Source organism: Bos mutus, chromosome 18, assembly GCF_027580195.1.
Source record: "Bos mutus isolate GX-2022 chromosome 18, NWIPB_WYAK_1.1, whole genome shotgun sequence".
NCBI lineage: Eukaryota > Metazoa > Chordata > Mammalia > Artiodactyla > Bovidae > Bos > Bos mutus.
Window position 1 is genome coordinate 36937093 of NC_091634.1, and position 55282 is coordinate 36992374.

Sequence of the window (55282 nt, forward strand, 5' to 3'; positions counted from 1 at the left end):
GGAGTAAGCGTCTTTTAATTTCATGGCTGCAGTCACCATCTGCAGTGATTTTGGATCACAATAAACTGTGGAAAATTCTGAAAGAGAGGGGAATACCAGACCACCTGTCCTGTCTCTTGAGAAACCTATATGCAGGTGAGGAAGCAACAGTTAGAACTGGACATGGAACAACAGCCTGGTTCCAAATAGGAAAAGGAGTACGTCAAGGCTGTATATTGTCACCATGCTTATTTAACTTCTGTGCAGAGTACATCATGAGAAACGCTGGACTGGAAGAATCAGATTGCCAGGAGAAATATCAATAACCTCAGATATGCAGATGACACCACCCTTATGGCAGAAAGTGAAGAGGAACCAAAAAGCCTCTTGATGACCGTGAAAGAGGACAGTGACAAAGTTGGCTTAAAGCTCAACATTCAGAAAACGAAGATCATGGCATCTGGTCCCATCACATCATGGGAAATAGATGGGGAAACAGTGGAAACAGTGTCAGACTTTATTTTTTGGGGCTCCAAAATCACTGCAGATGGTGATTGCAGCCATGAAATTAAAAGATGCTTACTCCTTGGAAGGAAAGTTATGACCAACCTAGATAGCATATTCAAAAGCAGAGACATTACTTTGCCAACAAAGGTCCATCTAGTCAAGGCTATGGTTTTTCCAATAGTCATGTATGGATGTGAGAGTTGGACTGTGAAGAAAGCTGGGCACCAAGAATTGATGCTTTTGAACTGTGGTGTTGGAGAAGACTCTTGAGAGTCCCTTGGACTGCAAGGAGATCCAACCAGTCCATTCTAAAGGAGATCAGTCCTGGGTGTTCTTTGGAAGGACTGATGCTAAAGCTGAAACTCCAGTACTTTGGCTACCTCATGTGAAGAGTTGACTCATTGGAAAAGACTCTGATGCTGGGAGGGATTGGGGGCAGGAGGAGAAGGGGACGACAGAGGATGAGATAGATGGCTGGATGGCATCACTGACTGGATGGACGTGAGTTTGAGTGAATTCCAGGAGTTGGTGATGGACAAGGAGGCCTGGCGTGCTGCAATTCATGGGATCGCAAAGAGTTGTACACAACTGAGCGACTGAACTGAACTGAGGCATCGGTCAGCACTTTACCAAAACTGCTGTTTTTTTCTTTTTCCTCGGGTTCGGTGCTGGCGTGCTCTGAGAACTTTGTCCCTCTTCTCTGGCTTGGACCCCAGCTTGAATCCCACACAGGAGGCTTAGAGGGAAACGGAGTCTGATTCCGGGTCCAAGTCAGTCTTGGAGTCCGGGAGTGCTACCCCCACGGCCTCGATTAATGGATGAGTGCACTGCAGCTTGAGGGGGACCACCAATATGGATTTGGAACCCGATAAAGGCCGACTTCATTTGGGACTCGGGTGGGGTGGGCTTTGGGAAGGGCCACTACCCACAGAAGTTGGAGGAGCAGAGGCAGGGGTCACACACATGTCTTGAGAGAAAGCCACTGGGATATTGTTTAAAGGGATATAATGCTTATGAAGTCAGAGCCGGGGTTAAGGCTGAGACAGCCATGAAACTCTGGATACGGTACATTTCAGAGCTTCCAGTTTCTCGTCTGAAAAATGAGGGTCTTGCACCCCCACCATGGCCGGGGTGGCCCAGCTCACAAAGTGGGAATGGCAAGCCTAAGGTGTGTGCGCCAGAACTTGGGTTCTCAACGCTAGACTGCAAGTGACTGAATTCCACCGACTCTTCTTATCAGCCACTAATTAGCCATGTGTGGAATGGGGATGCAGTTGCTGTATTAAATAAGATAAGGCTGTAAAGGTGGTCCCAGGCCACAGATAAAGAAGGGAAGGAGAAAAAGGCTGCTGCTGGAGTCTGTGAAACATGAGGTACACGTGGCAAATGGCAAGTGTTTATTTACAGGTAAATTAGGCAAAGCAGGAAGGTAGTGTGCCTGAGTGGATGGTCATTAGCTGAGCATAGGGAACACAAGGGCCAGGCTTTGGGGGAGGTTTCTTTCTCTGGCAGCTTTGCTGAGGCCTCAGGAGGGACTCAGAGGACCACAGGTGTAGGGGGTGAAGAGCATCAAACAAAGACTTTAAGTAACTCCACCAGGCGTGGGTCCTTGTAGAGCTTTTCCTCCAGAGCCAAGTACTTCAGTGGGGCCAGCTCCTTGTGTCTGAAATCACAAGTAGGGGTTACAAAGCTGGTACTCTGAGACTTCCCTGGTGGCCCAGTGATTAAGAATCCTTCTTCCATTGCAGGGGACATGGGTTCAATCTCTGGTCAGGGAACTCAGACCCCACGTGCTGCAGGGCAGTTAAGCCTGCGTGCCACAACTGGAGAAGCCTATGCACCGCAATGAGGACTCAGCACAACCAAAAAAACAAAAGCTGGTGCTCCAACATCCTTGTGGGTCCTCTCGGCTCCCCCTACCCCTGCCTCCTCACCGACTGAGCCGCTGCTCCAGGATACGGATGCGGAACATGGCCTGAGAGCAGTAACTCAGGTATAAGTCTTCATCCTCAGGCGTCAGGGTCACCTGATTCTCCTGATACCACTGCTGCTTCTTCTGCAGCTCTTGAGTCTCCTGTGGGCACGGGGAAGGAGAGCAGGAGGGCTGACCCAGACAGCCCCACAAGGTCAGCCCCGTCACCCCTTCTCCTAGAAGCCAGAGAAGCAGAGGCAGAAAACCTGGGGCCTTGTTTAGAGGGATATATGGCTACAAGGACTTCCCAGGTGGCTCAGTGGTAAAGAATCAGCCTGCCAGTAGAGGAGACGAGGGTTAGACCCCTGACTGGCGAAGATCCCTTGGAGAAGGAAATGGCAACCCACTCTAGTATTCTTGCCTGGGAAATCCCATGGACAGAGGACCCTGGTGGGCTACACAGTCCATGGGGTCAGAAAGAATTGGACACAACTTAGCGACTAAACAACAACATGTCCACAAGGTTAGAGCAGGAGTCAGGACTGAGAGCCACGTGACTCTGGTCAAAGTACATTTTCAGAGCTTCCAATCTGTCGTCTGCAAAATGAGGGTCATTGCACCCACCCCACCCCCACCACCATAGAGCTGTTTGGGAAGATTAAATAAGATAATGCAGGGGAACTACATGGGTGTACCTGACCAACAGACATGAGTCAAAAACTATAGGAGTTGTTATAATGCTCCAGCCAGCCAGCCAGCCACACCTCCATCCCTCTGTTCACTCATCCACCCCTCCATCCACCCTTCCACCCAATAAACAAGGATGAGGAAGGACAGCTTGGTCCTTTGGACACACCAGGCACTGGCCTCCTCCCTCTCTGCCCGATAGTCCCTCACAATCTAAGAGATGGTGAGCCAACAGCCCTGGGCTGGTTTTCCGGTGGAGGATGCCGAGGTCCCCACCCCTGCCAGGGCCCTGGCTGCACCTTTTCAAAGCGGGCCTGGATGAGGTTGGCTTTGTCAATGAGCCGCTGCTTGAAGTCATTGAGGCACTCATCCTTGAGGCGCACGGCCTGCCAGCGTGTGAGCTTCTCCCCAGGTGGGAGCTGGGCCAGGAACGGGGCCAGGTAGTCCAGCTGGGCCTCCACCTGTCGCAGGTGCTCCTCGTGTAGCACGCGCTCCTGTAAGAGGGGGCCGGGGGTTGGCTGGACCAGTAGGGGCCGCAGACATCCCCCAACCAGCTCTATCAAGATGTGATCACACAGAACTGGACCTCAAACCCTCTGTGCTTGAGGCCTCAGAGGGCTCTGCGCTGTCTCCTGAGATCATGGTTATTGGTGACGGCCAACTCTGGTGTCTGTGAGTTCACACGTCTCCACTCGAGCCTCAGTACATACATATCACTCAGCAGATGCTCGCTCGATAAATGGTAATAAAGCATGGTTGTTAATGACGTTAAAAACTGCTGGTGAGTCCCTTTTTTCCCTTCCACCCTGGGGCCTTCTTTATGTGCTGTGTTGGCCGCCAGAGCCCAGTGAAGCTAGAGATGTGGGGGCAGACATCCCCACCTCTGGGGGTCTGAGAACCAGACCTCAGGTGCCCAGTCCTGTCTTGCCAACCTCATCTATTTTTTTTTTTTTTTAGAAATCTCCACTTGGTTGGTAAAGGGGATTTAGAAGCTGGCCTCAAAAAAACCAAGCTGGGTCTTGCAACCAGAGTGGGTAATGTGAAGGTATGTGCAGGGGCCAGAGAACTCAGGCCCGTGGTCAGAGTCCGCTCACTGGTGCTACCAGCCCAGGTCACAACCTCCAGGGAAGCCCCCAAGTGGAGGTCTTGGCTTGGCCATAGCTCCTGGAGGTGGTGTGGGGGGACCTGGCCTGTATCCTAAGCATGTGTTGGGGCATGATCCAGGGAAATGGTCAGCTCACAGCAAAGATGACCACCACGGTGTCAATAACTTCATCACCTCTAAAGGGCTTCTCCCCAGAGTCCCTATCAACCTCAGCACCCTGGAGGTGGGGGGGGGGGGGCCGGGGGGGTGGGTGGGGGAGGGGTCGGGGGGAAGCCAAGGAGCAGGGCTCACCATGGCCTCCCGGTACTCCTTGCTCTTCTCATTGCGCTTGGTGTCATAGATGGAGATGGTCAGCGTGTGTGCCTCCTCCTCCTCCTCCCGAAGCTTCAGGATCTCCAGCACCTGAGTTGGGAAGTGGGGGCAGACATGGTTAAACACCCCCCACCCCTGCTACCTGCCATCTGCTTACTCTCCCGCAGAACACCCGACCTCCAGCTCCGACTCCCAGGCCTGATGTCTGGACAACTTCTCCTCATTCTTTAGCTTCATCATGGCCTCGTACTGGTAGAGAAGCTTCTTAGTGTGCTCCATCGGCTCCACCTGGAACAACCGCCACATTTACTTGGAGAAGCAGCAGCAACGGCTGGGGTTGTGGGCAGATTCTGGAGCCAGATCTCCTGGGTTCAAATCTTTCCCTGCCATTTTCTAGCTGTGTGACCTCCAGCCAGTTGCTTCACCTCTCTCAAACTGTTGCATCTCTAAAAGCACAACTAGCAACAGAAGAGAAACTGGAGACTCAGAGGGGCCAAGGAATGTGCCAGCAAAGTCAGGACTGGAACTAGGAAAGCCAGCCCTGTGGAGGTGCTGAGATCTGTCACAGCCTTGGTCGCAGGATGGAAAAAGAGACGATTTTCAGAGGAGCTCAAAGAGTATTATTCCCAGATGGGAGGTCTTGATTTTCCCAGGGGCGAAGATGAATTTCCAGGCGGGGTACCAGGGCCTTCCACCCCAGGGCTCTCTCTTCACTCCACCCCATCCTGCCCCTGCCCACCAGACTCCTAAGCCCACCTCGAAGCTGATACACATGTCGGGGGTCATGATGATCTTGTTGCCCTTGCTGTCCACCTCCGTGCGCCGCAGGAACTCGCGCTTGTTGGCCGTGATGTGGTCGGAGCGGCAGTGGTAGCGCAGCTGAATGCGCTCCTCAGCGATCAGAAACACTCGCTCGGCCACGTCCTCGTCCGCAGGCTTTGCAGGGTTGCGGAAGAATCTCTCTGTGATTTTCTGGGACACCAAAACATGCGGAGGAGGCAGGGTGGAAAAGGGGGACTTCTGTGCTTGCCCTGAGGACAGGCGCAAAGGACCCTCAGGGACGCTGGGGTCTGGGGTTATTTGGGGGGTGGGGGTTTATGTAGAACAGCCCCTCCCAGCTAGACAGTGGCTCTCAAGGCCCCAGGGGTTCTCAGTGCCCGGCGCTCCAGCCCTGTGTGGTGCGCCATTTCTTCTCTAGCTCCTTCTGCCAGACTCTGCTTGCCCACCTCCAGAGATGGGGAGCTCACCACCTCTCCAGGCAGCCTGCTCTATCACTTGACAATGCTTACTGCTAAAAAGAGCTTCTTTGGTGTGCAGAAGTTAAATATAGGTGCAAAATAACTTGTGATGATATGGAGGAAAAAGCTACACAATTTAAGGGAAGAGAGTGATACAGGAATTCTACATGCATGCACACACCCACATCTTTGAAAAGACTCTCAAAATCTAATCTATTAATGTGTGATAATAGCTGAGAGATGGCATTCTGAGATTTTTTTACTTTTTATAATTTTACATATTTTCCAAGTGTTTAGTCAAGAGCGCGTATACCCACACAGGGACATAATACCTTGGTGGCCCAGTGGCTGACGTCTGGCATCAGACAGACCCGAGATGGTAAAAAAGGAAAGGTCACTCAGTAAAGAAGGCTCCCCGGAGTCGGGGCTCCTCCCCTTCAGGGTAACCTTGGCCCACCAGAGTAGGCAGGCACCCCATCCCCAAGTCCAGCAAGTACTTACCACCATGGGCCGGGGGTTTGACTCTGCGCTGTTCAAAGCCAGCTTCTTCATCCGGGGCCCGAAATTGACATGGCGGTAGGAGAGGAAGTCCGGCCGACCTTGGTAGTGCTCTGTCATCGTCTTGGGCGTCTCCTCCCGCTTGATCAGGCCGTCCACACGGGCCGTTTCATAAAACTCCATGACACGGTCCATCTCAGGTTGCATGGACTTGTACGAGTGCACTGCGGGGTAGGTGGGGGCCGGGTGACGCCTAGGTGAGCACCCGGAGCCCCTGGCTTCATAACCCGACCCCAGGCCTTGGGTAGAAGCCTCATGTGTGATGTCACCAATGCCCTAGAGCTAGGTGTTTAGGCTGCTTCCAGCTTTTGTTATTATAATCAACACCGTGATGAACATCTGTTTGATGTATGTTTTCTTCTTGCCTGCTATTTGTGCAACAGAACTGTTGGTCAAAAAACGTACATAATTGAAAGCTATCATTGATTATTTTGCCCAACCGCTCCCCAGAAAAGTTGTGCCAATTTGCTGTTCTACCAGGAATGAAGGGGAGTCTCTTGCTTACACGTGGTAGGGCCATTTTTTCATTTTTGCCAACTGAAGGGTTGTAGGTTGGTCCCTTATTGATTTTCTTTCTTTCTTTCCCCTTCCCTTCCCTCCCCTCCCCTCCCCTTCCTGTCTCAACCAAGTGAGATTGGTCCTGTTTTTAGATGTATATTGCGCCTATGTTTTTCTTTTGTGAATTCTTGGATTGGGTTGTTAATTCTCTCCCAGGATATGTCCTTCCCTGCTTCCCAGTCTCCTGGGCTTGCCGCCACATGCTCACTGCCACACTTCTGCCCCCTGCATTGCCCTTGTGGGGGTGCTTGTTGGTTTTCTTGTAGGCATCCTAACCCCTGTAAACGTGGCCCGAATGGGTACCTGATCCCAACCACAGCATGGGCTGCAGCCCTGCGTTACCTTTCCTGGAGGAACACTTGTCACATTTCCTTAGATTTTCTGTGCTTCCTCTGACCTCCCACACATCTGCTTTGCTTGGGGAGGCAGGGGCTATTTCGGTAGCTTGCCACCCAAGAACCCTGGCAATAAGGATGCTGGTTCCTCCCACCACGCATCAGCTGCCGTGGAGGCTGCTCTAAGGAGCACATGAGGCCCCCACCCTGGGCTCCCACCCTGGCCTAGTCACGGGGTCCACGCACCGCGCAGCGCCTGGGGGTGGCCCGGCTTGAAGTAGTCGACATTCAAGCCCGTGATCTTGTTTATGTGCTTTAGCTCCAACATGTCCTCCCTATTCTGGTACCACTCCTTCATCTCCAAAGTCTTGGTACCTGTGGGGCCCGATCGGTGTCTGAAGCAGCCAGGCCAGATCCCCCAGCTGCTGTCCCACCACTCCCAGCACACAGAGCACACCAGCAGGGCCCACACTCACACGGATAGGGGTGGTGACATGACCAAGGTCACATAACATGTCGGGGATCCAGCTCTTCTGCCCCCTCCCCCCCAGCCCCGCAGCTAGAGCTGCCCCCTTACACTCCAGGTCCTCGTAGGTGGTGAGGCGGCACACGAGACCGTTGTTGTTGAGGTACGGGGCCCACTTCTCCAGCTTCGCCCTCTTGTACTGTATCACCTTCTTCCCGTTTGGGCAGCGGGTCTCGAACGCTGAGGACACAGAGTGGGCTGGGGTCCTTCCTCCCCAGACTGGGGGAAGGGAAGGCCAGCCTCACCAGTCACTCTTCAGCCTCTGTTCACTGTGCTGTTTGCTCAGCTCCTCCAGCCCCCAAGCCCACTCCAGGGAGGCAGAGGGGACAAGTCACCAGGGCAGCTCCTGCCCTGGAGGACATCTCAGCTTGAGCCTGACCACACCGCACTCTTCCAGACCTCAGCTGGAAACACCATCCCCTCCTGCCCTTACTGTGCTGACTTCTTCCGACCCCTTAAAACTTAGCTTAGATGAGCCTTCCTCCCAGAAGCCCTTTCTGCCCACCCACTCCCCAGTCTCCAACCCCCGGGTTCCCATGACACCCTCTCCAGCCCTTCCCGCCCTGATGGGACAGCCTAGGTCCTCCCCATGGGTCCAGCCACTCCCAGATGGAAATCTCAGCAATCAGCAGAGGTTGGCATGGGGCACAAGCATGCCCTGCCCCCCTGCTTTCCCTGCCCGCCCTGGGTACTGTGTGTAGTCTCCTCCTGGCAGAGTGGGCTGAGGGAGGGGAACAGCTGTGTCCCGGTCCCCAGTCCTCCAGCACCTGCCACACTCCATCACTCTGGGTCTGGTAACTGAGCCCTGTCCTGTGTGCCAGACTAGGGTCAGGCCCCCGGCCGCAGAGCTGAGCGTGTATGGTGGGAAGGAAGAGATGAAGAGGGTGCAGCAGGAAACATGGGGCCGGGGTTTGGAAATGAGGGGTCGAGGCAGCCTCTGCAGGCATCCCGCTGCCACAGATGCCCCCAAAGGTCCAGAGATGCTGTACCTTCGGGGGAGATCTCAATCTGCTCCACCCACGAGGGCGGCATGTCGAAGCTCTTATCCTCATCCTCCTTGCCCTGTTGGGAGAGGTGGGGGTGGGGTGGGTAGTTCTGATCAGGACTGGGCCTTCTGATCAGGGCTGACTTACAGGCAGGTCGGAGCTACTCTCTCACCCCCCAGGGCCAAGCCCCCCAAGGTGGCTTGTCAGCTTCCCCAGCGGTGCTGGAGATCTGACCTGGTGTGACCTGAGACAGAGGGGAGGAGGAGGAGCAGCTCTACCCCTCTACCCACCTGGTACCTGGCGAGGACAGCCACGCCCTGTCCCATATGAACCCCCCCTCCCCACTTCCCGCAGATGCAGGAGACAAAACCACCGGCCTTTGGTTAAAAGAGGGGCTTCTGGAGTCTCCATCCAATACCAGCTCAGGTAAAGTCCCTTAACGGCTCTGAGTCTCAGTTTTCTAACTGCTTGGGAGGATTGACTGATAAATGCACATAAGGGTTTGGGACACTGCCTGGTTGCCCTTATTGTTTTTCTTTCTCTCTGAGCCTAGTTTCCCCATCTGGCAAATAAGGCCTAGTCTAGACAAATGAACTCTCTGATGATACCGAAGGCCACAGCTAGCAGGAGAAGATTTCCCACGTTCACTGCACTCGTGAGGCCTTTCTCCGCTGTGACCTCTCTGATGACAAAGAAGGCTCAAACTGCTAATAAAACATTTTCTACAGTCACTGCACTTATAAGGCCTTTCTTCAGTGTGAACTCTCTGATGATTGAGAAGGCTCATCCTAGCAATAAAAGATTTCCCACGTTCACTGCACTCATAAAGCCTTTCTCCACTGTGAATTCTCTGATGATTCCAAAGGCCAGAGTTAGCAGTAAAAGATTTCCCACATTCACTGCACTTATAAGACTTTTCTCCACTGTGGATTTTCCTACCAGAACTGAGGAGGTGCATTTGATTAAAGGAGGTCCCATAGTCACTGCCCTTATATGGCACTTCCCTGCTGTGAACTTTCTGATGATAACAAATGTCAGCCAGAGTTATAAAAGATTTTCCACATACATTACAGGCATAAGGGCTTTCTCCTGTGTGAATTCTCTGATGTCTATGGAAATTGGAGTTGTTGATAAAAGATTTCCCACATTCACTGCACGTAGAAGGCCTTTCTCCAGTGTGAATTCTTTGATAGAAAGAGGATTTATGGGTAAAACATTTTTCACATTGAATGCATTCACTTATAAGGCCTTTCTCCAGTATGACTTCTCTGCTGTTCAATTTAAAAACAATACAAATGAATACACATGCAAAACAGAAACAAACTCAGGTTTAAGGGCTTCACTGGTGGCTCACTGATAAAGAACCTGCCTGCCAATGCAGGAGATGTGGGTTCGATCCTGGGTCAGGATGATCCCCTGGAGGAGGACATGGCAACCCACTCCAGTATTCTTGCCTGGAGAATCGCATGGACAGAGGACCCTAGCAGGCTACAGTCCATGGGGTTGCAAAGAGTCGGACATGACTTAGCAACTACATTGGACAAATGATCTTCAGGTTAGGTAACCACAGAAACTTGCATAAGATTTTCTCGGTTTGAAACTTCTCCATGAATAGATACATGCAAATGCATGGCTGAGTCCCTTTGCTGTCCACCTGAAACTATCACAATGTTGTTAATCGTCTATACTTCAATATAAAATAAAAAATTCAAAAAAGAAAACTCTTCTTGCCAAATTGCTCAGATGTCTGACATCCGCTTGGCTTGTCTGTTCTCATTTTGAGGCCAGCAGGAGGCGCCAGTGGTCCAGGATTTACTGCACAGTAGAGGAGGCTCTCTGGTCTCCAGGGAGAAGAGGCTGAGAATACTCAACACCATTTCCAGGTGGGTCTACACGTCTTTCCAAACACATCACACTGGTGGTCTCACTTGTCCTCATGCAGCCCCAGGAGGCCGAACAGAACTGCCTTTGAGAACCCAGACTTGGGAGCTGGACAGTCAAATCCCAGCTGTCACTTATTGGCTGTGTAACTTTGGGTCATTTATTTCACCCCTCTGTGTGTAAGCCTTCCTGTCAGTAAAATGGGGCAATAATAATCATGGATGACAATACTAGTACCCATCACACCGGGTAGCTGTGAAGATATTGGCAAGTTAAATACCTTCTGGCACTTAGAAGGGCTTCCCTGGTGGCTTAGATGATAAAGAATCTGCCTGCAATGCAGGAGACCCAGGTTCGATCTCTGGGTCGGGAAGATCCCAATACTCCAGTATTCTTGCCTGGAAAATCCTGTGGACAGAGAAGTCTGGAGGGCTACAGCCCATGGGGTGGCAGAATCAAGCATGACTGAGCCGCTTCACAGCACTTAGAAAGGGCCATGTGAGTGTTACCTGGGGGCTGAATTGTATCCCCCCAAAACTCATATGTCCTAGAACCCAGAACCCCAGAATGTGACTATATTTGGAGACAGGATCTTTAAAGAGGTATCGAAGTTAAACTGAGGTCATTCAGTTGAGCCCTAATCCAATACTACTGGTGTCCTTATAGGGAGAAATTAGGACACAGACGCACACAGAGGAAAGAGTGTGAGGACCCGGGGGTGGGCACCCCTAAGGAGAATCCAACCCTGCTGACAGCTCGACTTCCAGTCTTCAGGGCTGTGAGAAAAGAAATTTCTACTGTTTAAGCCACCCAGTCTGAGTTACGGCAACTTTAGCAAACGAATACCCCAGTTATTGCTACCGTGATGTAACTGACCCCATTCCCCCATTTTACATGCAGATGATGAAACTGAAGTTTCCAACAGTTAGGAAGTTTGCTCAAGGTGTCGGAACCAGTGGCGAAGGCATCTGGGCCTCTGACTTCCACTCACAGGGCCTCATGCAGACCTGCCTGGATTGCCCCCGAGTAGGAGATCAGAGATGACCAGGCCAATGACCTTCAGAAGGGCTGATAGGAGGGACAAGCAAGGTCTGGAAGCGTGTGTGGAGAATCATGGCGATCATGCAGGAGAGGCCTGGATGTGAGGGATGGTTCTGGGGCTTGAAAGGGATGGGCTGTGGAGAGGGTCTTATTGCCCTACTCCGAAGGGCAGGGCAACCCCTGAACAGGAAGTGGGCTGTGTGTGTGTGTATAGAGGGGGCCGAGTGGGGGATGGGCAGGAGGCCTGAATGCACATCCCAGACCTTCCCTGCACCATTTGGGGGTCCCGGGCAGGTTGCTGGACCTGTCTGGGCCACAGTCTGCCCATCTGTAAAACAAGGGCATGGTCCAGGCCCTTCTGCTTCAAGGAATCTATAAGTGGTCTATCTGAACTGCCCCGCCCTAGACACATATCTGTGGGGGAAGTGTGTCAGGCTGGCCTGAAGCAAGACAGGGTGTCAAGTCCCCCCACTCCATGGAGGCTCACCAGGTTTTCCACGTCGTCATCATCATTCATCCCCTCATCCTCCTCCTCAGTCAGGGACAGGAAAGGCTTGTCGGTGCCCAAGAGCAGATACTCCCACCTCACGGGGTCTCCCAGGTCGAAGACCAAATCCTGATGGAGAACGGGGTCGCTGAGCACACCCCACAGCCAGTGTACCCCCCTCCTACTCTAAAGGGGCAGGGAGGGGGGCGGGGAACAGCCAAGCCCAGGGTGAGAAGAAACCCAGCTGGGTCTCAAAGGGGCCAGAACGTGGCTCCAGGCTGCCTCTGAGAGTCCTCGCCCGCCCTCCTCATCCCCACAGGGGGACGGAGGCCCTGAGGGGGCTGGGACTCCCTTCCCGTGTTGGTCTCTGGGTGAGAGACTCGGAGACTCTCTGGCCTGGGATAGGCCTGAATGTGGAGCTCATTTGGCATTGTCCTTACAGGAAGAGATGAGGTGTCACTATATGGCAAAGACCGGTTCAAGAACAGAACATTATCCACACTCCCAGAAAGTCCCCTGGTATCCAGTTACCACCTCCCTCCAAACATGTGCACATATTTTTTAACTTCTATAAATGGCACTGAGGTTTTGGGTTTTGTTTTGGCTGCACTGGGTCTTCATTGCCCCAGGGCATATGGGATTTTAGTTTCCCCATCAGAGATCGACCCTGCATCCCTTGCATTTGAAAGGGATTCTCAACCATGGGACCACCAGGGAAGTCCTGGCACTGAGTTTTTATACATAAATATGTATGGAAGTTCATTGAGCTGGACGTGTAGGATAAGTGCATTTTTCTGCATGTGTATTGCACTTCAAAATCAATTGAACTAACAATCCACATTTTATAAGGATACAGAAACTAACAGAGTGACAATAATCATACTGGAATGATTATGTATGGGTAAAGCAGTAGGCCCTGGGTACTCCAGGAAAAGCTCAAAGCCCTCTTGGCTGGTGGCCAGCTCTCCCCACTGGTCACACCCACCCTCCCCCACTGTGCCTGCCACACCCGCCCAGGCCCGCCCAGCACCTTGCAGCAGTTCCAGCAATCCTGCATGTTGACCCAGTAGTTCTTGTGGTTCCAAAGGCTCTCAATTCCCAGGAAGTGATCGTCCTGGGTGCTGTAGCTGCGTGCAGTGAATGGGTCAATGAAAAAACTCTCAGGCACCTCACGTTTCCCCGACAACACCAGGACCCAGGAATGCACACGAAGTCCGTGCAGGGGGTCGGTCTTTGCATTCTCCTGCTCCTGCATGGGAAAGGTGGGTGACCTCGAGGCAAATGGATGGGAAGGGGATCATCAGGGGTACAAACATCTCCCTGGGGCTGAGGAACTGGCAAAATAATCGAATTTTGATCCACACTGCATCTCTGGTTGACTTCGTGACCTTGAGGACATCACCCCACTTCTGAACCTGTTTGCTTATACATAAAATGGGAGGATCTAGCTCGATCTGTGGTTTATAAACTTGACCTTTTGGAGCTCTAGGGTATCTGGGATTTATTGGCTTTCTGTGTTGTGATTCTGGGTGAGATTTCATCCAAAGAAAGATAGGGGGACACCATATGGCTTCCCTATCTGCACCCCTCTGGAAAAAGGGTCACTGTGCCATGTTCATTATTGCATCACCAGGGTCTACTGCATCCCACAGTAGACCCTCAATAAATACTATATGGAAGGAAAGACAAGAAGGGAGGGAAGCAAAGTAGATGAAAGGGGTGATGAGAGTGTGGGTGGATAGGAGGAGAGATGGGAGGATGGTGGGAGGGTGATGGGCGGGTGGTGGGAGGGTGGTGGGAGGGTGATGGGAGGGTTTTGGAAGGATGGTGGGAGGGTGGTGGGAGGGTGGTGGGAGGATGGTGGGAGGGTAGTGGGAGGGTTTTGCAAGGGTGGTGGGAGGGTTTTGAGAAGGTGGCGGGTGGGTGTGGGAGGGTGATGGGCGGGTGGTGGGCAGGTTTTGGAAGGGTGGTGGGTGGGTGGTGGGCGGGTGGTGGGAGGGTTTTGGAAGGGTGGTGAGAGGGTGGTGGGAGGGTGATGGGAGGGTGGTGGGAGGGTTTTGAGAAGGTGGCGGGCGGGTGTGGGAGGGTGATGGGAGGGTGGTGGGAGGGTTTTGGGAGGGTGGTGGACGGGAGGTGGGAGGATGGTGGGAGAGTTTTGGGAGGGTGGTGGGAGGGTTTTTCGAGGATGGTGGGAGGGTGGTTGAGGGTGGTGGGAAGGTGGATGTAGGATGGATGTAGAGTGTATGCAGGTATATCTTCAGTGAGCTCCTGGTCTGGATCAAGGAGGACACCAGAACTGCACAGCACACAATGAATTGGCCCAGGCAGCACAGCTCTGTAGTATTAGCATCTGGCTGACCACCACTGGGATGGAGGTGGGGTTTTTGGAAGAGGGAGGAGGGGATTTGAACCTGGAGGCCATAAACACATGGCCTGTGGCCTGCGTCTTTTTCCCCATTCCAAGCAGCCCCTTCTCTGGAGCTGAGTTCATGGCTTGAGGGCTGAGGATGGTGGACCCACCAAGAGGCGTGCCTCCTCCTGCTTCCGCCGATTCTCCTCCTCAGCCTTGATCGCCTCCTGCCTCTTCATCTCCTGTTCCTGCTCAAACCTACTGGTCAGGTCCCTGGGAGGTTTGATGGCGTACTTCTTAGGGGGTGCCTTTTCCTCCTCCTTGACACTCTGTCACGAGACGAGAGGAAAAGGATTGGCAGCCACCCACACTCTTGCTCCTGGAGTCTGCAGGTTCTCTGACCCCAAACACAGAAAGAGCCTCAGCTCCAGACCTGTGACTGTGGGTATGTCCTCCCATTTCCCTAACTGTAGCATCTTCTGCAAAATTCAGTGAGAACCTTTTCCCCAGGCTTGATCTGTCAAATGCAGACAGGACAATGTCTGTATGAGTTGCCCATCCAGGCCAGAGCTCAGGAGGTGTGACTTCTGTTCTTCATCCCCCATGGCCTAGACTAGCTATGATCTGGATCTGATTTAGAAAGTGGGGCAAATTGTCGAGAATCAGATTTTCAGGTTTTACCACTGCAGGGCTTCACATGTTGACTTGAAGTGAGAGTTTCCTGGGCTCGGAAAAAGAACAAAGCCTCTGTATGTGTGTGTGTGTGTGTGCGCGCGCACGTGCACATGAGCGTGTGTACACAAATGTGTGCTAGGTGGCCAGAAAATGTCCAGGAAAAGACACCACAGAAGCTGCAGAATGGGGACCTGGTATGAGGGAGAAATAGCGAATCTCCACCATTCATAGTCAGACAGACTGGGCCTCAGCCCCCAGGGACCCATTTACCAGCTGTGTGACTTTGGTCACAAAAGCCATTTCATCTCAACACACTCACATGTAAAACACAAGAGCAATCATTCCTACCACGCAGTGCTCTTGAGAGGAGCAACCAAGTCAAGAAACATGTAAGTGGTTTATAGACTGGAATGTTCTCAGCACCCATTAGCTATTGATATCAATTTCATAATTAAAATTTTGGCTGAGCTAAGAGGCCTGTATATGAGTTCATAGGCCTTTGGAGCCAAAAGCAGTGATGGAGCTTTTTTTGTTCCATCTTTCCTGGGGAGCTGGGCCTGAGAGAGCAGGCTGGGCTCTCACCAGGTGCCTCCCTCTCCTTCTCCACCAGAGAACAGCCCCAGGGGCCCCAGTTGCTCACGCAGGTAACACAGGTGCATGATGCTGGTTGCCTCAGGCCCCTGGATCCCCTGCCCCAAGCTGCAGATACTCATGGGGCCTTGACCCCGGATCACAAAATCCTGGAATCAATCTAGTTCATGAAAAGCATTATCTGCCTGTGCATGCATGCTAAGTCGCTTCAATCATGTCTGACTCTTTGCAACTCTACGGACTGTAGCCTGCCAGGCTCCTCTGTCCATGGGATTCTCCAGGCAAAAATACTGGAGTGGGTTGCCATGCCCTCCTCCAGGGGATCTTTCCAACCCAGGGATTGAACCCACATCTCTTACGTCTCCTGCATTGGCAGGTGGGTTCTTACTAGAGCCATCTGGGAAGTCCTTTTTGCCTGTAGCATGGCTATTTTCCAAATGCACAGAGATGCTTTAATGATTCCTACAATTAAATTCACTAAGAAGTGTTTTGAGTGTTCACAGCTGCCTTGGGTCATTATGGTGTACTCAGTCAGCATATATACAAGCACAACCACTGCCTGCTGTGGTTTGGTGGAGGTTTGGTGAAATTTTGTGCTGTTAAAAAAGGGATCTTTTTACATGAGAAGGGGGAAAAAAAAGACAGAACTACATATCTGTTCATTTGTCTGCTTTTTCCGTATATGAAAATGACTGGATGGCTTTTTATCGCATGCACAGGATAAATTTGGAAGAATTTGGCTGAAGATAGTTGCCATGTGGCATTCACTAATGTGGGGAACACAGTAGCTGCAACTGAGCGACAAGTGGAGAGGAGCAGCCAGTTTGGAGGAATGGGCTGTGTGCATGAAGATGCCAAGGGGAGAGAAATCATCAGTGGTTTGATTTCACTGGGCGCGGGTGTCCCAGTTGTAGAGCTCAGCAGCAGGGACAGGCTGCCGTAAGGATGGCGTGTCTCATGTGATGCTGAGGGCAGCAGGGGCCCGGCCGTACCTCCTTGGGCTTCATGGTGAGTGGGCACACCTCCCGAGTTAGGTCCATGTGGCACAGGTCCTGGGAGCCGTAGCCGTTGACACAGTAGGCATCGTAGCCGGCGCCGATGAGCATGGAGCAGAGCAGTGTGCTGAAGTCGAAGCAGTTCCCCTTCTGGTACTTGAGCACAGTGGTCGAGGAGTACAGGTACAAGGGCTGGGCACAGCAGGCTGGTCAGTACAGCTGCCCCCTGCCCCTCGCCAGTATCCCCAGGGCTGGGCGCCAGGGCCAGTGTGCAGGCTCAACCCCAATGGGGCTCCTCCCCTTTGCTGGTTTAGGGAGTCTGCTAAGAATGGGGTGAAAACCACAGCCCCCGTGTCCAGAAAGTGCAATCCACATTTGCCTGTAATTCCAAAGGGCCATGGACTTCTTCCTGGTGGGAAAGACCATCTGGATGTTGAGGCTTCTGGCCTGAGGATCTTTGATTGGATGTTTTATGGTTTTATTCCAAATTACCCTTACCTTCTACCTCTGTTTCTCTCCTCTCTTTCTCCACTGTGTACATATTCCCTTTTCTCTCCCTCCTTTCACCCTCCATTCTTAAAGAGATTAAGCTGGTCAGAACCCCAAAAATGTGGCCTTGAAACGTGGGTAGCAGGTCCCCCTCTTTCCTTTTCCACCTCCTAAAGTCCTGAAAAGAAGACTCTGAAAGCCGAAGGAGGCAAAGGAGTCAAAGAGGTGGGAGTCCAGAGATCAGGCATGCTGTGTGACCTCAGGCAAGTGGCTGTCTCTTTCTGGGCCTATTCCCATCCTCCCTCCCAGCCAGGGGGTCGGTGAGGGGTTCGGCCCCGACAGACTCATAGACTGTGGCCCGAGGCTGGCCAAGCCTCCTTCTCCCGACCTGCCTGGTTTCCCATCTCTGGCTTCGTGGCCTAAGGACGCAGCCCCAGGTGGTACTTACAGGTTTGAGGGGGTCAGGCAAGGGCACCATGGACAGGAAGTCGGAGATGAACTGGGCACAGGTGTCCCAGTTGTAGAGCTCAGGGTAGGGCATCAGTGTGGGCCGGATGGTTGTGCTCACGAACTTCTGCAAAGGGAGAGACCACAGGCCCTGGGGCGATGTGCCACTTGGGAGGAAACCACGGTGCTCCAAGGAAGCTGGAGACCTCAGGATGGGGTTGGGGGCCGCTCTCTAGGCTTCTCTGGGCCGCAGGTTCCTACTCAGGGCCTTGGGAGTTGGAGGAAGGGATTCCCTCAAGGCCCTTCTTGCCCAGATCTAGCATAATCCAGTGCTAGTGATGTGATCACTACCGCATCATCACCACTACCCCACTTAGCGCCCCTCACTCCCGCATCACCTCCCTGACCCCCAGCAACTCTGTGAGGCAGGTCCCACTGACAGGTGAGGAAGCCGAGGCTCTGAGAGGTGAGCTGACTTGTTCAGGTTCACAGTCAGTAGAAGAGTCGGGTCTGTGGCTCTAGACCGCTGCCCAGCGTGGGGGACCTAGTGCTTCTGTGGCCTTTGAGGGGTTGCTCTGCTGCCCTGGGGCCAGGAGCCAGGCCTCTGGAGTCTCCCTCCCTGTGAATTCGAGGAAGGTTTCACCAGCACCAGATCACACATGGCCCCACCTAAGGGGCAGCCCCCACTGATGGCTGTAGCAGAAATGCAGGTCCGGGGTTACCAGATCCAGGAAAGAGGGGACTAGGGATCTGGTTGGGAACAGCTGAGTTCCAAGTGCTGGCAGCTAACACAAGGGTTACATCACCAGGTGGGCCAGATCAAACGGTCTGCAAGCCCTTGTCAACCTATGTATGGGCTGCGGCATTGTAACTTCGCATTCATCTCCTGCCATAGGGCCTACAGGTGGGGAAACTGAGGCCCAGTGAGAATCAGGGACGTGCCCTGGGTCCCAGGGTGGGAAGGAAGGGGGCCAGCATTCGGGTTCTGCCTTTGTCTGCACAGGGCTGGCCTTGGGGGCTGGAGATCGCACTGGCTGTCCAACTGCCCCTTAGGTGGGGCATGGGGGCTCCAAGCCACCACAGACCCCAGGGATGATGCACACCAGGTCTGCTGGGGCCTGTGGGCATTTGAGTTTATATGCTGCCCCCACCACCCTCCAGGAGAGGTCTGTGCTTGGCCCGCCTCCCTCCACCCTCTGTGCTCCAGCCCCGGCCTTGCCCTCTACCACCCGGTCTTACAGGCACTTCGCACTCGTTTAGTGGGTGCAGGAAGAGGGGCACGCGGTCCGGGCACAGGTGGCTGTACTGGCGGGAGAAGTTGTCCGCCACCTGCAGCAGGTGCTCCTCCTTGAGCGTGTTGCTTTGGTAGGAAAGGGGCAGCTTGGAGGTGTCGATAGTGTCCTTGGTGAAGGCCCTGTGCCCACAAGAGGGTGGTATTAGCCTGTGTGGGGTTGGGCCTGGCACACAGGGAACCCTCCATCTACCTTAGCTGCCACCGGCTCTACTCCGTCCTCATTTAATCCTCATAACTTCTTAGGAGGGAAGTGTCATTCTTATCAGCTGCTCTTTTATTTTTTTAATCTATTCTTAATTGGAGGATAATCGCTTTACTATGTTGTGTTGATTTCTGCTGTACAACAACCATAAGGATACATATGTCCCCTCCCTCTTGAACCTCCCTCCCCTCTCCATCATCCAACCCCTCTAGGTTGTCACCGAGCACTGGGTTGATCAGATGCCCCTTTAAACAGATGAGGGAAATGATGCACAGAGAGGCTGAGTGGCTTGCCCAAGGTTACAGTTAGGGAGGGTTAACTCCCTAGGAGTTAGAGACTTGGACCAGACAGCCTGAAAGCATGGTCCTCACTCTTAACCATCTCCTTCTAGGTCCCCGTGCTGCCTCCCAGCCCAGGCATCACCATTCTGACCTGCTCTCTCTCTGCCCAGCCCTGGTCTGACCCCCGCCAGGGTGGCTGGGCCAAAGTCCCCTCCCTCCCTATCCCTGACACTCACAAGAGCTTCTCTGGGACAGAGACCTCAATCTCTGACAGCTTCCTCTCCAGGTCTCTGAGCATCTCCTGCGTCATGGTGGTCTCCTCCCTCCGCACCTCCATCGGCCTCTTTGTTTTCTCTCCCCTCTCGGCCCGCTCAGCTGCTTCTTCTCGCTCCGCCGCCTCTTCCTCCTCCACTTTCTCCTTTAGGACCTCCATTCTGGCGTGTCTATGACTGTCTAGAGAGGAGGTCGCTGCAGGAGGATTAAATGCACTCAGAATGGCCAATTTCAGGCCAGAATGGAGTCAATGACACCAGCTGTGTCCCTGGATGGTGCTTTGATGTGCTTTAGAATTCAGGGGTCCCCCAGCCTCCGGGATCTAAGGTCTGATGGTCTGAGGTGGAGCTGATGTCATAATAATAGAGATAAATTGCACAATAAATGTATGTGCTTGAATCATCCTGAAACCACTTCCCTCCACCCCTGGTCCATGAAAAAATTATCTTCCATGAAACTGGTCCCTGGTGCCAGAAAGGTTGGGGACCGCTGGTTTAGATCACAAAGGGAGGAGGCAAGACCCTCTTAAACGTTCTTTCCATCAGAGAGAAAGTCTCCACGTGGTGTGAGCACACCTGTAACACCTTTCTGACATTTGCAAATTTCCCCTTAAAGCAGAGACGACGCAGGTCACATGTTGAGACTGTTGTCAGGTCAGGAGCAGGTAGCTGAGACTTATTAACCTTGCTTTGCTTTTTGTATATTTATTCCGCCAGTTACTTTCTCCTTCTGGCAGGTGATGTTAGTGCTGTATGGATAGTACTATGAAGTTTCCTATTAAATATATTTATGAAGTCCAGGAAGTCTAAATTCAAAGAAACTTATTCATAATTATCTTTTAGGCCTCTTAGATATGACACCTATATGCTCAGTCACTGAGTTGCTAACAGGGCTGGTTCCCAGTGCCTCACGAGACTGGGTGGCACCATGGTTGGCAACACTGGAGACAAGCAGTTGTTGTTTCCCAACCCAGGTATGGAACCTGTGTCTCCTATGTCTCCTGAATTAGCAGGCAGATTCTTTACCTCTGGCGCCACCTAGGAAGCCCATTCATAATAGCAAGGAAGGAAAAAAAGAAGAGGTAACATCACCAAACTTGGAACACAGAGAGGGCAAGAATGGGGCTGCCTCTAAGGCACCTGAATAAGGGGCAGGTGGCAGTGACACAGCCTACACTCTTCTGGCCAAGCCCTTGTGTCATCTCTCAGGATGGAGGACCTTTGGGTGGGGGTGGAGGGTGGATGGACATTGAAATGCCATATATGCTCATGTGCCCTAGAGAAGGACTTGTCTGCAGCCAGAGAGCCCAGCCTCACTAAAGTGGACGAAAGATCCAGTCCCCTTATAACTTCCAAAGTGATAAGAACACCAGGCACATCTTTTTTTCTTTTTCTGTTTTAGCAAGGCTGGGTGACCCCCTGGATGACTCCCTGATGGGGACCAGTCACCAGAAAGACCAAGCCATGGCTGGAAGCTTGGAATTTCCAGCCCCTCCTCCATTCTCCGGAGAAGAGAGAAGAGTAGAAATGGGCTCAATAGTTGATCAAGCCTATGTGAGGACGCCTCCATAAGACTCTCAATAGTAGGATGTTCAGAGAGCCTCCAGGCTGGAAAGGCAACGTCCTCTTGGGGGACAGAAACTCCTGCACTCAGGACCTTCCCAGACCTCGCACTATGTATCTCTTCACCTGCCTGGCTGTCTGTGTCCTCTACTGTGTCCTTTAATAAACTGGTAAACGTAATGAGGTGTTTCCCTGTGCCTCTCTAGCAAATAAATAGAACCCGAGGAGGGGGTCATGGGAACCCCCAGTTGGTAGCCACATTGGACATAAATTGTGGGTAACCCAGGGACCGACTGCTTGCTTGCTATCGGCATCTGAAGTGAGTGGGAAGAGTCTTGTATGACTGAGCCCTTAACCTGTGGGATCTGATGCCATCTCCAAGTAGGTAGTGTCAGAATTGAGTTGAATTATAGGACACCCAAATGGTGTCATGGAGAATTTCTTGGGACTTCCCTGGTGGTCGAGTGGTTAAGAATCCTCCTTGCAATGCGGGGGACGTCGGTTTGATCCCTGGTCAGGGAACTAAGATCCCACATGCAGTGGAGCAACTAAGCCCATTCCTCAAAACTACTGAGCCCACGCGTCACGACTAGGGAGCCCTTGAGCTGCAAAGAAAGATCCCACATGACACAATGTAGATCTGTGTGCAGTGCAACTAAGAACTGATGCAGCCAAATAAATAAATGAATATTTTAAAAAGGAATTACTCAGTGAGGGGGAAACTGCGCATTTGGAAACCAGAAGTGTCAGAAGCAAAGGGTTTTGTCTGAGAAGTAAAGGAGACACACAGAAGATGGAAGACTGAGTTTTCCCATTACGGACCCTATGAGGCAGATACTATTATGATACCCACTTTTCAGAGGAGAACACTGAGGCCTAGAGAGGTTAAGTGCTTGGCCTAACGTCACAGAGCTAGTAAGGAGCAGAAATATACATGAACCTGTATATTTCTGGCTCTGAAATCCATGCATTTAAGGGCCTAATGAAATGTAAAAATCCTAGAAGGAATGGATGGTTTAGTGGAGGGGGAGTGAGTAAGGAAAGACATAGGAGGGGAGGAGGCCAAGGTGTCAGTGGGCAGCCACTAAAATGGGCTCTGGGCCAAGGTCACAGAACACGTCATCAGAGGTGGAGCTGAGCCAGAACTTGCAATGCTTATTCCCAGCATCAGCCTGCCCCTTCAGCTAAAGCACAATTTGGGGAAGGCAGTCCCACCTTAAAGTTCCCCCAATTCTGTGCCCAGCATTCTCCCCACCCCACAAGCCCTTCCCTGCGTCTTTCTCCCCAGCAGCAACCTCCTCTTCACCATCACACACACACACACACACACACACACACACACACACACTGAAAACTTCCCCAGAAAGTTTGGGGTTGAAAGGCCCCAGGCAGAAGAATCCCCCTTACCACCAGCACCCTTGCCCTCCCCCCTGCCAGGTGGGGTTCAGCCACTGCACACCCCAGCTCCCATCTCACCCTTGAGGACAGCCTGTACCATCTGTTAGCCTGTCTCCATAGTAACAGCTTTCAAGGCCGAGGGCAGGTCATGGGAGAGGAGGCTTCTGGGAAATGTAGTCTTTTGTCACTAACCAGGTCTGGGTCCAGGAGACACACTGCAGTGTGTCCCTCAGCCCGTGATGGGCTGGAACCAGCTTGTGTGCCAGTTTGCAAGAGCTGATGGTTAAAGCTTTAGGAATGTTTGTGAACCCATTGATGAACACAGTCATTAGTAAAATTTAAACTACAAAAACATATAAGTAAATAGACTATATTAAAAGCAGAGGTAAGAAATACTCAAAACTCATCACTTCCTAATTATTTTACTGCATTTTATTGTTATCTAAGCTCCAGAGTTTATTTATTCCTATTGTTATCTATACAACGAAAATATTATGTTAGGGTAAGCTACGCCCCATCTTTTCCCAACTCTGTTCAGTGATATCACATAGGTAGCTTAAAATTGTCCATGAGATTATTTATACCACAGAAATTGGCAAATGCTGCAGACAAGGACTTTTTCTCTCATCACGCGTGCTAAGTCTCTTCAGTCATGTCTGACTCTTTGCGATCCTGTGGACTGTAGCTTGCCCATGGGATTCTCCAGGCAAGAATCCTAGAGATTTCTCTCATCAAGTGTTGTTAAACATTTACCAGGACAGCACTGCTTCTGCTTGCATGGTCACTATGGCCTTCATCAAAACAGATAAAAACCAGTGTGGGTCCTGGCATGGCCGCCTGTCATGGTGGACAGTCAGGCTGCCCGAGTCCTGGTTCTAGTCAAGGCTGGACCACTGATTTAGTATAAATCTCATGGCACAGAGAAAACTTACTTGTTAGGTTAGTGGCCCATGAAAATGCTTACTTTAATTTCTTTTAAATTCCAAAGAAAAAATGAATAGACCGATAATGCACATTATGAGTCCGCCTGGGATTATATTTGTCTTTGTACCAATGCAGTCACAAAAGATAACTTCTTCTGTTTTGTTTTTGAAGGAAAGGGCCCACAGAACTTGTGATGCCGTCTTGTGGGGGGGGAGTGGGGTCCAGAGAAATCGTGCGGATGTCTGGACGAGATTGTATAGTTGCTGCTATTGGTGAAAATGTAGAAATCATCTCAATTCTTGATAATAAAGAATGATTTTTTTTCTTCTGGCTGGAACATTATGCAGTCATATAAAATAAAGTGAGAAGGATAAATTAGATGGAGGGAAAGTTCCTAAGATGGCGTGTGGACTTCAGTCCTGGAGTTCAGCCTGGAATTACCTCTCTGGGGAATTCACCTGGGCGGCGGCCAGGAAGGGAAGAGGAAAAGGAAAATGTGATATGCGCCTCCGGTGGAATGGAACATAGGTCTCCTTTTTCCTTTTGTCTCGTGCAACACCTAATTTCCTCCGCATAGTTGTTTATTCCTCTTTACCCATTCCCAGCCCACATAGGCATCATTCTGACACTCCCCAACTCCCCACCAAATGAGCATTCTTTCTCATGCTGTCAGCATTTTTAATTGGCATTAATGATATTGTATTAATACTTTTCTGTTTCTTAGATATTTGCTAAGAACTGTGTATTTAAGATCCACCCACTGGACTTCCTTGGTGGTCCAGTGGCTAAGAGTCTGGGCTCCCAAAACAGGGGGCCTGGGTTTGATCCCTGGTCAGGGAACTAGATCCTGCATGCTGCAACTAAGACCTGGCATAGACAAATGAATAAAGAAAATAAATAAATATTAAACAAACAAACAAACAAAAAGCTGTACCAGACTTTACTAAAAAAAAAAAAAGATCCACCCGCATTAATTTCCTCTTTACTCTCCTAGCCATGGACACCCCACTTTGCCATCAACTCCCATTATTCACAGATAATGCCACACATGTCATTGGTGGAGTCCCTTCTAGACCTGCAAGTGTATCTTTGGGCTAAAGAACCAGGAGCAGGACAGGTGGCTCAGCAGCAGCACTGCACTTTTTTTCAGGTGGTGAAACCTACACTCTCTCCACCTCCCACAATGCCTGAGGGAGCCTGGCACCGTTGCCCCCGCCAGCAGTTGATATTCACTCCCTTCCTGATGTTTGCCAGTTTCGTAGGGGTACAACAAGGTCTTACTGTCATTTGAGTATGTGCCTCTCTGATTACTAAAGATTTTAAATCTGTCTTCATGTGCTAATGTGTTAGCTTCAAGGGTTTCTTCTTCTGAAACTGTCTTTTAAAAACTCAACCCATTTTGCTTTATTGCAGAATTATCTTGTTTGGATTTGCAGGACTTCCAGGTGTTAATCCCTGGTTCCAGATGCTGCAAATACCTCCCTCCTTTCTGTCACAGGTCCACTAACCTTGCCTGTAGTGACCTTCATTGAACAGAAAACTTTAATTTTGATGTATTTGAGTCTATCAGGTTTTGGTCTGACGTTTTACACTTACAAATTTTTGTCTAAGAAATCCTTTCTTGCACTTAAAGTCACAAAAATATGTTCCCCTCTGCGATGACCTAGTCAGGTGGGATGGGGAATGGGAGGGAGGCTCAAGAGAGAGGGGATATATGTATACAGCTAATTCACATTGTTGTACAGCAGAAACCAACACAACATTGTAGAGCAATTATACTCCAATAAAACATATTTTCCTATGTTAATTTTGTAATTTTGCCATGCCATTTAGACCTTTATTCTGCTGGAAGTCCATCTCTGTATGAGGAGTTAAGTAGGGATTTTGTTTTATTTTTCCCCTTACAAAGAGTTAATTTTCCAACACCATCATCAGATCATTTGTCCCTTTCTCGTGATGTCACTCTCGTCATACAGTAAGTCCCCAGGTGTACATGTGTCTGCCACAGAGGCCTCTGTTCTATTCCACTGGTCTTCATGTCTATCCCTGCACAGACTCCAAGTTGAATTTACCACTATGGCCTTGTACACTCTTTATATCTGCAGGTCAGTTCTTCCTTCTGTGCCCTCTTTCATTAAGGATGACTTAGCTATTTGAGGCCTATATGCCTTAATATAAATTTTATTTTATTTAGTTTAAAATTTTTTATTTATTTACTTACTTTTGGTTGTGCTGGGTCTTCACTGCTGTGCATGGACTTTTTCTAGTTGCAGTCTGTGGGCTTCTCATTGCGGTGGCTTCTCTTGTTTCAGAGCACGTGTTCTAGGGTGCACAGGCTCAGGAGTTGTGGCCCACAGGCTTGTTGCCCCGCGGCATGTAGACCAGGGGGCAAATGATCTTCCTGGACAAGGAATCGAACCCACACCCCCTGCATTGCCAGGCAGATTCTTAACCACTGGGCCACCAAGGAGACCCTTTCATATAAATTTTATAATAAGTTTCAGAAAGCTTAAAAATGACTTAGAACCTTTATTGGAATTACACTGTATTTGTAGATCAATTTGCAAACAATTTTTATCTTTTGATATTAAATTACTTCTCTGAAAGCATGAAGCAAGTAGGTCTTCTTACTTCCTACCTATTTATTACATTGTAATGAAAAAGTATTAGGAAAGAAGAATCCGGGACAGAACAGAGAGAACCTGGCAGGGAACCACGATGAGGGGACACCCTTCCTGCAGCACACAGATGACCACTGCCGCCTACGGCCTGATAAGGTGTCAGCCAAAGCCGAGTTCCGGCTTAGTCACAGTCACACTGTGTTAGGTGGGCAGCCCTCTTAGCCGGTATCTCATGTAATCATCAGCTTTGTCAGGCAGCTGCCGTTATCCCTGCATTGCAGATTCAGTAGGTGAGGAATTGGTCCAAGGCAAAGAACCTGGACCAAGCAGGCTGACCTCTGAGTTCGTGCTTTTGACCATCAGGCTGTCCACCTCCTAGGTTGTCCTTTGGATGTATCAGTGACAGGAGAACTTCGTCTGTCTAGGTGGACCTTGGGGTGTTTTTTCGCCATAGCCCTCCCTGGCCTTAGCATGTGCTCAACTTGGTGCTTGGAGCCACTTTTGCAGTGACTTCAAGCAGTGAGGGACCCCAGCCCCTCTGCCACTGCCTGGCCCTGGGGTGGAGAGCCAATCAGCAAACAGGACATCTCTGCTGTTAGCTAGGCACCCCTTCAGCTTTCCCCAACTGCACCTGGAAACCCCGCCCATCCAGGGTTTGTGGTTCTATCCGTCCCGCATCCCACTGAGCATGTCTTAAGTGAGAAAGCAAGGAAAAGGCAAGAAAAAACCACTGTCCAGGATTTCCCTTGAGACTCGGAGGTCAGGGACAAGGTAATAACTCTAAACCCCCGGAGCCCCCAGCTCTAGTGTCGGGCCAGCTTTCAGGGTGGTCTTGGGCGGGATTGCTGGGCCTCTCTGGGCTCAATTTCCTCCTCCCCACCCAGGGCTGGTTCACTTGGCAGAGCTGTGCAAGGAATCTGGAAGAGAGCCTTTTTTTAAAAAAATGTATTTATTTTCAATTGAAGGATAATTGCTTTACAATATTGGATTGGTTTCTGACAAACATCAACATGAATCAGCCATAGGTATACATATGTCCCCTCCCTCTTGATAAAAGGGAGCTTTGAACTTCATATCCTCCTAGTTAACAAACAGGTTGCAGAAGCTCACAATTTGCTTTCAGTTCAGCTCATTTCAGTTGCTCAGTCATGTCCGACTCTTTGTGACCCCATGAATTGCAGCACGCCAGGCCTCCCTGTCCATCACCAACTCCTGGAGTTCACTCAAACTCACATCCATCGAGTCAGTGATGCCATCCAGCCATCTCATCCTCTGTCGTCCCCTTCTCCTCCTGCCCCAATCCCTCCCAGCATCAGAGTCTTTTCCAATGAGTCTTCTCTTTAGGCCAAGGGGTTTCTCATGGAGCAAACTAACTCCTGCTGACTTAATGTCGGGCACTTCACTTTGACCACCTCACTTAAGACTCAATGGGCTTCCCAAGTGGCTCAGTGGTAAAAAATTCACCTGCCAAAGTAGGAGACCCAGGTTCGATCCCTGGGTTGGGAAGATCCCCTGGAGTAGGAAATGGCAACCCACTTCAGTATTCTTGCCTGGAAAATCCCATGGACCAAGAAGCCTGGCAGGCTGTAGTCCATGGGGTCGCAAAAAGGTGGACATGACTGAGCAACCGAGCGTGCACACATAAGACTCAACAAGCCCCATCTTACGTAGGGTGAATCTGAGGTTCAGAGAGGTGTGGTGACAGGCTCAGGGTCACCCAGCCTCTAAATAGCAGAGCTAGGATTTGAAGCCAGGCCTGTCAGACACTGAAGCAGCCATTCTTCCTGAGGACAGGCTACTAGCTCTGAGACTTTGGGGTAAGGTTGCTGAGAACTTCGGTGTGAGAAACAGACGTCTATGAAGATAAGCCCTGAAACCCACCAAGTTTGTCCCCAAAAACTGATAACGTGGCTCAACTGTTGCAGTGTCCACACTCTTAAGATTTCCCTTCTAGGAACACAGTGATTTGCATAAAGCCAGGGTCCTGGGCTTCCTTTCTTTCATCTGTTTGCTGAGTGGGAGGAGGGAGAAGGGAAATCCAAGTCCAGGGCATTTGTGGGGAGCAAATTGACTGGCAGCCAGGGGTTGTAGTGAGGCTCTAATAATAATAACTTCTCACCTGTGGAAGGTGCTAGACTTTCTGCAAAGCACACTGGGGAGGGTGGGGGTTGAAGAGTGAGGCTGAACAGTAAGTTGGGTGAGGTGCAGTGTAGGGCAGAAGAGAGGGGTGGACGCCAGCGCCCCGCCCTCCTGGTCGGACCGGCCCAGGAGGCCAGCGTGTCCCTGCATTTGTCTATCTCTCCTTTTGTTTTCTTTCTTTGGGTCAGTTTATCTGTTCATCTTTCTTTCGGTTTATCTTTCTGTCTCTCTCTATCTCTCCATCTCTCTATATCCGTGTCTATCTCTACTGTCTCTGCCTCTTTTTTGTTTCCTACTGAGGAAACCAGTGGTTTCAAAACCAAGCCCAGCCACTGGAAGTGACAAACCCAGCTGGGTCTGGCCTGAGGCACTCCCCTGGCACTATGGGAGCTTGGATGCCAGAAGAAATGTCCATCCTCTCTCTGTTCACAACCCCCCTCCCCCCGCACTGGCTCCTCGGCCCTCAGGTGTGCTGAGCCCTGAACCTTATGCCCTCCACCCCCACCAAGACAGCAGGTCAGAGGTCAGTCCACCTGAGACCAGCTGGGACCTGGGACCCTTTGCTGCAATGTTTGCAACCTGGGCAGACCTCTTCTCCAGCAACAAAATGCAGAGAAGCTATATGGGACTAGAAATAACTGCGTGCATGTGCAGTTGGGCCAATTCTGGACAAAAGAAACAAAACAAAACAAAAAACTAAAAAAGTCCCTAATGCCACTTCTGAAGAGCCAGGAATAAAAACAGGGTGTTGGGGAAAAAAAGCTGGGTACTGTGCATGCCCCCTGTACTCAGCACCACCAGAAGGATGGGCAAACCACCTAAGCTAGGCTTCCAGCCAAACCCCTGGACATATCCCTACCCTCACCCCATGAAAGGAATCGGCTTCACCACCCCTGCCCTCAGGGAGTGAGCAAGCAAGGCAACCTGTTGTTAATTCTCACTTTCCCCTTCTGCAGCAGCGGCCCCAGTAAAGCCTTGCCTGAATTTCTCGTCTGGCCTCCCATCAATGTCTGTTGATTGAGAAAGGCCAAGGACCCTGGTCGGTATCAGGGCCACCCGTGAGGCAGTCAGAGGTGGAACTGGGGACTGCTTGAGGTAGCCCACCTATTGAGTAAGTGGCATTCCTTGATATTCAGGGTCCCCAGCACCTGAGGGGCTCCCAGCGCCCCTGAGCGGCAAGGGGACCTCTGTGAGGATGGGCCCTGGAGAGAGTGGCTGAGACCAGGTGAGACCAGAGGAGGAGCAACCCCCCCCCACCCCCTCAAAACAAACCTCCAGTTCACAAGAGCCCCCCACGCCTGAGCGGGCGGTGGCCCTGAGTGTCCCCTCAGGTACAGGCGGCCCAAGGATGGAGCTGTGGGAGGGCAGTGATGAGGGGAAGGGAGGAAGGGGAGCGACTGGGAAGGACCGACCTCCTTATTGGAACTCAGGCTTTCTGAGACTAGAAGGCCGTTTTGCTCTGAGGGCGGGTGGTGGGTGTGGGGGCAGGGTGAGGGTGTCACTTTGTACCGGCAGGGGTCTCAGGATCACAGGGACTTGAGACTCCTGCCGTCCTGGATCTGTGAACTCTCAGACCCGTAGGTGTATCTGAATAAGACCTTTGAGATAACATGGCCCAACGTATTTCCCATCCCCTGGCTCCCCAGTCACATTGTGCGGAGAAAGGCGCTGAGGCCCAGGAGGCAGGCACCCCCTCCCCACCACCCCCAGGTCACACGGCGAATTAGAGCTGAGTCCAGAGTGCAGGGCGGGCCCGGCCTGGCCACATGGCCTTCCTCTATTCATGAGACACGGTCTGGGCATGGTCAACCCGGGCAGTGCCAGAAGATGAGGTCACGGTGCTCTGGCTTGGGCAGTAGAGGACAATGAACCAGCAGAAGATGAAGACACCTGTCAGAGAGGAGAAAGCCTCAGTGAGCCTGGGGCAGGGCCGGGGCTGGCGGCTGCCCAGAGGCAAAACCGCTCCACTGTAAAAGTTCAAGAATGTACAGAAACATCAGCCCCCGAGATGAAATCTATTCCTGAAAAAGGACCTAATCAATATCTTGGGAATGAAAGCCAGTCCTTGAAATAAAATCTGTATACATATCTATCAGATATAACAAAGGCCGAAATGAAGAGATTTTCAACCATACGAAACAACGACCACTGTCCTTCTTATAAACAGTTATTCCAGGATGCGCTTCATCAAGAGGGAAGGTGTGAGGTATGAAAACTGTAGTAAGTACAGACATTGAGGGAGAAGTAAAAATCTTTTGGGGTTTTTAAAAGAAATTTAGAACTAAAACCCTATACAACAGCAGAAGTATTGAGAGGACTTCCCCGGTGATCCAGTGGTAAAGAATCTGCTTTCCAATGCAGGGACACAGGTTTCTTGGTCAGGGAACTATGATCCCACATGCCACCAGGCAACAAAGCCTGTGTGCCACAACTAAAAAACTTCACACACCACAACAAAGAGATTGTGTGCGGCAATGAAGACCCAGCACAGGCAACAATAAAAAAAAAGTAAACTTGTTAAAAAATATATTGAAAAGACTTCAAGGGTAGTTAAAGTAGGCTGAGGGCTCTGTTTGTGAGAAAGAGAGAAATACTGAGTTACTCACAGTCAGTGGAAAAACCTCAGTGCGGTGAAGTGTTCAGGTTTAGCTATAATGGGTAACCTCAGAAAGAATGACAATCCACAGTTTCAAGACTTGCCCCCAAACCTTAACCCCTGAGACTTCTCAGATGTGGACTCATGAGTCTTCATCTAGGGCCAGTCTCTGATGGCCTAATAATAATGACTCTGTTGTTAACATAGTTCCCACATATTGAAGGCTTACTGTGTCCCACACACACATTATCTCAGGTATTCATCATGAGATCTGGTGAGAAAAGTACTGGGATAATCCCAACTGTACAGATGACAAGGATCTGAGGAGCTGAATGAGTTGTTGAGGTGGTGAGGGGAGGCAGGATTTGAACCTAGGTCTGCCTCTCCCCGAGTTTCCCAGGTGGCTCAGTGGTAAAGAATCCGCCTGCCAATGCAGGAGATGCACGTTTGATCCCTGGGTCAGGAAGATCCCCTGGAGGGTAATGGCAACCCACTCCAGTATTCTTGCCTGAGAAATCCCACGGGCAGAGGAGCCTGGCGAGTTACCGTCCACAGGGTCAGGAAAGAGTTGGACATGACTTAGCAACTAAACAACAAGAACTGCTTGTACCCATGCTGCCAACGCCCTGAGCCCAAGCGGCGGCCAACCATGTTGCCATGCAGTCTCGTGAGGCATTGGGAGCCAGCTTTGCTCCTGTGGGTTTGCACCCACTGGATCTAGACACCCTGCGTCCCTAGTGACTGCTCTGGACAGGATGAGACTGTGAGTCAAAGCCACACTTGCTGTTCCTCTCCGGGCTGTTTTCCCTCACAGTCGGGCTATGATATACTTCTTTAAGTTGTGTGTATGAAACAGAAGTATGAGGAGGAAACGGGACAGGTGCAGGCAGGGAAACCCTGCCCCACATGTACCCTGAGTACCTGCCCCTTTGCTGGATATGGGAGGAAAAATTCTGCGGGGGCAGGGAGCAGGCTTATCTACCATTTCCTCCACTAATCATTTCCTTCCCGCCTCCACAGACTCTGTTCATGTTACATAGCCATCACATCACAGGATCTTGCTCTCCTGGCCACAGATGACTGGACCAGAGATGGACGTCTGATGGCCCAGTCAGATCCTTGACTCTCCTAAGAACATAGAAAAGACTGAACCAGACCACGGTTAGCAGACTGGGAAGATGACATAGGGATGAGGTGGTCATCTTGGGCAGCCAGTTGGAGACCATGGGTAAGAATGGGCCAGTGGAGGGAAAAAGTTACCACAAAGAGAAGGTGAGAGACTTCTTGTGACTCTGGAGAAAAAGATGGAGCAAGTATCTGCTTTGGTTTTGGTGGCTGTTCTTGACCCTGCTATCAGCTCCCATGAAGTCAGCCAGTCTTTCTACCCTGGGGTCCTTGGGGAAGCCTTGGATATTTAAAATCAGTACCCTTGAGTACCACTGGGCCTCCCTGGTGACTCAGTGGTAAAGAATCCACCTGCCAATGCAGGAAGTGTGGGTTTGATCCCTGGGTCAGGAAGATCCCCTGGAGAAGGAACTGGCAACCCACTCCAGTATTCTTGCCTGGAAAATCCCATGGACAGAGGAACCTGGTGGGTGACAATCCATGGGGTCACAAAAGAATCAGACTCAACTTAGCGACTAAACAACAACAACCCTTGATTTGAGCTAGCCTGAGTAGAATCCTGTTTCTTGCTAGCTACACCCTCCCCCAAAGCCCCCCAACACCCTCTGGTGCAGGAAGGCAGCCCGTCTCCTCCCTAGCCCAGGAGCCTCACCTTGCAGAGAGGTGAACAGTGCAAAGACATAGGCCGTGAATTGGCCCAGGGACGTGAGGAGGGCCAGTCCCCACGGCAGGCCCACCAGGCACGAGAGGCCCAGCAGGGTGAGGACCCCCTTCCAGTGCTGCCCCTTCTCCTTGCCCGCTGTGGCACTCGACAGAGTAAAGATTTTCCAGGACACCAGGCTCAGGATCACCGCGCTGAAGAGGAAAATGATGAGGCAGTAGCCGTACACGGTGACGTAGAGGGCAGTTTTCTCACGGAACCAGCACCTGGAGGAGATGGATGGCCGTTGGGACCAGAGGAAGTCCCCTGAGAGCAAGCCCCGGGCAGTCTCCCCAGCCTGTTCTTCTCTGACTAAGATGCACCGCCCACATGTCCATCCATCCTTCCCCTGCTCTCCCAGGAGAGGGGATGTCATAAGGCTCCAGGTTGCTATCCCTTCAGACCAGTGGGCACAAAAGGCCAATTTGGTCCCAAAGGCATGTTTTGTTCACCCCACCTTATATTGGGGAAAAAAAAAAACTGAATTAAGGAACACCCTTTTAAAAGTGAAAGGTTTGGCATATACATCCAGATTCCACTTGGCTTATGGGATCTTGGGCTTTGCTGGAGCCTCAGATGGTAAAGAATCGGCCTGCAATGCAGGAGACCTGGGTTCGATCCTAGTTCCCCCTCCAGGGATTGAACCCAGGCACTGGCAGTGAAAGCACCAAGTCCTAACCACTGGACCACCAGGGAATTCCCTAACTATGCCAATTTCTGCTTCTCTTATAAAACCGTACAGCTGGCAGCTCTGTGGACACCCTCCTGAGGGACAGTAATCAACTGCCAATTAGGCCGCTGTGTGATTGCCGGTCTGCGGCCGTGCCCACCCAGGCCGCTGCATGCATTTATGTTACCCGTCTGGCCCCTGGGACTCTGCATTCGAGGCCCTGGGCACAGCACCAAGGCCCCGCCAACTCTTCTTAGCACAGAGTCACGGGTCTCAGGTGGGAGCCCTGAGAGAGACTCAAATTGGCTCCACTGTTCCCTGTACTGCAGGGGTGAGAGGCCCCAGAGCAGGTGTGATCAACCCCCATTGTACAGATGAGGAGACGCAGGCTCTGAGAGGGGACGAACTTGCCCACGGTCACACAGCAACTCAGAGGCAGAGTCTGCATAGAACCAGAGCTGCTACAAGCACTGGAGAGTTGTGCCCTGCACAAGGGCACCTGGCGGGGGGTCAGGTGGAGGCTGAAATCCAGCTCACCCTGCACTCACCAGGCTGGGCACCTGGCATGGCAGGTCAGAGGGATAAAGGGGGTACCTTTTAAAAATTTCCCAAAGGTACTATAGAGGCTGGTGGTGCCGCAGGCTGGAGCAGGGCGTCCTGCCTCCTGGTCCAGTCCTCTCCCCTTCTCAGCCCCTTCTCCTTGTCCTTCCTCTCTGGAGTTTACCCCTCCAGGCCATGAGCTAGCTGGATCTGAGGATCCGGCCTTGATTTACTCTCTTCTCGGGATTCTCCCCTCTTCCCACCTCCTTCTGGCCCTAATTTGTGCCCCCAGGGCCCTGAGGTCACCCCGACTCCCATAGCCACCACTCACAGCTCCAGTGTGATGACGTTCTTCTCATCACGGATGCAGTAGGGGCCGTAGCTGTTGGCGATCCCAGTACCGATGACTATTAGGGCAGGCAGGACTAGGGGCGAGGAGGGAAGGACGTATGGTGTCGCTGAGGCTCCCTTGGCACGTCCTCCTTCACATCCCCCTCTCACCGTCGATCCCTCGAGCTAGGAGCTAATCAGAGTGGGAGCTGCCACTGCCCATGGCCCTCCCCAAGGCTGGTCCCCTTCTGGCCTCATCCAGACAGAGCCAGCCAACCCTCTGCCTGGCCAGGAGACACCTACCCCAGCCCATAAGGCTCAGCTTCAGAAAGTAGTGGCTGAAGTAGGTGTTAAAGACCTTGATGACAAGCAGGTAGAGGTGGAAGGCTTCCAGGCCCATCCAGGTGAAGGCACAGAGCAGGAAGTAGTGGAAGACGGCCCCCCGGGCCCAGCAGGCAGTGTTGGACCCCTTCAGGCGTTGCCCCACATTGAGGAAGAAGGCCAGATTTAAGAGAAACAAGCTGATGCTCAGGGCCACATGGATCTTGGGGGCGTCTTCAGACTTGAACCTCTGCCGGGAGAACCTAGGGCAAGAAGGGCTAGTGAAGAAGGTTATTCAGACCTCCCCATCTGACCACCTCTGGTCCACTTCTCTGCCAGTGTGAGCACCCTCTGGTTCAAGTCCAGGGGCTCTCTCATGACCTGCAGGACCCTGTGGGTTCTGGACCTTTCTGGCTTCATTCCTTGACTCCATGCTTGAGCCAAACTGCACAACTTGAAACTCTGAATGCCGTTTGCTTCTCCACAGCTCCCAGACTTTGCCCATGCTCTTCCCTCTGCTCTCAGCTTCCCTGCTCCACCTTCAAAACCCTCCTTGGATGTTTCCTCCTGTGAAGGCTGTCTCTAAAGGCCACTTATCCCAGGCTTAGGTGGAAGTTTCCCAGAAGTGAGTGCGGTGTAACTCTCCTGACCCTTATTTCCATCTCTCTCCATGCTGTGACCTTGGGCCTAGCACAATAAGCAGGAGGAGGCCCTGCATTAGTTGAGTGACTGGATGGATGGCACGTGGATGCCCGAGGCCTAGAAATTGTAAGGAGATGAGGCTCAGAGATAGACAGGGACTCAGAGTCACAGAGCAGGACAGGGGCTCCAGGCTCTCAGCCCACGGCTCCACGCCTGCTCTGTGGAGCTCACTGCACTTTCCTAGCCAATCAGTTCCTGCAGGACTCTCACTCGAGGGATGGGCCCTTAGGGCTGCCGGGAGGGGGCATGAGGGATAACGTCCACCACACCTGAGATGCCAGGCCCTACCCTTGGGAGATACTGACACTTCCTCCTGGCACTCCAAACACTTCTCTCAGGGTCCAGCAGGGCAACCAGCTGGCAAGTCACGCTCAGCTTGTTGGGGATGAAGGCAGTGTCCTGGGCCAGGGCTTGGGGATGGGGGCAGGGGTGGTACCACTTACACTCATCGTTTGGTCTGAGATGGGGGGTGGAGCTGGTGGGGGCCACAGCTCCCCAGAAAAGCAGCACCAGCATGTGGAGAAGGGCAATGGGAGGGCCCAGACTGGGAGTCAGGAGACCAAGGGCTGCTCCAAGCCAGTCATGGGTCAGAAGGCCAGGCATGGGGCTGCTCCCACGGGTTCCTTCAGCAGAAGTTCCTTTGGGTCCCTCAGCCATGGCTAGGGCCTGGGAGAGCCTGGGACCGGCTACAGCAGCTTCTGCTGTCCCTGCTCCTCCTTCTTCCAGGAACAGCCCTGGGTTTCCCCAAGGAGTACCCTTCCCCACTCTCAGCCATGAACCTCAGACCCAAGAGCAGGCATGTGATCTGGCCTGACCAATCAGTGTCATCCATCCTTTCACTGCAGTGGGCCTGTTAAGTCACGGGCACATGGTCTAAGTTACACCAGTGAGACTCAACTCTGCAGTACAGGGACAAAACTGAATACACACGCACGCACACACACACACACACAGGGCATGCACAGGCTCAGCTTCTTTGGGGTGTGATCTCTGCAGGGCCCTGCACTCAGAAGGGCTCTATGCTTGTTTTAATGCTTTGTTGCCACCATCTTGAAATTCTTAATGATTTTTGAACAAGGGGCTACGTGTTTTCATTTTGGACTGGGCCCTGCAAATGATTTAGCCAGTCCTGTCAGTATGTGCAAACATGCTCACACACACACACACATACACACACACACACACACACAATTGAATGCATGTGGAAAATGGTGAAAACTGAATGAGCTCTGTATTCTCGTTAGCTGCTGTGTGTGTGTGTGTGTTAGTTGCTCATTCACATCTGACTCTTTGAGACCCCATGGATAGTAGCCCGCCTAGGCTTCTCTGTCCATGGAGTTTTCCAGGCAAGAATACTGGAGCGGGTTGCCATTTCCTTCTCCAAAGAGCAGTGCTGTGCCAATATCAATTTCCTGGATTTATACTCTACTACAGTTTTAGATGGAGAAGGAAATGGCAACCCACTCCAGTTTTCTTGCCTGGAAAACCCCATGGATGGAAAGCTTGGTGGGCTACAGTCCATGGAGTTGCAAAGAGTCAGACACGACTTCACTTTCACTTTCACAGTTATAGAAAATGTCATCACTGAGGAAAGCTGGATGAAGGAACTGGGACTCTAGGTACTATTTTTGCGAGTTCCTGTTAGTCTATAATTATTTCAAAATAAAGTTTTTTTAGAGACTTCAATTCTGAGGCTTAGTTCAGAAGATTAGCTGTTTAGGCAGCTGAGAAGCTATGATGCTAGCCTGGGGCTCCCCTAGGAGTTGCCTGACATGACTGACAAAGGAGAAAGCGAAGTGGTGAGAATCAGAGGGACACGGAGTCCCAGGGACGTCTTTTGAGCACCTGGATCCAGCATCACCTGAAATGAGATCACCTTGGGTTTTTCAATCCCGTGAACCATGTGTTATCTATTTTAAGTCAATTTGAGTTGAGTTTCTGCCACCTGTAACTGAAATAGCCAGACACTTTTCAGCCTCCAATCCCATTTTATAGATGAGGAAGCTGAGGTTTGGAGAAAATATGAGTATAACACAGGATTAACACTGCTCTGTTGGTTTCTACCCTACCCTGCTGCTGTCCTTGAGGGCAGGAAGGAGATGGGGGGTGGGGCTGGGCAGGGTGACCCACCTCAGGACAACGTAGAGGACGATGGTGAAGGCCAGGAAGATCATGGACGTTCCACAGCCAGCCTGGGAAATGTGTATGAGGGCCCTCACGGTGGCCTCATCCAAGATTGGCCTCTGTGGGTGATTCCCCCGAACGAGAATCCTATCAACTGGAGGCCAGGCCCGCACACCCCAAAGGCCTGGCCCCTGCCCACAGCCACCCTGTTCCCTGGCCCAGGAGCCTTGGCATTTCTGGAATTGCTGGGATGGTCGGGGAGGGGGCACTATTACCAGCAGCAGGGCGAAGAAGGTCAGGTGGTCACAGCGGCAGACAGTCCTGCGGACTCCGACCTCTGTGGAGCAGCCCTTGGAAGACCAGTCTCCTGATGACCCAGGGGAGAAGGAGAGGGAGCACAGCAGAGGGGAGGGCAGGAAAAGGGAAGAGAGAGGTCCGGAGAGGAAAGGAAGAGGGGACGGCCCTGCTGTTGGAGTCCGACTTACCCTTACCCTCCCTTCATCTTACCCGGGGAAGGTCCTCCAGGCCCTACCTTTAGTCGCATCCCAGAATTCACAGCTGAGGTTCATGTTCTAAAACCAGAGAGTGGGAGACAGGGGCGAGGCAGGGGTGACTGGGAGCGGGGAGAGGAGGGTGAGGGGAGAGGGGGGGTGCTCCGTGTCTCAGCATGTGCCTGCATTAGGTGGAAGCAAGGCTCAGCCTGTGGTCACATAGGAACCACATTTGAAGCATTTGATGTATCCCAGGTCAGCGTGTGGGGTGTGGATTGGTGTGGGTGGGAGGGGCGTATATCTGGGGGCTCCTTTAGGGGCACGCACATGTGAGCAGATGTGCAAAGCCGTGTGTGTGCATGTGGGTTTCCCAGGTCCACCGGGCCCCTCTGGGAGCACGTGAGTGGAGCATGTTGGGAGGACATGCATGCATAGGCTGGACATGTATCCATGGGCACAATTGTGTGTCTGGTCCTAATGGCTTCTCCCAGGTGGATGTGGGAGGGTAGGAGGGTGCAGAGTCCCCTGCGTGTCTGTCTATATGCCTGGGGATGCCCACCTGCCCATGTGCCCCTCGGGAACTGCCAGGCCAGGGTGGGGGACTCACGGGGGGCTGGTACTGGTGGGAGAAGGTGATCTCCAAAGGCTCAGCCAGTTCGGTGACGTTTATGTGACCCAGAGTCAAGCCCACTATGCGATTGTTCAACACTCTGCTGCCGTCCTCCCGGCTGAGCAGGGAGCCCTGTGGAGGGATGCGTGGGAAGCCAGGCTACACAAGGGGCTCCCCCGACCCAACACTGGTGGGGGCTCCTAGGACCCTCTAGGGCTTGTGCACCTTGCCTGGAGGGAAAGGTCTGGAGCCAGAGGTCCAGGGGAAAAGGGGTCATGGGCGACCTTCTTCCTGCTGCTCCCTGGAATCTGCACCGGCTGTGCCAGGACGGGCCCTACACTCTAGGCCGAATGGCCACAATGCTGTCTATCTGATAGCTGTCTATTTCTGGTCCCCAGGCCTCCTCTGCCCTCTTAACTGGAGCACAGGGTTAGAAGGAAGATGAGACAAGAGATGGAGGACAGTGGATGCCTACAGTGGGGAGCCCCTGCCCACCAGCACTCAGGGATGCACAAGCCCCTGTGTGAGTGCAGACACACCTCTGGGGCATACCTGGTACACATTTGCAAGGGAATGCGCATGCATGTTAGTGTGAACATGGTCACACCAGCACATACATGATTATGTATGTAATCAGGAATAAGAAAAGAGATGCATGCTTGTGCACGGACAAGGACGCACACAGGGCATGAACTCACTTGGGATACAGATACAAGTCCACAGACACTGATGGGGGGCAGGTGGTGTCTAAATACCAAGTGGGAATAACCAGCATGACCCTGCAGTCCAGACTCTAAGGACATGGGTCTAGATGACCTTGGCTGGAGACGTTCATCACTTCCTTCATCCCCACTGGGTCCCTCAGCAAAGATTCCAGAGGGGGCAAGCATGTCCCAGTGAACCCAGCATTGAATCTCAGCCACCCTGTGCCTCTCCTTACCTTGAAGACATTCCCTGGACCGATGTCCAGGACAATTATGCCCAACCGGACCATCGGCCCGCCGCTCTTCAGGGATCCGAAAAGGCTCTTGGGCAGCCGGACTCTGTCAGGGTGCTGGTGCTCATCCTTGGTCACCTGCTTCGGAATCTGCAACCACAGACCCAGCCACTTCTGTCTTTCCCTGAGGAGCCCAGTCACCAACACAGTTCCTGCCCCTCCCCCAGCTGGAAGGAGAACCTGAGGTATGCTGGGTGGTGGGACAGCACCAGGGTCCGAGAACAGCTCTGAGTGGTGGGACACCTGGCGACACAGTCCAACCTATGCTCTGTTCAGGCTGTGAGCCCCTGGCCAAGTCATAGCCCTTATGGAGCCTCAGTTTTCCCAATATGGAGAATGGAGCCAGCAAGGTGTCCTTGTGGCCACCCGTCAGGCAGGCTGAAAGTGGATTATGAAGGGGAAACACCTGGACAAGTCAGTTTGCAGGTGTGAGGAAGGGTCAGTGGTAGTGCTTTTGGCCAGCGTTCTGACCCCTGCTGTGCTGACATAGGGCTAGGGTGAGAGTGTCTGGTTTCTGACTCAGATATAAAGGAAAAGCAAAAGGCCATCGGGAAGGGAGACAGTGAGGACAAAGAGGAAGAATTCAAGAATTCACATTGAATGTGATATCCATTCCCACCCAACAACACATTTTGTAACAGCTAAGAATGGTCAAAATATTAAAATAAATTTTCATGGGTAGTTGCCAAGCGTGTTTCGTCCATTCTGTGACCTCACTGTTCCCCTGGGGCTGCAGCCTGGTCCCACTGGATCCTGCCTCAAAAGCACCCATGGGCATGGAAAGAGGGGGAGCTAAGTGTTGTAGCCGAGAGCCTCAACTTTCTGCTTCCTAGCCCAGAACCTTGTCAAAAGGACATGTGGGTGATTTCAGAGGCCGGTGCCTACCCCATGCAGAGGGCTCAGCTGCTAGGGTGATGTGATAAAGGGTTGAGAAAGGCCCCTCCATCTTCCATCTCTCCTTCTCTAGGCTGACCTAAAAGTCTCTCAGTGACAGACCACTTTCCTGCTGCTCAAACTTCCACCCTCTGCTTTATGCCTGGAGGGAGGCTGTGCCCTCACTGCACCAAATATTCCCTGTAAGTTATCACATTTTCTCTGTCTGATAACCTTGAAAGTGGGCAATACCATCCCCATTTTACAGATGGGGAAACCGAGGCTCAGAAAAGTTCAGTACTTTGCCCAAGATCACAGTAACTAGTTAGGGGCAGAATCCAGAGTCTGCCTGTTAACCCTTTAGAAGTTCTCATGGGAATGTCAGACTTTGGAGGAGTCTTCAAGCTCATTTTATAGATGAGGACTCAGGGGCCCAGAGAGGGGAGGGGATTTCCTTGAGGACACTTTGTCAGGTGGGAGAAAGTCCAGGACTAGAACCCTGATTCTCAATTTGGCGATCTTCCGAAGGTCTCATGCTAGCACCCTGGACAATCTGTTACCAGGATCCACTCACCCAGTTAACTCACCAGCACACACTAACCAGGTGGCAGAGAACTACCCAGTGTGACATGGGAAGGACAGCTGTTGATGGACACCAAGCACAGACCATGATTCTCTCAGAAAAGCATGCCTGAGGAAAGTAGGGCCAGAACCCAACAAAGGGGATGGGGGAGTCTTCACCTGAGAGGGGGTCAGAGAGAAGTACAGGTCTTCTGAGACACTGGTGTTGATGCTTTTGACAAACGCTGTCAAAAAAGACGTATTCAATGTGTCCATCTGATTCCTCTCCACCAGATAGGTCTCGAAGTTCAGCCAATATCTACAAGGAAAAATAGGGTCTTGCAGGTTGAGTCACTCACTCACCTGGTCCGCTCACCTGGATGACAGGAGGAGGAATACCATGGAGAGCGATCATCAGGCTCTTGGTGTAGGAGGGGTGACCTGGGATATCAAAGGGAAGACCGTGATGCTGCAGGAGAAGAGGGGTGCATGGGAGGGATTCATGCTGGTTCTGAGGGATTCTAGTCAGAGGTCCCCCTGAGTACATGTTTCTCTTTTTTGGTAACAAAATACATTACAATGTAAAGTTTGTCATCTTAACCATTTTAAAGTGTGCAATTCAGTGGCATTAAAGACATGCACAACATTTGAAATCATCTTTGCTATCTAGCTCCAGAAATGTCCATCATCCTAAAAGGAAACCCTGAGCCCATAAAGCAGTTTCTCTTCGCCCAGGCTCTGGCAACCACTAATCTATGAGTTTGCCTATTCGGATATTTCATATAAATGGAAGTATGTGCTATCAGGTCTGTTGGCTTCTTCCACTTAGTATGTTTTCAAGGCTTACCTATGTTATAGTATGTGTAAGCATTTCATTCCTTTTTATGGATGAATAATATACTTCATATGTATATACCACCTTTTGTTTATACATGTTTCCACTGATAGGCATTTGGATTGTTTCCACTTTTTGGCTGTTGTGAGTAGAGCTGCTTGTATTCATGTAGAGGCTTTTGTTTAAAGAGGTGGTTTTTTTTTTTTTAAGTCTTTATTGAATTTGATACAATGTTGTTTCTGTCTTGTGTTATTGTTTCTTGGCCAGGAGACATGTGTGACCTTAGCTCCCCGACCAGGGATTGAACTCACACCCACTGCATTGGAAGGCAAAGTCTTAACCACTGGACCACCAGGGAAGCCCCTGAAGACTTGCTTTTAATTCTTTTGGGTGGATACCTGGGAGCAGAATTGCTGGTAATTCTATGTTTAACTTCCTGCAGAACTATTCAACTGTTTTCCATATTAGCTGCATCATTTTATAGTCCCATCACCAGTGGATGAGGGTTTGGACCTCTCCAGATTCTTGCCAACACTTAGTATTTTCCACTTTGTTTTGTTTCATTTTCAAATATAGCCATCCTAGGGGATGTGAAGTGGTATCTCACTGCGGTTTTAACTTGCATTTCTCTAGTTGCAAAGAGTCGGGCACGTCTGAGCGACTGATCTGATCTGATCTGAGTGACTAATGATGTTGAGCACATTTTCATGTGCTCATTGGTCTGTGTAAATCTTCTTTGGAGAAAGTCTTCTGAGTAGTTGAAACTGTGGGATGATCAGTGTGTGGTGTGAGGGCTGTGCTTAGTCTGTCAGTCGTGTCCGACTCTTTGTGACCCCACGGACTGCAGCCCGCCAGGCTCCTCAGTCCATGGGATTCTCCAGGCAAGAATACTGGAGTGGGGTGCCTTGCCCTCCTCCAGGGGATCTTCCCAACCCAGGGTTTGAACCCAGGCCTCCCACGTTGCAGGTTGATTCTTTACCATCTGAGCCATGAGGGAAGCTGAAGAATACTGGAGCAGGTAGCCTATCCCTTCTCCAGGAGATCTTCCTGACCCAGGAATCAAACTGGGGTCTGCTGCATTGCAGGCAGATTCTTTACCAGTTGAACTACCAGGGAAGCCCCTGTGTGAGAGCTCATTCACATTTATTACTAAGGGCTAAGTGAATACAGGGAATTCAGCCTTTGAAGACTTAGCTCTATGGACACTGACTTATGGGAACTGAACTGGCATTGGAAATACATAGAACACAAATTTAATTGTCATTTATTTTACTGTAGCCCTCTTGCCATAGGCTAGAATAGGGGTCCCCAGTCCCGGGAGCCACAGATGGGTATTGGTCCATGGACCATTAGAAACTGGGTTGTACAGCAGGAGGTGAGGGGTTGTCTTCCACAAAACCAGTCCCTAGTGCCAAAATCTTCGGGGACCACTGGGCTAGAAAGTTGGGGTGAGGCAAGTCCCGCCTCCCAACCTGGTCCCTGTACTGGTGCTATCCATGGTGCTGAAATTTCTCTGGCCAGAGTTCCTTTTCCTAAGCAAGGGGTCCTAAGATGTGTTGCCCATGTTTTAAAAGTAATTTTAAACAGGTGAAGGCTGAAGTAGCAATGAGAGAGAAGTGGAACAAGAGCAGATAGAGCCAGATCAAGGCTACTGGAAAGGAGTAGCTACGGAGGGCTTGCAAGGGAGACAAAAGGGAGAATTTTATTTCAACATTGTTTTTTGAATAGTCACAGTTACCCAAGTGGTGCTAGTGGTAAAGAACACATCTGCCAATGCAGGAGGCATAAGAGATTCTGGTTCAATCCCTGGGTCGGGAAGATCCCATGGAGAAGGAAATGACAACCCACTCTAGTATTCTTGCCTGGAGAATCCCATGGGCAGAGGAGTCTGCTGGGCTATGGTCCATAGGGTCACAAAGAGTCAGACACAACTGAAGTGACTTAGCACAGCACCAAGGAATAAAACTCCAAGGAAACCACAGGACAAAAATATTGTAAAATATAATCCATGAAAACATGTGCAAATGAGATTGGATGGATCAGGCAACTAGAAATCCAGCCAGAAACAGTGGGATGAGACTGTCCAAATCCATTGACTGAGATACACCAATTGATGCTACTTTTTATCTTTCAAAAATCTAAACAAAGAAGTTTTGTGATTTTTATTGTTACCAAATAAAATAGAGAATTGTATTTCACAATACAAATAGCTCACCTCATGCATTCCAAACATTCCTTTCCCTTACAAAACAGACCATGAATTTACTTTCTTGAGGGAAGATTTTCTGATCTGGTTTTCAGAGCACTTTAAAAAAATTGTTTTAGTTGTGAAAGTAACATATATTCAGAAATTCTAAAGCATAAATGAAAGTGAAAAGAAAGTGGTCACTCAGTTCTGTCCAACTCTATGTGGTCCCATGGATTGTCTCCTCTGTCCATGGAATTCTCCAGGCAAGAATACTGGAGTGGGTTGCCATTCCCTTCTCCATAGATGTATACCTGAATTTTTAATTGTAAAGCTGACACTTATTTAAGGGTCATCTTCTTTGTCTGATACTAAATTAACTATTGAGATAATTTTTTGCTTGTGTTTGTTTTCATGGTACATTTTTTTTTTCATTGTAAGTGGTGTGAAGTTCAACAGCTTGTCTTTTACCTTGGAGGGGGCATCTTGATATTCTCTAGTCCACTGAATGTCCAGGAGATTCACTGAGGTGCAGGGACCCTGAATTCTTAGGGAGTTTGTCTTGTATCTCCTGGTTCACACGTGTCTTCCTACAGCATCTTCACTACTTGCTGCTTTCTGCTCATCATATCTAATCAGCAATGTTGTCAATGTAGTGAAATTTGTAGAATGTCAGGATGAGTGAGGTCTCTGTGAATTATCTTATGACAGTGAAGAGACTTGATGTGGCCCTGAGGAAACACTGTGGCTATATACTGTTAGCTCTGCCAAGTAAAAGGAAACGACTTCGGGGACCTCTCTGGTGGTCCCGTGGTTAAAATCCACCTTCCAATGTAGGGGACTCAGGTTCAACTATCTTCTCTCATAGCTCAGTTGGTAAAGAAGCATCCTGCAAAGCAGGATTCCCCGGGTTGATTTCTGGGTTGGGAAGATCTGCCGGAGAAAGGATAGGCTACCCACTCCAGTATTCTTGGGCTTCCCTTGTGGCTCAGCTGGTAAAGAATCTGCCTGCAATACAGGAGGTCTGGGTTCCATTCCTGGGTGGGGAAGATCCCCTGGAGAAGGGAAAGGCTACCCACTCCAGTATTCTGGCCTGGAGAATTCCATGGACTGTATAGTCCACGGGGTTGCAAACAGTCGGACACGACTGAGCAACTTTCACTTTCACTACTCTCAGGTTCAAATCCTGGTTGGGGAACTAAAACCCCGCATGCCTCGGGGCCACTAAATCCCCCTCACTGCCACTAGAGAGTCCACGTGCTGTAACACTACTAATCCCGAGCACACTTGACCCCATGCTCCACAGCAGAAGAAGTCCACATATCACAATGGGAAGCCCTTTCACCGCAACTAGAGAAAAGTCCATATGCTGCAATGAAGACCTAGCACAGCCAAAATTTTTTTCAAAAACTTTTTCAAAAAGCAAACTACTTTTGGAAGTCCTTGAAAAATGGTTTGGAGAAAAAAAACATTAGCCATGTAATAGCCGCATAGCAATAGCGAGGGTCTGTGTTGATTTCTTTGTGTAAACATACTCATCAGGGACAGCAGCTGCAATTAGATTCACTGCCTGATTAAGTTTATGACAGTCCGTGTCATTCTCCAAGACCCACCTGACTGATGGTGTGTTAAATGGAGTTAGGGCAGGTATTATCACTTCTGGTTCTTTCAAGACTTTCATGGATGCATTAACCTCTATATTTGCCCCCATCGATGTTGTTTTGTTTCTGGTTTACTATCTCAGTGGGAAGAAGACATTCCAGGAGCTAGTATTTAGCCATTCAATGAAATGCCCTCGCAAATGCAATTCAATAAAGAAAGCATAATCTCTTTAATAAATAGTGCCCAAACTGGACTTCCCGGTGGTCCAGAGGTTAAGAATCCACCTGCCAGTGCAGGAGACATGGATTCGATCGATCCCTGGTCCAGGAAGATTACACATGCCTCAGGGCAACTAGGCCAGTGAGCTGCAACTACTGAAGCCCGAACACCCAGAATATTCCACGGGTGTGGAACACCCATGCTCCACACAAGAGAAGCCACCATAATGAGAAGCCTGCGCAGTGCAGCGAAGAATAGCCACCACTTACCTTGCAGCAGCAAAGATCCAGGGCAGCTATAAATTAATTAATTAATTAAAAAAAAAGATAGTGCCAAAACCATTAGCTATCTAAATGTAAAATGACGGCAATAACATAAAGCTAGACATTTGTCTCACACTGTGTACAAAAAATGAACCTCAAATGCTAATTGAGCCTAATTATAAGACTTCAAACAATACACTTAGAGCAGAAAACTTAGAGCAGAAGAAAAATTTTATAGCTTTGCTAGATGAACATTTCTTTGATATGTTTTAAATTTAAGTTAGAATTTATCAAAATTAAATGCTTTTGATCTTCAAAAGGCATTGTTAGGAAAATGAAAAAACAAATCATATACTGGGAGAGAATGCATATTTGCAAATCATACATCTGATAAAGGACTTGTATCCAGAATTCTTAAAACTCAGTAGTAAGAAGACAACCCAGTTTTTTAAAAGAGAGGAAGATTTGAATTTCACCAAAGAAAATACACAAGCACATGAAAAGTTACTCAACATCATTAGTCATTTGCTAAATGCAAATAAAACCATAGTGAAATACCATCCATACTCAGTGACATGGCTATAACCCAAAATACCAACAGTATTGTTAAAATGTGTTGAAACTACAACCCTTTTATACTGCTTATGGGAAAGTAAATGATATAGCCACTTTGAGAAGCAGTTTGGCAGTTTTTTATAAAGCTAAACATTTACTTACTATATATCCCAGCAATTCCATTCCCAAAGAAATGAAAACATATGTCTACAAAGAACTAGAATTCAAATGTTTATGGAAGAGGCCCAGATTCCTGCTCCAGCTCAGAGGGCCTTTTACCTCTGCAAATTTCCCAGATGGCAGAGTTTCTTCTGAGACCGTGTACACTTTGAGAAGCAACCAGCAGTTCTGTTAAGGTCGAAGTCTTCATACGAGTTCATATTGGTGAAGCCCTGGCAGACATTTCTTGGCTCTTCATATTTGGGTGTGGAATCTTCCTCACCTAATGGAGGGATGCAAAATGTGAATGTTCTGCATGAACAGGCACCACAAGGGCAGAGGGTAGAGGAGTTCAGGGTCCAGAGTCTAGTGGTGTGGACTAGAACCCCAACTCCATCCATCCACAGCAACTGTGTGAACTTGAGATGGATTTATATCCTCCCTGGACCTTGATTTCAAGGTGAAGGAGACAATATCCTGCCCCTGCCGCACCACCCACCCCCCCAACATCTCACAGGGCCAGTGGGCTACTTCGGGGAAAGTGCATACAAAAGGCTTGGCACATGACTATAGATAAAGGTTCATGTTAGTGCGAGTACCCTTTCCTGCCTCCTCCAGGGAGTCTGCCTGGCTTTTTTGCATTTGTTCCACATCAGACTTTTCAAAGCCTTCACAAGTGGGACACATGGTGTAACTCTTAGACATGACCTGTTTTGTTTTGCCTCATTCTCCCACATTCCCAGCACAACCTTCATGGCTACCTCCTGGTATAGGTGGAAAATACAGCAGAATGAGGCTCCCTGAAGCAGAATGACTGAGCAAGGTCAACAGCTAGTTGGAGACTCCAGGACCAGAGGTCAGCTTTCACCTGGTAGGGGATGGAGTGCAAGCTTCGGGTCACTAGCTGTGTGACCTCAGATAAATTACTTAAACTCTCTGATACTCAGTCCCATTGGCCAAATGAAGCTGATGATACTTTCCTTCCTAGTTGTGGGGAGGATTAGAGATCATACGTGTTAAGGACATAGCTCACCGTAGGGGTACAAAGAGTCAGTATTATTTATTCCAGGAGGTGAGAAAGGCATTGTAAGACTATTTGCATATTTATGTATTTACATTGGATGGAAGGATGTGTCTATATATTTACCTATCTCTCAACAAAAATAATATCTGAACAGAGTTTTTAAAAACAAACTGTGTACAAGGACGTAAGATGAAAAGTAAAAGTCCCTGCAACTCCCAGGTCACACTCCAGAATTCACTACCTGTAAAAGTTTATTGTACAACTTTCCAGGGAATGACTATGCATATGCAAGCATTTTATGCGAATTTACAAATTTACATGAATGGGATCATTTAGCAATATATCTAAAAGAGCTTTCTGTGTCGGCACATACCGATCCATCTCATTCATCATATATTTGCATACTATTTCAGTATACGGGTATTGCAATGCTTCTTCAGTTGGCCCCTTCTTGGTGAACATTTAGGGGGGGTTTGTTTTATTTTATTTACTCTTTTGAATAATGCTACTTACATCTTTGTCAGTGTATGTTATGAATTCATAGAAAACATTCCTATCCTCGGCATTTCTATATCAAAATGTACGCACTTTGGAAAATTGCTAGATATTATTTAATTTCCTTCTTTTAAAAAAAAAAGATGTATTCAGTTTTACTTACTTATTTGGCTACACTGGGTCTTTGCTGCTGACCCAGTCAGCAGCCTGGTCTTTGACATGCTTTCTCTACGCACTCAGGCTTCAGTGGTTGTGGCATACAGACCAGTTTGCTCTGTGGGCTTAGTTGTCTGGCGGCATGTGGAATCTTCCTGGACCAGGGATTGAACCTATGACCCTTGCATTGGCAAGCAGATTCTTAACCACTGGGCCACCAGGGAAGTCCTCAAAGTCCTCAAATTTCCTTCTCAAAAGGGCTACAGCTCTTTATACTTGCACCCAAATGGGCAAGAGTGACTGCTTACTCACACGCTCACAGTCCTAGACTTCACCAAACTTTCAAATCTTTGCTAGACTGGGGGTAAAATTGGATTTCATTTTTATTTTAGAAGGAGTCTGAGCATCTATTTGTATGTCTTTTTCCATGAACTGCTTTATTGTTTCCTTTACAGGGGTGAGCCTGGATCTTGACAATCTGTGCCTCTAAGTTCTGACTGGCCCACCAGGAGCTGAGGGTGAGGTGGGCAGGGAGACACTTACTTTTCATTTTTTCACACCCTTCTCCAGTGTTTGATTTTTTAAAAATTATGTACAGTATTACTTTCACATTAAATGAAATCAGTTAAATTTTAAGACAAAAATGAAATACATAGTAAAGACAAAAGCACACCAAAGTTAGGGTAAATGTAGGGTAAAATAGTAACATTTTCAAGTGGATTTTATAATAATTAGGGCTATATGTGACAATGTTTTAAGTAGCTTATAAAGGAACTTTAGTTTTCTGTTAGATTGTAAAGATATTCATAATATGTTGTTTAAGGGGAAAAAGCACAGGGTGGGTGAGAATATACAGAACAAGATCCATGTTTGCTTTTTAAGCAAAGGAGGAAGAGAGGGGCTTCCCCAGTGGCTCAGAGATAAAGAATCCACCTGCCGCTGCAGGAGATATGGGTTCGATCCCTGATCTGGAAAGACCCCCAAGAAGCAGAGCAACTAAGCCTGGGAGCCACTACTGTTGAGCCTGTGCTCTAGAGGCTGGGAGACACAACTACTGAAGCCCATGCTCCCTAGAGCCCACGCTCCCTAGAGCCCATGCTCCGAGACAAAAGAAGCCACCGTAATGAGGAGCCTATGCACCACAGCTAGAGAAAAGCCCAGGCAGCGATGAGACCCGGCAAAGCCAAAAATAAAAATGAATAATTTTTAAAAAGGAGGAAGAGAGAGAAAACAGGGAAGGAGGAAGAAAGAAAGAAGGCAGAAGAGCAGAGAGGAAGAGGAGGGGAGCCAAGGAAAGTGTCACGTCAGCTCCAGGGGAGGGAACATTGTCTTTTAATGGCAGCCCTCTGTGTGCCTGAGGGGTTACTCATGGGTGCGGGGTACAGAGGGTACCTCCGCAGGTGTAAACAGAGACTCCCTCCTGGCCCACCATGAGATTTTAGGGACTTCAGACTTAGGAAGCTCTTGGCAAGTACCCGGGGCAGAGAAGATTACAAAACATCTTTTTTTGCAATTAGTTTTGGAAGACGTCATCAGAAGCATTTAGCCCAGACAGGGAGAGCCTGACCCAGGCCTTTGTGCCGGCTGCTGCTGCTGCTAAGTCGCTTCAGTTGTGTCCGACTCTGTGCGACCCCATAGACGGCAGCCCACCAGGCTCCGCCATCCCTGGGATTCTCCAGGCAAGAACACTGGGAGTGGGTTGCCATTTCCTTCTCCAACGCATGAAAGTGAAAAGTGAAAGTGAAGTCGCTCAGTCGTGTCCGACTCTTAGCAACCCCATGGACTGCAGCCTACCAGGCTCCTCCGTCCATGGGATTTTCCAGGCAAGAGTACTGGAGTGGGGTCCCTCCAAACCCACCCTACTCTTCTCCATCCTGCTCTGACCCAGAGGTTGGTCTCCAAGGACCACCTCAAACTGGGTTCATACGGGGAGTGGGGGATGGGCAAAGAGGTCAGAGGGCAGGACAGTACCTACCCCTCCCTAGCCTCCCCATCACTGGCCTGCTTCTCTCTGCCGACAGCCACAAATTCTTGTTCCTGACCTGTGCTTAGTAAAGTATCCCCCCTCCGCCTTTTTTAAACATTTTTTTTAATGTAGATCATTTTTTAAGTCTTTATTGAATTTGTTACAATATTGCTTCTGTTAGGTAGTTAGAAAGGAAAAGGGAGTCCAGAATGGCAGTGGCTAAAAGACAAAGACAAAGAAGGGAAAGTCCCTGAAAATAGAACAAAGGAAGATTCGAGCACCGGAGTGAGAACCTCAGGTAAAACAAACAGCCCTCCTGGCTAGCCCAGTTTACAAAGGGCAGGCTCAAGGGGAGGAGAAAAAACAAAAAAAGAGGAACCAAAACTGGGCCAGGGGCTTCTCTTCTCGTCACGTCTTTTGGTTCGGCCCACCCTCACACCTCGAGGATGTATTTTCCTTTGCTTTCTAAATAAAAAATGTAAACTAGTACAGCCACTATGGAGAACCGTGTGGAGATTCCTTAAAAAACTGGAAATAGAACTGCTATACCACCCAGCAATCCCACTGCTGGGCATACACACCGAGGAAACCAGAATTGAAAGAGACACGTGTACCCCAATGTTCATCGCAGCACGGTTTACAATAGCCAGGACATGGAAGCAACCTAGATGTCCATCAGCAGATGAATGGATAAGAAAGCTGTGGTACATATACACAATGGAGTATTACTCAGCCATTAAAAAGAATGCATTTGAATCAGTTCTAATGAGGTGGATGAAACTGGAGCCCATTAAACAAAGTGAAGTAAGTCAGAAAGAAAAACACCAATACAGTATACTAACACATATATATGGAATTTAGAAAGATGGTAACGATGACCCTATATGCGAGACAGCAAAAGAGACACAGATGTAGAGAACAGACTTTTGGACTCTGTGGGAGAAGGCAAGGGTGGGATGATTTTGAGAGAATACCATTGAAACATGTATATTATCGTATGTGAAATAGATCACCAGTCCAGGTTTGATGCATGAGACAGGGTGCTCAGGGCTAGTGCACTGGGATGACCCTGAGGGATGGGTTGGGGAGGGAGGTAGGAGGGGGGTTCAGGATGGGGAACATATGTACACCCATTGCTGATTCATGTCAATGTATGGCAAAAATCACCACAATATTTTAAAGTAATTAGCCTCCAATTAAAATAAAGAAGAAGAATAAAAAAAACCGAGCTGTAACACGGAGCTGTAACACAGGTCCATCCAAGGAAATTACATGGGGCTGTAACACTGGCACATCCGAGGGCTGTAACACTGGTCTGTCCATCACTTCAAATTTTTGTTGCAATGAGACAAAACCGAGGAAATTACAAACTCCCCAATGCTTCTGTTTTATGTTTTTGATTTTTGGCCACAAGGCATGTGGGATCTTAGCTCCCCGACCAGGGATTAAACCTGTATCCCCTGCATTGGAAGGTGAAGTCAACCACTGGGCCACCAGGGAAGTCCCAGGAAGGTAACCCTTTATTAAAGAGACCGTCTGCTTCCCTCTAGATACCTCCCAAGTGGCACAGTGGTAAAGAATCCAATCAACACAGGAGATGCAAGAGGGTTCGATCCCTGGGTTGGGAAGATACCCAGGAGTTGGAAATGGCAACCCGCTCCAGTATCCTTGCCTGGAAAATCCCATGGACAGAGGAGTCTGGCAGGCTACAGTCCATGAGGTCTCAAAAGTGTTGGACATGACTGAGTGAGCACGCACACACTTCTTCCTCTGGGTCCCTACTCCTTTGACGCACCCATGTCACTCTGCTAGAATGTGAGTCCCTTGAGAGTAGGGACCACATGGTATATGAGCACAGGGCCTTATACTGTGTCGAGGGCTCCATTCATTTGGGAATGAATGAATGAAAAGAACAAATGAACGCATGGCAACTGCCCAAAAACACCCACAAAGAAAAGACCTTGCTGCTGCTAAGTCGCTTCAGTTGTGTCCAACTCTGTGGCAGCCCACCAGGCTCCCCCGTCCCTGGGATTCTCCAGGCAAGGACACTGGAGTGGGTTGCCATTTCCTTCTCCAATGCATGAAAGTGAAAAGTGAAAGTGAAGTCGCTCAGTCGTGTCCAACTCTTAGCGACCCCATGGACTGCAGCCTACCAGGCTCCTCCATCCATGGGATTTTCCAGGCAAGAGTACTGACCTCAAGATATAAACCTCTCAGGGCTCCTCACATTGTTTAAACAGATGAACCAGAGCACCCATCTTACCATAGGGGAAACTCTGTCACTCCAAGGGGACTTCGAGGCCTGACCAGAAAATTACAACTTCTGTGAGGGGCCTAGAGTCCTTATGAGGTCAAGCAAGAGCCACTATTGGTTATGAAGTTAATTAATCCTTCAAGTGTTGCTGCCACACCTCTGGTACAATGTTGCCATTTTTCACACTTTTTTGAGCCATGTCCATGTGTGTTAGTTGCTCAGTCATGTCCGACTCTTTGTGACCCCACAGGCTCCTTTGTCCACAAAATTCTCTAGGCAAGAAGACTGGAGTGGGTTGCCATTCCCTTCTCCAGGGAATCTTCCTGACCCAGGGATTGAATCCAGGTCTCCTGCATTGCAGGCATATTCTTTACCATCTGAGCCACCAGGGAAGCCCTATTTTGTGCCAAAGACTGAATTTTGCATTTCCCTGAATTTCCCAACTTTTGAAGAGAAGAGAATTACTTGAAGCCCCGAGAGATCAGTCCAAAGCCATGTGACCCCAAGCTGGACACACACAGGGGTGGGGATGAAGGACAGGCATGAAGGCCACTCACTGAATCAAGAGTGAAACAGGAGGAGCAGGCAAAGCTCAGAAAAACAGACAGCCCATGGGGAGAGTGCATCGTCCTCTGCCCCAGGGGGTCGCTGCAGAAGGCAGAGAGCAGCCAGGGACAGCTGGCCAGGTGGGCCAGGGTGGGGGCCTGCTTTCCCAGGAAGGAGGACAGCAAGGGCACAGCCTGGCACCCTCGGGCTGCCTCTGGACAACCACCGTGTGGGTGTGTGCCAGACCAGGAGTGAGGGCTTCCCTGGTGGACCAGTGGTTAGGACTTCACCTTCCAGTGTGAGGGGTGTGGGTTCGATCTCTGGTTGGGGAGCTAAGATCCCGCACGTCTCGGGGTCAAAAAATCAGAAGCAATAAGGTATCAAACTCAACAAAGACTTTTAAAATGGCCCACATGAAAAAAAAAAAAAATCTTTGGGGAAAAAAAGGCCAAAGTGAAGGAATGGAAAGTCTAATTCTCAGCTTGGGTGACTGGGTACCGTGGAGCTATTGTGGGGTCAGGGAAGGGGAGCCTGTGTGGCTGGGGAAAGGGGTTGGGGGTGGTGGTGGGAGGGCAGTGCAGGCCATGTCTGGCCTCAGCCTCCAGAGGGTCCCAGACTCCTTTCCAAGGAGCTCAGAGGCAGTGGAGAAGGGCTTGTCACATCCCTTCACCCCATGTCCCAGAGCCATGACTGTCAGAGAGCCACAGTGTGAGGTATAGGGGTCGGGGAGCACCCTCCATGGCCCCCTCCCATGTCCAGGCTGCTGTGGGGAAGCCAAGGGGACCCAAGACAACTGCTGACCCAAGTTTATCAGGACAGTAAAACTGGCCCAGAGGTCAGAGGAGGTGAGGCGGCCGTCAGGGTGGGCTCCTCAGAGGACACGCTCCGGACATGCCCCCTCCCCGTCCCCGACCCTGGCTCTCCCAGGCTTGGCAGGAGGGGGTGAGGAGCCCACTGCTCACCTGAGGCCAAATGCAGGAGTAGCAGGATCCCCAGGGCCCTGGGCGCCACCATCCTGGGCCAGCCTCGTCCACGCCAGCCAGAGCCCTGCAGCTGTGTGTCCTTCTGGTCCCAGTCTCTGCTGAGCCAGCCCTCCCTGGCACCCACCCCGCAGTGTCACCACTTCCTGTGGCCTCTTTCTCACCCTTCCTGTGCCATGGCACCGTCGGTTAAGTTGTGAAAGGTGAGTGTGGGGAACTGGGCAGAGTTCCTAGCCTCATCCCGCCCCATGACCACCTGCAGAGGGGCCCAGACTCCCTGGGAGTTGCTGAACCCACACCAGGGACACTGCTCCTGGGGTCATATCTGGGTGGGTGTGGGGATCCAGCAGCCACGGAAGCTCTGAGCAGATTCCTGGGGAGTGATGATGGGCCCAAGCTTTGGAATCAACAATTCTTTTCTCAGATCCTCCTTTCACAAGCGAGGGGCCTCTCTGAGCCCCAATTTCCCCCTTTGTAAAACAGACACCAGGTGGCCCAGTCGGTAAAGAATTCACCTGCATTGTAGGAGACGGCCTGCAGCTCAGGAGACCAGGGTTCGATCCCTGGGTCGGAAAGATCCCCTGGAGGAGGAAATGGCAACCCACTCCAGTATTCTTGCCTGGAAAATCCCACGGACAGAGGAGCCTGGTGGGCTACAGTCCATGGGGTCGCAAGAGTCGGGCATGACTGAGCGACTAAACCACCAAAACAGACACAGAAATGCAGCAATGCCTCCTAGGGCTATGTCGGGTGTGTGAGGAGACCCGTCACGTGCCAGGCATGCAGCTCGGCTGTAGGGATGAAGATGGGGAGAGAGTTCACACTCCCTCCTTCAGGCCTAGGATTTGAACAAGACCAAGGCTCAAGCCCAGGCCTGCTAGGGTCCTGGGAGGAGAGGAGGAGCCAGGCCTGGAGGCCCCTGGGGCCACTTTCCTCCCCCACCCAGCAGATGGAATAACAGGAGAGATGTGAGCGAGGGCCCTGGGGCTTGGTCAGAGCTGGGCTGACGTCTGTCCTGGCCACTTTCCGGCTGCCTGAGCTTGCGTGAGC

The 55282-nt window shown here is 50.4% G+C and overlaps 2 protein-coding genes across 3 annotated transcripts; both read right to left on the reverse strand.

Annotated features, from left to right (window-relative positions):
* Window positions 1-1752: 1752 nt before the first annotated feature.
* Window positions 1753-22786, reverse strand: DRC7 (dynein regulatory complex subunit 7). Of its 2 annotated transcripts, XM_005899891.2 has the most exons (18): window positions 22748-22786; window positions 19673-19904; window positions 18899-19073; window positions 17661-17786; window positions 16721-16915; window positions 14633-14791; window positions 13143-13361; window positions 12113-12241; window positions 8707-8779; window positions 7769-7897; window positions 7438-7566; window positions 6242-6462; window positions 5259-5474; window positions 4680-4790; window positions 4482-4592; window positions 3385-3579; window positions 2421-2560; window positions 1754-2149 (listed from the first exon to the last, which is right to left on the reverse strand). In XM_005899891.2, the coding sequence occupies exons 1-18, from the start codon at window positions 22767-22769 to the stop codon at window positions 2056-2058; spliced, it is 2676 nt and encodes an 891-aa protein (XP_005899953.2). In that variant the 5' UTR covers window positions 22770-22786; the 3' UTR covers window positions 1754-2055. The 2 variants fall into 2 exon arrangements, with proteins under 2 accessions (XP_070244463.1, XP_005899953.2); XM_070388362.1 differs by lacking the exon at window positions 7438-7566 and having other exon boundaries at window positions 1753-2149.
* Window positions 22787-28940: 6154 nt separating this feature from the next.
* On the reverse strand, window positions 28941-47076 carry ADGRG3 (adhesion G protein-coupled receptor G3). The gene is made up of 11 exons (XM_070386850.1): window positions 46932-47076; window positions 41174-41312; window positions 39503-39649; window positions 38560-38694; window positions 37991-38033; window positions 37737-37834; window positions 37468-37580; window positions 34618-34898; window positions 34316-34409; window positions 32727-33001; window positions 28941-30243 (listed from the first exon to the last, which is right to left on the reverse strand). Exons 1-11 carry the CDS (start codon window positions 47030-47032, stop codon window positions 30131-30133), a joined length of 1539 nt encoding a protein of 512 aa, XP_070242951.1. The 5' UTR covers window positions 47033-47076; the 3' UTR covers window positions 28941-30130.
* Window positions 47077-55282: the final 8206 nt, after the last annotated feature.

Bases quoted from the DNA above. Each gene is read 5' to 3' on its own strand.
- DRC7 (XM_005899891.2), bottom strand. From the start codon at position 22,769: ATGGTACAGGCTGTCCTCAAGG. The intron at 2,561-3,384 runs GTGCAGCCAGGG...CCGTGCCCACAG, and splicing joins TCCAGGCCCGCTTTGAAAAG to GAGACTCAAGAGCTGCAGAA. The intron at 2,150-2,420 runs GTGAGGAGGCAG...TTGTGATTTCAG, and splicing joins CTGGAGCAGCGGCTCAGTCG to ACACAAGGAGCTGGCCCCAC.
- ADGRG3 (XM_070386850.1), bottom strand. From the start codon at position 47,032: ATGAACTCGTATGAAGACTTCGACCTTAACAGAACTGCTGGTTGCTTC. The intron at 34,899-37,467 runs GTGGGTCACCCT...TTCTTGCCCTAG, and splicing joins GTCCTCTACGTTGTCCTGAG to GTTCTCCCGGCAGAGGTTCA. The intron at 33,002-34,315 runs GTGAGTGGTGGC...CATCTCCTCCAG, and splicing joins AACGTCATCACACTGGAGCT to GTGCTGGTTCCGTGAGAAAA.